This window comes from Aphelocoma coerulescens, chromosome 20, assembly GCF_041296385.1.
Source record: "Aphelocoma coerulescens isolate FSJ_1873_10779 chromosome 20, UR_Acoe_1.0, whole genome shotgun sequence".
In the NCBI taxonomy this organism is placed as follows: Eukaryota; Metazoa; Chordata; class Aves; order Passeriformes; family Corvidae; genus Aphelocoma; species Aphelocoma coerulescens.
In genome coordinates, this window is record NC_091033.1 from 8,199,948 (window position 1) to 8,260,895 (window position 60,948).

Below are 60,948 nucleotides of genomic sequence, written 5' to 3' on the forward strand. Positions count from 1 at the left end.
AGCTGCAGAGAAGCAGGAGATTTATGGAGGGAACACCAGAAGAATCAATATATCAGCCCAGGTGGAAGACGACCATGATTTTGAGCTGCTGCTGAACTACACTAAACCACCTAAATTAACTTAATTAGGTGTCAAAACAAGTTTACTTGATATATAAGAGATATTTGTTTTAAAAAACCTCTGAGTCCAGTTTAAAAAAGTAGGTTTGGCTCTCAATCAACATAGCTCCTCCGACCAAGTTTTAAAGACTGCATGTACCATGAGACACAGACATTTTATAGCTCATCTCAAAGTTATATTTAGATAACAGGGATTCAGCAATTTACAGACAAAATCAAATCAGAAGTATCAGCCGACTGATTCAAGAGAAAATAAGGAGGCAGTCTAGGTTGAAAGGTGACCTTCACATGCCTGAGCTTCAGTACTGCCACAATTAGCTGTTCACATATCTGGATGGTGACAGCCACTTCGGAAGATTTTTTATGTATATAGGTGTGTATATATATAGATACATACATATATATATATACATACATATATATATATGTATATATATAAAGAACTTACTCCATTCCCTCCTTCCTCCTTTTCCTTTTCCGTAAGTTTTTCGCTTTAGGGCAACATTTCAGAACACAGTAACTTCTCTAAGCAATTAGTGACCGCTCCCACCGCGGTGCGCTCTGTTCTGAAGCCGGTGAGAGATGTGAGAGCAGCTGGAACAGGCACATTGCAAACGGTGTGCCCACAGCATCGCAGCCCGTAACAAACACCCCGACAGATCAAGAAAGCACCGGGGCAGCTCCCCACCAGCATCATCAGGGGCACAAGGACACCTGAAAAGAAGCATCATTTACAGTTTCTATGGTACAGCAGGTCCTATGTCCAACGGAGAAGCAGCTGAAAACATGAGAATGTTATTGCATTCCAGGCTTGGAGATTTAAGCTTAAGTCAGGGAAAAACCCAGGCCTAATTGTTTTCCTTTTAGAGGTGGCAGGGTCTCACCTGTACTGTCACACATGGTTTCAGAGAGGCTGTTATTCATTAGCAGCGCAGACAGAGCGGAGATCTCCTCCTGCTGCAGAGCTGGGGCACAGAGGGTGACGCGCTGCTCAAGCACAGGCTGCTCAGGAGGGCTCGGGGTGTGACACACCTACAGCTCCCACAGGGATCCCCCTGATGCAGCCCCGGGCAGGTGACATTCTCACAGCCAGGGAGACAAAACAGGGTCCTGCCCTGTTTCAGTGGAGTCTTTGCAAAAGGTGTCTCAGGAGCACAGGCTCCATGGTTGCATCACGGAGCTGAGTGAGAAAAATCCCCCTTCTCCTCCTCATGGCTCCAGGGAATGTCATCAGAAACGAGCTGTGCCTTGGTTTGGAACTCAAACGGGATGTTGATGCTTAGCATGCTGCCATGCTTGCATCAACACTGCTGCAGACAAAACAAAACTTCTGTGGAACAAAACAAACCATTAGCAGACAAGAGCAATTAGAGAAATGAGAGAGCTAATCATCAGGAGACGACTGGAAGCCATTCCAGTGTTTTTAAGTGCTGCCTCAGGAGAGGGCAGCCTCAGCAAGCAGATGGACTCTGCTCCTCTGCCCTGAGCAGGGAGCACACAAAACCCACCAGGCTCTGTTTCAGGGCCCTCCTGGCCGGCCAAGGTCACAGCCAAAAGGCTGCTCCAATCCTTGCCCAGAGCCTGCTGCTGAGCCCAGGGTCTAGACCCAGGGAGATCCCAGCTGCCAGGGTGGGTTCCCCAAGGTGCCACAGCTGGATCCCAGCTTTCCTCTAGAATAACCCAGCCATGATTTCAGGGACTGAAGTAGTTTACAAGGCTGCTCTGAGCTGCTGTTTGAAGTACACGTTTAAGTAACATGAGTCTCTGTTTTTACTCAACACACTCCAGTTACAGGGAACACTCCCTTAAGGAGGGAGAAAGCCAGAGGTCCTTCCCGGAGAAACCTACTCCAAAATCCAGCCCTGGCAGGAATTGCTCACAGAGCAGCCACCCAACAGACATTCCTGGTGTGCCTCATAAAACCCAACCCTCCGTGCTCCTCTGTGCAGGTGTTTCATCATGTGCTGTTACAGTTCTCAACTCCCCAAATCTTGAAGGAAAGATCATTATGTACAAAGCATTCATAATAATACAGTTAGCATTATAGGATATTACAGACTTCACCCTGTTGCTTTACTCTTAGCTCTAACAATGAGAAAAATGTCTTTAGTGCTGGGAAGAAGAGTGATAAGATCTGGATACAAACAGCCCCACAGCACAAAAGCTGTACATAAAAGATCAGAAAAATGCCCTAAAATTCCAGAAAAAGTAGAATGCACAGCCCATGAACTAATGCACCTTCCCAGAGGCACATCCTGGGCCCCTCTTCCTCTAGGCAAAGGCTGAGGTCACCTGCAGACCTCCCCAGCTGCACCACCAAGCCAAAGTCCTGCCCTCTCCCACTAGAATGAGCCAATAAACATGAATTAATAAAAACACCAAGGCACAGTACACAGCATTGTTCCACCACTGGTGTTTACCTTTGTGTTGAGCACAAGTAAAGCTCAGGCTTAGATTAGAAAAAGCAACATGAATTTCTTGTCAAAAGCATTTACAGGCATCCCTTTATTTCCTTACAACCATACAGACAACTCAGGCTCCCAGGGTGACACCTGCCCCCCAAAAGCTGCCCCTCTGTGCCTTGCTGAGGGAGCTGCTTCCCCTTCCCCCGCACTTCCCCTTTTTAAGCTGCAATCCAAGCCTTGCTGGTGCTCACAGAAATGATGGAGTGGAAGCTGACACATGTTTAAGCTTTCCTAATTGTCCCCTACGGTCTACTAAGTATAATTACCAAATAATGCCTGGGAACACAACTGCATCCTTGGCAATTAGGGTGATGGCACAGAAGGGCCACCAGCCCTCCCAGCACCTCCTGCTGCAGGTCCCTGGCCTACCACATCATCCCAAAACCTCAGCATCCCACAGGTAGAACAGCACCCAACACTCCACCTTCCTTGAACCAGAGCAGCTGCTCAAGATTTTAGGCCATAAAAATAAAAAACTGCCAGCATTGTAAGGATCAAGTGCTCAGAGGAAGGATGATGAGCCTGTACAAATGGTTTATTTGCACTTCATGCCCGCTGCTCCCCTGTACAAATGCATCTGGCCAGGTCTGTTCCCTACTGCCCTGAGTTTCACCTGTGGGTCTCATCCCTCAGATCCTGTGGCCCCATCCTGCTCCAGAGCCAGTGCCATGAGATGGAGCTGTGGCAGACAGCCACCCTCAACAGCCACAATGCCACAGAACCAAAATGAAGCAGGGCACGAAGCCAGAGAGGACTGCAGAGGAGATGTTTTAGCCACTGATAAAAATAACAGAGCTCGTGCAGCCTTTCCTCGCTCTCAGATCCCTGCTCTTTCCAGCAATCCTGTACCTGCCCTCAGCAGAATTCCTTCTCAGACAAGAGGCAGTGACATGTCTGCACAGTTCGTCAGCTCTGAGCAACCTGCTCAGCCAGTTCTAAATGAGTTTTGTTTTTAAATCATCTATTTTGGGAAATGTCTCTTCTTCCACTGGGAGGATGGAACACCCACACCAGGCACCTGAAAAACCTGCCAAGAGTGGGCAAGGCTACAGTGGCTCCTGCCCAATGGTGCTGGCATCCTGCAAGAGGTCTGCTGGTGATGGGGGCTCCAGAAACCTGCCCCACCTGCACCCTGGAGTCAGCAGCCAGGTCAGGGTACATTCACCAACAGCTGCCATTATTGTAAACATGAAGATTGTCTATAAGTATTCCTGGTCAAAAATGGTAGTGTGAGATGACAAGAATTGCAGCATTTTCACAATGATTTTAATTGTATTTTGCCAGGCTGAAGTTAATTTTTATTTGCTATAGCTCCAAAATCTGTCTGCCTCTAAATTGAGGCAGTGAAGTCAATCTGAGTGAACACAGATTTGCTTGCTCATAGGCACAGATCTTGCAACATCTTAGGAGATCAAAACCTAGAGGCCAAAGTAAGTAACTCTATGGAAACAAAGCAATTAAAATTAAGCAGAGATAAATATTTATGTATTTATTTTCTTTTTAAAACCTACTGTAAGGTCTGTCAGGGACCCTTAAGAGCCATGGGCTGCTCTGCACCTGCCTCGCTTCAGCTCTTTCAGTGTCTGCACAAGCCCTGGACCTGCTGTCAGCTCAGCTGGGCTCCAGTCCTGCTCCTGAACTCCCACAACTGACCAAAGACTATGAGTGCTTAAGAATTAAACCATTTTGGTAGGAGCCAGGCATCCTCCCACACTTTCAAATAAGAATATACTGAGTACAAACAAATCACAAGTTAATTATAAACCTGGTCATAGCAGCTAAGAAAACACTGGAAGGTGAATATCTGCTCAGGTGAGATAATTCTGCTACAGAACCAATGTCCTACTCCACAAAAGGCCAGCTCCTATTAACAGGTGAGCATTCCATGGGGTTGTACCTGCCTCTCTTCCCAGGAGCTTCCACCCCCTGACATCACAGCTGCTGCTGAAGTAACGATAAGCCAGAGACTTTTTATACACAAAATGTGAGATATGTTCTTCAAATGACCCTCCAGGAGCTCAGGAGCTCTGAAGGGATGAAATCCAACCACTGGCAATCTGCTGAACAGATAAAATTAAATTAATTAATTAAGATTTTTTTCTAAGGACAAGCTCAATGATTTATGGGGGTTCTTGTCAGTTTACCCTTTGCAGCTTTAGGAAACAGCAAGAAAGTGAGCTCCTGGGGGGAAAACAAATTTTAAAAAGCAAAAGGATGACTTTGATCATTTCAGCAGTGGACAGCAATATCAAATGATGGTAGCTCACAGCAAACATTAGACCAAAAATATTAGATCTCCTCCTTCCTCCTCCATTGATGGAGCACAATCACAGCTTTCCTCAGTGCTGCTGATGAGGATGGTCATGCCAGGATTTTGTTCACATGTCTTTTGTAAAATCACCTGGAAGGGAGGACACAGTGACTCATGTACTGTCTGCTCTCCTTCCTCTGTGCCCAGCGGGTGGGCTGAAGCACAAGACCAACACTTCCCACCTTTTGTACAGCTGCTGCTTCACTCCTCAGACTTTTCTGCCAGTTTTGCTCATTTTGGTTTTGTTACAACTTAAAATTTTAGCAGCCGCTCTCTGGGTCTTGAGAGAATCCGCTCTTATCTTGACATTTTCACCTTCTGCTGGTGAGGTTGTCTGCAAATGTCAGAAGCATCATCACATTCCTAAAGCTCATACTCTTCGAATCACACCCCATGGACCATCACAGTCCTGCTTTTATCTGAAGTACATTCAACATGTTTGAAGTCTGACAGCACTTCTTGAGGGCCATTGCTTCTTTTCAAGATTAAGCATAAGAGAATGTCATGCAAAGACAGATTCTGCAGCAACTTTACTGAGATATAAAATAACCAGAATTAGAAAGTTATACTGCTGTCCAAGCCAAGGCAGAGAGAGAAGCAAGGACACCAGGAGGTGATGCTTCCTCACATCTGAAAGAGTTTGTTCCTCTGGAGTAGGATTCATGGAGAAGCAGTAATAGCGCTGGGACAGTGAGCAGAGTTTGGATTGAGCCTGACTTGGCTCCAGCTCTTACCCAAAGCCCAGAACCACACTGGGCTATGCATTTTGGCCTGGGCAGTGTCTTCTCCTTTGGGCTTTTCATGGCAAGGAAAGCCAAGTCTCTGCAGAAGGAAAACAGGAAATGGGAGTGTGGTTGTGAGAGCCCACCCAGGACATGTTTGTCCCTGAGCACTTGCAGCTCACACAAAAACTTTCTGTTTCTTTTGAATACTTCTCATGGATTCCTCTGGATTCTCAGTAACTGTCTGAGCACTGGAAATAAGTCATGTTTCATCATGAAAGCCTCTATTGTTTTTTTCTACTATTTTTCAGCATGCTGCATTTAATAACACCCATTGGCTCCAAGAGCACTAAGAGAAGCAGCATCCACTACTAGAAGCACTCAGAGAAGTCGAATCACTTGTTTAGGGACGTGTGTGGCAGGATGGCTGCAGCATGTCCATTGGAGTCAGCTTCTAGCAGCTCCAGAGGGAACAGAACAGAGCCATCAGCTCAGCACAGAGTAAGCTCCACATCCAAGCAATATTCATTAAAATGCCAAGAAGATGAACTCCCCCCCTACTTCCCACAAAATCAACTGTTTGGGGAAATGTATGGCAAACAACATGAAGCATTTGCAAACTACAGCCCCACTCAGGTGCTGGCAGTGCCTCTGGAAGCTGGAAGAGATTCTGAACATGTACATCAGAGCATTGAGTCATGATCAGAGCTTTAATCTAAATTTGTTCCATTGATGTGGCAGATCTGTTCCACACCAAGCTGCCTACGTTTCAATCTGCAAGTGAATAGATTTAGCTCATGTTTCAGTCTTCTAGAAGTCAAAATATTTCTTAGAAACATGGCCCAGTTAATTCTGCTTGTTCTTTGCTGCTGGAACACTATTAATATGCATGCTGCTTTTATTTGGATACCTTCCTATCACTCTTCAACTCATTTCTAGTGGGCACCTCTCCAAAACCATAATCCTCCACACAGGCAATTCACTTAAGAGTTGGGCTCAATGATCCTTGCAGGTCCAAATATTCTGTGATTCTGTAATACCTCTACAAACATTTTTTGTGGTCCCAGCCCAGAGAAGGCCAGAGACAGCTTGGACTGCAAAACAGTGATAAAGCATAATGTGGCAAAGATCATCTCCATGTGTTAATTAGTCCTGATGAAAAACAAATTTAACATTTTTCAAATCCCTTAAGTGTAACTGGATGAGCTGGACAATGTGTAACTGGAGTGTCTGAATCATCCAAAGCTTCCATCAGAGCTGGTGATGCCACAGCCCAGTGAAGAAGGAGCCATCACAGCTGGAGTGGTGTCACCACAGACCTGATCCCGACAGGAGATCAGCTCATGCTTCCAGTGCTGGAAAACCTGCACCTTGCACAGCTCATCCAGTGTTAACAAAGGATGCCTTGGCATCCCTGACAGATCATGTGGCTGGGGCTCAGGTGAGCTATCCCCGGGAGGAGGGAGCATATCCAGATCCCATCAGCTGCACACCAACTCTTTATAAGGACTTCAGAGCTATTCATTAGACAAATCCACAAATGTGCAAGAAGAGCAAACCCATTACTGGCTCTTGCTGGAGACAGGCTGTGATAGCCATCAGACAGGTGCAGGAGCACGATAACTGGATTAGGAGACCCATAAATGCAGCTTGTTGGAATTGGAAGCTCTGTGACAATTTTAAAGGAGAAAGGAAACAATGCCTCAAGGCCATCCATAGTGCCTGTGAGGAGGGAAAGGCCTTCAAAGCTCAGCACATACTGAAATCCTGGTCAGGCAGAGTCTAAATAATTATCTCCTTGCAGGCACACTGAGAAGGATTTCTCCTCTCACCCACGTCCCTCTCCCATTGGGAAGGTTGGGCAAGTGAAGTTGCTCACTGTACTGGAACCAGCATCAATAACAGGACAGTGATTCAACAAAATCCTGCCAGGAATTATTTGCAGACAAAAGTGATCCATCAAGTACAGCCCAGGAAAAAACACATTATCATGCAACAAACATCGTGAGGCCAAAAAGACAAGGAATCAGGAGGCAGAAAAACTAATTGCATGAAGCCTGCTTAATTATTTTTAAAGTTTCAAGAGAAGCCTGACGGAATATAGGCTCAATAGAGCAGACATAGCAGAAATTTCTATCAATCTTATCACAATTCTGCCCTCCTACTAGAGCAGTACAGCCATGAATGCTGACCAGCATCAACTGGCTGATTAAGACACAAATCTCTGTATTAGTAATAAAACAGCAAGTGCCAGAAATAATAGGCACTATGAGCATGTTCAGTTTCAGCTGCAGAATGAAGAAAAAAGAACTTTTATGGTGTCTTGCCAATAAATTCATCTCTGGGGAACCATCAAAACAGTGGATGCCTTTCTGTAAAGCAATCGCTGATGGCCTATGAGCAGAGAAAATATCCGGCTCTGCATGACAATGACAGCAGGGCAGGAGCCACGGAGCAGATCCTCAGCTGAGCCTGTGTGGGACAGCCCTTGTGTCTGACAGGTTGCATGGAGGAGAGGAATTCCAGGACAAATAAAGAGGGCACAATAGGGAAAGTTAAAGAAAACTAGAGAATATTAAAGAGGAGAGGATGGATAAAAAGAAGGCAAGGCAAAGAAAGGGACAGATGAGAGGAAATTATAAAAATATCCCAACATTGAACCTCTGCAGTGGTCACAGACAAATTCCTGACCTGAGCAGATTTAGACAGTGAAGCTCAATCAACTAGATCCACATCCAGGTAAAACAAGGTTTCAGAAAAGCAAGGGCCATTCCTGGCCTTCATTCCATGCAAAGCCAGTGCTACAGGGAAGTGCTGTGCAAATCCTTCACTCTGCTTCCAGAAGGAAAACTGGAGAAACCCAGCACAGAGCTGGTCCCTTCGCTCCTTTCTGAGGAATATGGGAGGAAGAGGAAATCTCCTTTTGCAGTGTGAGGCAGTAGAATTTTGGAAGCTGTTAAAAACTGCAAGGAGAAGGAAAGACGAAGATGCTTGATCTCATAATCCATAGAGAAAAGGCAGCAGAGAAACAAGATCTGGAAAGGGCGGCTCAGGAGAAGGATGCACCACGTGCTCTTCCTGCAAGCAGGAAAAACTGGGAAGCAGAAGTCAAATGCAGCTGCTCTTCATACAATCCCTTGGACAGCACAGCAGCCAGGCCTGGGCTCTGGTAAGTCAGTGATTTACAACCTAAAATCAGAGTCCTAATAGAAAAATAACAGCCTGTCAGTGTAAGTGATGGTGCTTGCAGAAACCTGCCAGCCCCCTGGAGCAGCTGCTCACCATGACCTGCCAGGGAATGGGAATGACCAGGAGAAAACAGGCTGTTCTGCCTGTTTTCTCTGGTTTACAGGTCCTGGACAACGCCCTGGGCAGGATGCTGAGACACCCAGCAGTGCTCTCGAGATCAGGAGCACCTGGTACTCCAATGAAAGAAACACAATTTCTGCTAAAAACAAGAATATCAGTGAAAAATGAGGTGAATGCTGTAAGCACAGGTGGAGAAGGAAGCACAGGGACAACTGATCAAAACCCAAGATCGAATTTTGCCTTTGAAAAGGGGCCAGGCAAGGAGCTCACACCTTACCCATTACCAAAATGCCTGGAAATTAGTATCTCCCTGTACTAGAGAAAACTGCTTTGCAAACAAAAAACAGATTTCTACAAAGAGCCTCTTTTGACCTTTTCTCCATTCCCTTGCCATGGAGCACAAAGGAGGGGTGGCTGAGGAGCAGCTCTGGCCCTGCAGCACCCTCCCAGATTTGCTCAGTTCCTAAAAATCCCCAAACCAACTGTGTTTTGAAAGGATCCAGAAGTACAGATTAACAGCAGCATCAGGGGCCCAAAGAAACAATTTAAACAGCCAAATTCTGAATATTTGTGAGTAGTCAAAAATTTGCAAGCCACTCATGGGCTGAAACTCCCCCATATGAGAAGCTTATGTGCAAATAACAAAACAAACACAAACAATTCCGCAGAGATGACCCAGGTTAATCCCACCATATAATCCCATTTCCCAGCTCCTTCCCTGAAAGCCTTGCACAAATCCCAGGCTGGTCGGAGCACAAACCAAAGCCCAACATTACCACCTGGTGGAAATCCTCTTCTGCTACAGCCACAAGCAGAAAAATCATTAAATTCATTTAACAGAGTAAAAGAAGCCGGGTTTGGACAGTGGCAGTGTTGCACCAATGCTGAGCTCAGTCCTGCACACCAAGGGTCCACCAGGGGCTGTGGGTTTAAAAAAGACGAGTTTGGCAGCACAGAAAAATGACTTTTTCAGAGAGAAAGGCAACGAGCCCACATGCAAAGCAGCCTCCACATGCCCACGTCACTTCCCTTGAGTCCATCTGTACAGATGCCAGAGAAGATGCACAAGAAGGATTTTTTAGTAAGATAAGACAAAATTTACAGATAGATAAATCATGACAGCCACAGAAAACTCAACATTACCTTATCCACCAGCATCAAGCCCAGCCATTTAGGAGCTGAGGTGCCAGCAAAAAGGATTTGGGACTCTTGGAAGCAGGGATTCAACATTCACATCTTCTAGTATTGCAAAATTGTTTGGACAGGCAAACCCCCTGTTGCAGAGACCCCCAATTCCCAGGCACACATTGTTCAGCCTGCATTGCTGAACAGCAGAGCACAGCCCAAAGAGGGAAAACAGGGAGGAAGCAGCAAGGAAAACAGCACAAACAATACAGCTGTAGATAAAAAAAGTCGGGTATCTCCCAATTTTATGGCAGCCCAGATAGAGAACCCTGTTTGGGCAGTTTTCAGCATCCTGAACAGCAACTATGGGGCTCTTTTCTGGATCTCATCAGTGTTTGGGAGCTGGTGGATGGCTGAAAACAGCACAGAAGGGGGATGGGAGAACGCAGAGCCAGAGCGGGAAAAAGAGAGAAATGGGAATGAGATGCAAATAAAGAGACACAATCAAGGAGTGTGGACTAAAAAAAGAAAGAGGTGGGAAGAAACGAAAAAGGGAAACTCAAATGGTGGGAAAGTTTGGTATGAGAACATTCTACTTGGAGGGGAGATCATGTTAAAATCCCAGCAGCATGGCCTGATTCCATTGTGCAGTGGAGAAATCCCAGACCCGAGGCAGAGACCTGTCCTGCAGGAGCCTGCCTGTGTGATTTTAATGGGAGCAAAGGAAGCACCACGGATCTTATCAGCGGCTGAGCAGGACACAACAAGGCCGAGCTGAGGAATGAACTTTATCTGGTGGCACCAGTTCCCAAGGAACGCCTGCAAAAGAGGAAGGATCTCACAGAATGAAGTTGTGGTTGGAGCCTCAATGTGTGTTGCTGTGAACGCCTTGCTTTCAGGGGAGGACAGGGAGGAGGGGCCATCTGGTTGAGTCTACTGCTTCTGCTTCCTCAGGAGAGTCCAGTGGGGCATAAACAGTATAGGGTGAGTCTGAGGGAAAGCAGAAAACAGGAGGGAATGGAGGGGACTGACCACTGAAGGTGGGGAAAGGAAAAACAGAATTAAAAGCCAAAGGGGAAGAGAGGAGCCACAGCATTTCTGTGCATACAGAGGTTTGGGACAGATAGAAGCTGAAGGTGCATCCCTGGCACTGAAGAAAGGCCATGAGAGCAGCAACATTCCCCCAGGATTCCCCACTACACCCCAGGGAGCAAAGGTTGTGTGAGGATCTGTGAGATTCCTGGGGCAGTGTCAGGACTGGACAGAGCCCAGAGCTACAGAAGGATCACAACCAAGTCCCTGCTCTCCAGAGAGCTTGTCAAGGGTGCAGCCACCATCTCCCAGGGACACAGAACGTGCAGGAACATCAGCAGCAAAGTACAATTCCCATTTTGATATGGGAAGGTACAGGGCCAGAAGAGTGGTAGGAGTGCCACTGGTCCACTGTTATCCATATTTATGTTATGCCAGTATCTTATGAGCAATAAAAATATCCAAGGACAATTTTACAGACCAGATTCACAGCCCATTTGAATCACAGCCACAATAACAGTTTGCTACCCTGTCTTACAAGAGGCCTTCAAATTCCAGCGCTCCTGGAGAGAATCTCTGAAAGATTGTCTCCTGGCCAGAGATAAATGCATAGCTGGAAGCCCGGAAGAAAGCTACAAATGGTTGATAAACATAATTTCTGCCATTTTAGATATATTTAATTGTCTCCACATATCATTTAGCAGCAAATAGTAAAAAACTAAATAAACTTATAACCTGTAAAGCACAGATGAGAAACAAGTGGTGACCTGAAATACTCCATGAGTAAGAAATTTGCTGACTTCCCAGGAGCTGCCAGCATCGCTTTACACCAAGGAATGCTCAGGGCACTGGTTACCACCCCTCAGGGACTCTTCTCCCAGAAGGGAGGCACAGACTCCCAAAATTCCCAGTGTAAAGGAAGCATTTACCCCTTTGGAGCAGCATCCCACCCATAATCCAAGGCCATGACACAGCTGTCCCTCCAGCAAAGGAGGAGATCCTGACCCATTTGTTGTCACCAATATCAAAGAATTTGGTGCCAGGTCTGCAGAGGGAGATCCCGTGACACAGGAGTAACACCACGGTGGCTTTGCACACCTCAGGCACCCACAGCCATTTCCACAGCATGCAAGGTACTGGATGTGCTGGTAACCTCTCCAAATCACAATCCAATTGATAAAGGCAACATTCCTTTGACTTCCAAGAAAAGGACACTGTGCACAGCCCCGGAATAGGCAGAAATTTTTGTAAATATCACAGAATCACAGACTGGTTTGGGTTGGAAGGGACCTTAAACCTCACCTAATTTCAACCCCCCTGCCATGGGCAGGGACACCTTCCATTATCCCAGGTTGCTCCAAACCCCATCCAACCTGGCCTTGAGCACTTCCAGGAATGCAGCAGCGACAGCTTCTCTGGGCAATAGCTCCACCCATCAAACTGACATTGCTCAGACCTACATTTTTTTATGTATTCCTTGATTAATGTCCCCAGGCTGCAGAGAAGAAACAGGTTGTTTTCAGAATTCAGGCAAAGGCTGCCACCATCTGCCTCTCTAGACGTCACTGTTACCTGAAGTGACAAACAGGCTTCCTTGTGCCTCTTGGATGAGCTCTGTCCCAAAAGAGCTGCAAGTCAAACGTTTTTCAGCCACAGTAACCTTTAGAATCAAACTAAAAGTTCAAGAAAATCTCCACAAACATTGTTAGCTTGAAGCTCACTAATGCCAAAAAGGAAACAGGAATCAAGGGTCCAATTGCACCTCTCCAGAATCCAACCTTGTGATCTTGTGCTCAGCCTAGAGCGTGTCACTCAGCCAGCAGGAACCTGAGTGAGGATGAGATGGTCCTGTTTAAACAGACCCTTCTAGGAAATCAATAAAAATTTGTTTTCTCTCCATCTCAGTTCCTAAAAGGCAGTGATACAAAGGAAAAATATTTCTCTCAGACATCTTCAACCATCAATCCATGACACACTCCCACCACACAGGGACCTGCCCTGTCCCTGCTGTCTCAGCACCCAGGTGTGCAAACCCTGAAATCTCCTCGAAGGGTTCCACTCTGGATGAAGAAGAGAGAGGTGCAAGACCAAGGAAAAAGCTGGGAGTGGGATGAAGTAGGAGAGGGGATATCTCATATCATCATATTTCACCTCACTGAAGACCTCTATAATCCCTAAAGAATCAGAAATGTTTGGTTTTTGAAGCACAGAATCAAGAATGGAAGTGAAGGAACCTTGCAGCAGAGGGGGGATGCAATCCAACACCTGCCTGTGGTGGAGTTGGAATCTTTATCCTTCTGCTAAATGTCTATCAAACTTTTGCACTTTCCTTAGAAATTCATGCTCTACTCCTGCCCTGCCTTTATATTAGAAAGGGGGGAAAGTGTTTAATGTGGAATTTAATTCCAAGACTTATGTTATGGACAGAACCAGACTTTTTTTTGCAAGAGGCTCTTACAACTTTAGTCTGCTCCTCCAGCCTCGCTGCAGTCTCTCTCCAGGTTGGATTAACCTCAGTTTTTTCAATCTCCCTGAATAGGCCATTTTACCTCTAAATCTAGGCCCCATGAAGGAGAATAGCTGTCATAACTTATATCCTGATTTGCCTTTGTAACAGGCACAATCTTCTACATTCATGGTCTTATATACAATAGCCAAACCAGACTGGTTAAACCCAAAAGAGAAGTCATTTGAAGGAGTCATTTATCACCAAATCTATTACTTTATAAGAGACATTCCTGCATGAGGAAGTGTTTTATTAAGCCAATTCCATCAGGGAGGATGCTCCTGTTTTCTATTTGATGGAGAAATGAATGCTTAAGGAGTAGATACTTTTCCTGACAGCACAGAGAACCAGTTAAAATGGAAGACAAATCCCAGCAGCTCTGGGTGCAGGGCCAGAAATTCCCTAGAGTCAGCTTGGCTTTCCAACTTGGGATCCTTGCTTCTGAATTTGGGTTGCACATAGACCAGACCTTTCCTGCAGGACAGACAGTGATGTCCTGTGCACAGCACCAAAGGGAGCAGAATTAATTACTGAGGTTCTGTAGTGCTGACAGGAGGAACTGCAGAAGATGGCCATGAAAATAAACACTGCCTACCCCCGGTAACAAATGGTGCTCCTTTTCTTACTTTCTTTTTTTCCTTTTTTTTTTTTTTAATACATCAGGAAATTACTTTTGCAACTGCTACTCCTTCAGCTTCATCTTTCATCCCAGAGGACCGTGTCATTACCCAGGCTGTGAAGCATCACAGTCAATGTCAGCCTCATCAACGTCTCTATTGTTAATATTATCTATAATTTCTTTCATTGCCTGCAGAACCCATTCAAACCTGTGAAAACAAGCATTGCAAAGTCACACCTAGACTTAACCACATAATTCATAACCGAGGAAAAAAGATCATAAACATGGCAGGCTGTAATAGACGTATCAAAAGTGAACCCCAAAAGAACCCTGCAGCACACTTCCAGAGTTTCCAAGCCATTTATTAGAAGCCTGAATGGTGCAGTTCGTGGCCATTACACACCTAGACAGGTATGACAAACAGTTATTTTTAAATTGGCTATTTGAACATGCTGCTTTCCAGTTTGCAGACATATCTGCAGTGATTTTGCACACAGAACAAACCACTATGTAGCTCTGAAGTATTAAACTTGCATTGTGATTACCACTTACTAATCAAAACTTTCCTAAATTGGTCAAAAGGGAATCACAGGTTGCAGCTGTTATCTTGTCTTACCTGCTGGAAGCCTCGAGCATGAATGCTATTGCCTTTAAATATTGAATGTTTGAAGGAGGAAGCGAAGGAACATTTTTCATAAGGAGCATATCATAAATTAGGAGGAGAGGAAATTCGTTTCATCAAGTATTTCCAGAGATGTTTTCCAGCCAGTTGGTTGTTTACTGTAAGTGATCAGAAATAGTATCTTCCTCTTGTTGAGCACAAGAGGTATCTGTGAAAGGCAGTCACTGACCTCTGTCTGAGAGTTTCCTTGACTAAAAACCACTCTGATTCCTGAATGGATCACATGGAGCTTTGACAGCACAGGGAATCTTATCACTATATCCTGCAGAAAGGGAGGAACAGGGGCAGTACAGTAAATGTACTGAAAACAGCTTCTAGTTGTGCCAGGGGAGGTTTAGGTTGGATATTAGGGAGAATTCCTTCCCTGCCAGGGTGGTCAGGCACTGGCACAGGTGGCTCAGGGCAGTGGTGGAGTCCCCATCCCTGGAGGGACTTAAAAACCATGTGGATGTGGCACTTAGGGACATAGTTTAGTGGTGGCCTTGGCAGTGCTGGAGGGACAATCGGACTCAAAGATCCTGGAGGGCCTTTCCAACCCAAAAAATTCAGTGATTTTTACAAGGTCAGCTCTTTCTGACACTCTCTCTGAGGAATGGCCTCTGCTTGCAAAGCTTTACCACCCCCGGCAAACCCTCACAGCTCCTGCCAGCGTGAAGATGCTTTACACAGATAGGCCTTACCTGAAACATAAGGAAACCAGTTACCACCAGCTCTTCATGTCCTACCTTGCAGCAGTGTCAGAGGGAGATGGTTGTCACTTGCTGTGGTGCCACTCACCCTTGCAGCAGCACATTCCATCTGTTCCCACCTCCCTGTGCATCTGCAGCTCACAGGGAGACAGCTCCAGGGTGGCTGCCCCACCTCCCACCCTGCTGTGGGGCTTCATCCTCACCCTGACAGCCACTGCCACAAACCTCTCCAGCCATTTCCCTCCCCACTCTCCCGGAAAGCCCTTCCTTGAGAGAAAAGCCAAGATTAAACACAGGTTTATATTCAGGTCTTGGAAACGGACCCACCTCCACCATCCCTCATTTTAATCTCATCTGCTCATCACTCCATAAATATCAACCTGCGGAGCTTTGGACATGTTGAGATTTATATCCATGCTGTCCCCTGAGATTTAATGCCTCCTGAATGTCCATTCATCCTTATGCATCCCCTGGGGACAAAATCAGAGTCCGAGAAGATTGACAGGCAACCATTTTATGAAACATTTTCAAGAGGAAAATGTCTGCAAAACATCTGTTGGACTTGAAAACAAAAATTACACCAGTTTCTATGTCCTACAGCTCTGACAGGTCAGACAAAAACATTTTTTATATATAAATGTATATATACATTTATATATAAATAATATAAGTGTATATAACATAGCTATATATATTTAATATTATTGTATGTTGTCATGCTGTTTCAATATTTATATATTGTTTAAATAAATATTTATACATATAATAATATATATCAAAGTTAAATATATATTATTTAAAGGCCACAGTTCACAAAGCCAGCCAGCTGTGTTGAAAAAGAGAAGTCATTTTTACAGAGAGTGGCCTTTGCCTCCTCAAAGCTGGGGTTGCCTTCTGAAAACTTCCTTTTTGGTCTTACAAGTTTTGGTTTAGTTTTAATTTGTTCCTTCTCTATCAAAAAGAAAAGGGAAACAAACATTTTCTTGGAAGATAAAGACTGTCTTATTGACAGTTTAAGTCTGCACAGCCTCAAAAAGACCATTTTCTTCCAGAGAGCCTGATTCTTCAGCTTAACAGGTGTTACCCAAAAGAGAAACCCCATTTGTTTTCCCTTTCTTTCCCTGGACTTTGCCCATATCAAACCCAGCTCCCTTCCTGCAGCACAGCAGGAGCACACCGTCCTGCCCAGTGCCTGTGCACCCATCCCTTCTCTTCAGCCACACAACAGTGCACTCTTCCTTCCCTTCCTCAGGGCTGGTTCCCCACACCAGATGCCTTTGCAGTTTTCCCTGTACCACCTCATGGCATGATTTTGTTCTTACACATTTATCCCCTTCCTCTATCACTGCAACCTTCTCGAATTGCTACTCCCACACACTCCCACCACGTTCTCTGGTCACACGTTTCACATCCCTCCTTCCACTCACTCCAGGCCCACTAACTCTCCAAACGGGATTTCTGTGAGGAACCAACAGCCACAGCCACACCTCACCCCAAGTGATCTCATCTACCAGGTCACCCAGGTCTCCTTCCTGCAGATCATGCTTTGGATTTGCTCCCTGCATACCGAGCACCACCAGAGCAGGGCTGCGCTCCCTCCACGCGCTGCCATTTCACAGTCCAATTAACCAAAGTGGTCATTATGAACCTGTAATGGCTCCATCCCGCCTCACTCTCTCTGCATTACAAGATCAGTAATTCCTCAGCTACCCTGACACAAATTCCCTCTCCTCTGCCAGTAACCTGCAATAACAGCCCACATTATTATCCCCTTTTTCTTGTACTAGGACAGGATTAGAGGCACAGGGTGTGCACCATCAGACTGGCCTGAAATCTATGGTACAGCCCTTTGAGTTTACACAACAACTTTAAAAAATACCTTTCCCTTGTGAGCAGCAGATTGCAGCCTTATCCTTGACAAGATGCCCTCAACTCCCACCCCTGAGCCTGTTCCTGTGAAAGCACATTCCACCGGGCAGCCTACGAGATGACTGAGTGCTCAAGCAGCCACATAAAACCATGATATGATATGACAAGAAGAAAGTTTCTGGCCTTTATTTGAAGGCTTTTACCAGTTACAGTAAGAATTGTCATTGCAAACCAGGAATTTTTAAAAAAATGAATAATAAAAGTTAAAAAAAACATCCACGAGTCCACCTGCAAGTAAGACATGTTGGTACACAAAGGAGACATGAGCTTTTGCTTCTTCCATTCTGTTTGTTTTTCAAAGAACTGACAGAACTAAGATACTAGGAAAGGTTGGATGCTATCAGAATCATTCCAACAGGTGAGCATTTAACAGCAGATACTGTACCAGGGTAACAGAGTAGCTACGTTAAGTCTATGGGTTTGAGTTGAGCTTATTGTAATTTGCTTCCCAAAAAGGACATTAAAACCCAGATTATGCCAAGATGATATAATGGAGCCGTAAGTTGGCTACACGAGTTTGTCCCCATTCTATCTATAACTCATCTTGGTAGCAAAGAAGTGATGTAAGCACCTGGAAATCTGAGCAGTGTGTGACTGACCAGATTGCCACAGCAATTCAGCTTTACAATGCACGTCCACTATGACCACACATCCATCGGCCTCCCAAGGCACACCAGCAGGAATTCTGACCCAGCCTTCTCTTAGCAGGAAAGGCCATTTACTTGCTTTGACCAAAATCAACCCATCTGATGACCTGCTGCTTCCCAGCTCCACACATGCAATCCTCTTGGAAAGAGACTTGAAGCAACCAGGTCCCAGTGCACAAATTCCAACTTCCCAAAAGTCATCTGCACCTTCAGCCACACATCCTGCTGCCACCTTTTGCTTTGAGTTGCTGGAAAAATGGAATATTTAGAGTCGAAAAAAATATGCTTCCGACTTCAAAGCAAGGAAGTAATGGGAAAGAAGATTTTATGTGCATCAAACCCCGGGTCTACATCCATGCTTCTGCAGTCCAGCCCCAGCTGTGCCACAGCAGCAGGCAGTGCCAGCAGTGCCTGTTCTCCACAGTAAGGCACCCACAGAGCCCTCAGGGGCAGGGAGGGTGTTCCCCAGCACGGGAGCAGCCCTGCAGGGATCACTTCCCATTCCAAGCTCAGATACATCCCATGAGCACTTCTCTGCAGATGCTGGTCTGTGCACACAGCTGTGACAGGAACATTTGAGCTCATCTAAGAAACGCAGTTCAAATCAAACACAACAACTCAGTTTACAGTCAGTCTGCTCACAGAGCCTGGTGACAGAAACAATTTACATCTCGCTTGCTTGTAACTCATAACCAGTGTTTTAGAAGTTTCAAAACACGTTAAACACACGTAAAGTCATGTGACAGCATTCCTATAACACATCCCTGTTCCCACACCAAGAGGAGGAGGAGGAAGTCAACACCACACTCACATCCCATCGACTTGTGGGAGGGAAAATAAAGTAAAAAAACCCAAAACAATAAAACCATTTGCGCCAGCACACTCCAAAGTTCCAAGACTACTGCTACTGAGGTTAGCAATGCCTGGGGCTGGGGAATGGAAGCTGAAATTCCAGGTCCTGCAAGCTTCACCATGAAACTACCACGGGCTTCAGCTCTGCCTAATCGTATCTGAAAGCATGAGAGACTCCAGCAGACATGACACTCTTGAAATACAGAACTTTATTTAGAAACTGCTTAAAATAGAAAAACCCTGTCAAGAAAAATCCAAGTCAAATATGGTTTCTCAGGAATATGGAGTTTTAGGGCAACAAAAGTCTAAAAGGCCACAAGAGAAATAGCACCACTGCAATTTTAAACAATGGCTAGATACTTGTATTTTTGGCATTCACTGAATTTGGGTTTTTCTCTGAACTTCACAAAGATTCATGCACTACACAATTACCATAAAATGCTCTCCTACACACATTTTAGGACAAGCTACCACCAGAAACAAATGAATACAAGCACAACAGGACTGATCAATCTCAGTAGTGAAGGGGGGTCAGAAGTCTTGCAGGATCTTGCCAAACACAACAGTAATGAGGGGCATGATAGCAAAAAAGGACAGTTAAGGAAAGTATTTTAAATATTAATATTTAAGTTAGTCTCAGTACTGTATTTTCTGCAATAACATTAGCTCTGTTAGCCAGCATCTTTTAGTTTTTACCCCAGAAGACTACTGAACTGGCAAGTGTTATTACTAATATGCCCTGGTTCAAAGGGAGGGGGGAGGGAAGGCGGCAGACAGAAAAATATCATCCTCACATGCTCAATTCACTTTCATTCCAAGCCAGTTGCACAGTGCAAGTCCTGCTACAACTATTGGGCGTGATCAGCATTCCTTGGGATGGGAAAAGGGAAAAGTGAGAGAACAGAAGGGATTCCAACAGGAATGAAAGTAAACAGAACAAATAAAAACAAGAGCCAGGAAGGAAAATCACTTCTGAAGGACATTTTAGGCAGTAAGACTGTGTGCCCTTTGCTTTGTTTTGCTTTTCTTACAGAAAACACAGTACGTTTTGGCAAAGCCACAATGCCACAGAAAAAGGCTTCAGTACTCTTCAAGGTAATTTATGTGTCTCAGCTGTTCATACTCCCTCTAATCTTGTGACAGGCAACGTTAAGGCCCATTTCATCGAGAACTAATCACTTAGTAAGCAGCTTTACATAGGAATGGAGTTTTGTTTTAATAGCCCCTTTTGAGCACTTGCTGACACAGTGAGACTGCCACGCAAGGCCTCTCGGACAGCAGTGAATGGAGTTAAACAAATGTCTACCCCAATATGAAGCACATAAAATCTCCCATCACATTACTTCAATTTGGCATATGGAAGCATATTTTAAATACTCTTAAGGCATTTATTATAATTTCTGTTCTGCAATTTCACATTAACTCAATCTTTCTGTGAGTCAGAGTCTTTAATTTCTCTACTGCACACCGCCTTAGATACAAAAAGAGTCTTCCCACAAACCAGTGTTTTACCAGCAAACCATTCTGCAACGAGTTCCAAATATTCAGCCTCTTGCTCCCTAAATATACCACCTCGATGTGAATACTGCTCTGCTACAGCGTGAGAAAGAGCTCCTAACTCAAACCCACTGTAAAAGTGAAACTTCCGCAAAGTGCACTTTAAGAAGAGGTACTTTTTGCTTATGAAAAGAAACCAGTGAGTCCTCTAAGAATAAAGTGGAGTATTTTACAGTTAAGCACATGATCTGGGGCAAAGAATTCTGATGTTGCTGCTCTGCTGGTACAGTATGTGGTCTGTTAATACTCTTCTTGTTCCTCCTGCGGTGCTCCTTCGTCAGGTATCACAAAGCCTTCCTGAAGGGGAAGAAAACAAGTGCTTTAATGAAAATCTGATGTCAAACCAGTTCCTGGCTCTTTTTTTTTTTACCTCTGTAGGCTTTTTTTTTTCCCCTCTTACTTCAGGCAAGACACTCTTAAGTCACTGTTTACAGTGTCAAGATGTATTACCAGAAGTATTTTCCTCATCTTTGATCTATTTGTTACATACTACTCATGAAAGGTCTACCTTGTTTGCTGCCTGACTATAATTAAGTTATCTGCTCCTTTATTACAGGAAAAAGCCAGGCCATAAACCTCATGGAGAAAAAAAAAAGTAGAGCTAGAGGGAGCCCTGGAAAACAAACCAGCTTCCAATTTCAAGGGCAGGGAAGAACTGTGCAACCCCATTTATAACAGATTACTTACATCTGTGGCATAAAGAATTTCCACAATCCTCTGCAACACTGGATCATTCTCCCCTTCGTTCTCCTGGCAGATCAATTCAATGTTCCTCAATTTGCCAAAGTAGAAGTCTCTCTCCTTCTCCAGATCTTCAACAGTAAGTTTCAATACATTGATCTGCCAAGGGGCATCAATAATAATTTATCCACCAAAGACAGAATTCAGTAGGATCTATGCAAAAGGGGCATCCCAAAAGTTCTCAGAAGGGTGTTGATATGCAAAGCACTTCAGCAGTAACCAAGATACAGGGGGAAGGGGGACTGTGAGAGGAGGCAAAGGGCCATCTCTCAAATTTTAATATTACTGCCACAACAAACATCCAGTCCAACCCACACTAATCCACTTGGAAAGACTAAAGGCTGATTCCATGAAATAGGTAAAGCACTGACTGCCTGCAGCTCTCTCTGCTCACACATTCTTTCACGACAACTCTCCTGCTGACAGCAGGTTCAGTTGTGTTGCACTCCAGATTTCAGTGAAGGAGCAGCTGCTCATAGTTCCATTGGAATGCTCTGAGAGCTGCAACACAGCTGTGGGAATACTTACAAACCCTGCTATGTGTGACACAGCCCACGCTGGGGTGAAATGTCTGGGCACTTGTGTGCTACAGGAGGGGTTTTGCTTCCATCAGGAGAGCAAGACCATTACAACAAAGGGTTCCAATTAAGTGATTTTAAATGAGCTGATTCAGATAGTTTTCTTCCATCTGCCTGACCCAGACATTCTGTGGTATTGGAAAAACAAACCTGCACATAACTCTATCAAGCAGAGGTCAGTCACAGGGCTGTCCTGTACACACCTGCTCAATCAATCCCGCCGATTCATCGTCTCCTCCACCCTTTTTGCCCATCCCAGGCCCAGCTTTGGGACCTGCTGGGGTCCTCTGTGCAACGATGGGCCTCTGTGGGGCTGCAAGATCAATTCACCAATTAATTCAAATTAATTCTCCCTCCTATAAAAGGACTATCCCCCCTCCAAATATGCTCAGGCATGAAAGAGTTTGAAGATATGTTCCTTCCTTGACTCCATGTAACATGTCCATTCTTTTTGACACGCTTGGCACCAATCCTTGCCATTTTCTCTTTTAGAGAACACTGTTCTTTCTGTAGCCTCCAGACACCTGGATACTAGAGCTGCCTCAGTGTTTGAACCTGGCATCTCTGAAACAAGATGCAAAATACTATAATCCCATACACTGATTTTAAATAGCAACCCAGTCTCCATTTCCCCAGAGTTTTTCATGATCTAGATAATCTTTTAACTCTTTTCTCTACCTGCACTGCCAGTACCGAGAGATTTCCTGGTTTTGTTCACAACTGGGGTAACAAGGTTTGGTGCTATTGTGTCTTGGCCTTGTCGAGCAGCAACAGGATCATACTCCTTCCCGTCATAGTTTGCATCAAAAAATTTTTTGAACCACTGAACAAATTCAAAGTTGTCTTGAAATTTTCCTTTCACTAGTTTGTCCACGGGAATTATCTGAAGCGGAGGGAAAAAGAAAAAAAAAATAGTCAGACTCAGTAAGGGTAAAGAACCTTAATATATAAGGTTTTTATATAAAGTTTTAAAGTTAATGCACTCAGAAGATATGCAAATTTAATTCTTGTCCATTCTAAGGAAAATCCCCCTTGACCACAGCTATGTCAAATAATAGGATTTTTGTAATTATTGGAATGAAAAACAAATCATGTTTTGCCTTTGAGGGTCCAAATAATTTTAAATAATTCTGCAGCAAAGTATCTGCTACACCAAGCTTACAGACAAAACTTCTTCCTGTTCATGTGAAGCTGGCTGTGATGAATCTGAACTGATGACCAACTCCACAGCCTGCCAACACCAGAACTGCTACAAGAGCTAAACATAACTGTTACAGCAGACCCCAGCTTCTCTGGGATGAGGTGTATAACTAAAGATTATTAAAAAGATGCAGAAAATAGTGAAGCTTTGTTTGTAGGATTTTTTTTTTTCATAAGGACCATTTTCCAAATGACCATTTTGCATTTGGAAGCCAGGCTGGTTGTCCAGATGGGTTGTGCGGACAGACCTCACAAGCCACTGTCCCCAAGCAGAGATTGACTCTGTCGGAGCTGCCAGCCATGGAATAAGACATCTTCTTAAAGAAGGAAAAAAGCTTCAACACTGAATGTTCTGCATCCTACCAAATGTGCTGTCTGTAACTATTACCTGAATAAATCCCCCTTCCATCAGCAGAACTGTCATTCCATCTAAACAAGCTTTTTCACAATTCCATTTTCACTAGCTAAAAATCACATATTTTAATCTCTGGAGGCATTTAAAAGCCATGTAGATGTGGCACTTGGGGACATGATTTAGTGGTGGGCTTGGCAGTGCTGAGGAAACAGTTGGAGTTGATGGTCTCAGAAAGGCTTTCCAACCTTAACAATTACATAATTCTATACATTTGTAAAGAGGAATTTAGAATCCTTAGAACTATCAGAGCAGTAGGTTATGGGAACATACCTCCTACAAAGATGGTCCAAAGAGGAAGCTCAAGAAAACCGGATCTCACAGAAATTTCAATATTATTTTGTGCCACGTAAGTTGCACAGAATTAAAAGGGTAACATTCATCTCATCATTAAGAACTGGAAACCTGACCTTGGCTGGAGTAAAGCAAAATGTGTCCTAACTGATGTGAGGATCCCAAGGCAAACCAAAACAAAAAGTTTTGAGATTTACAAACCAAAATCAAACTCTGTTCCCAGATTTATTCCATTCTAAATCCAAAAGTTCATCCCATGTACATTAACATTAAAAGCAGAGTCATTTATAGCCCAGCTTACTTTGTCAACACCCATTCGTTTAAAACCTGCTTGTAGAACCTTGAAGTTTTGAATGTACTCATGTTCCAATTTTGCTTGAAACTTCACTTTCTTGAGTGCTACAGAACCTGGGAAGAGCATGTCCATGAACTGGCAGTATGCAGCACCTGCCAAAACGAAAAGAACACAAATCCTGGGATGAATTAAGTCAGCTCAGCTCACTAACCTTCATAAGTTTCTTTCCAGTCAGGTCAGCAAACTGACCTGACTCACTCCTTCATCACACAAGCCCTTTAAAGGCAACAAAGGCAAGAAAACGGGAATCTTCAGTCTCCTTTTCAGTGCAGCATGGCCATAAATAAGCTTAAAGGCGCTGGAGAACCAAACTTCTGGGCTCATGACTTGAACTCTTATGAATAAGAACAAACCTGCCTCCATAATTCCAAGAGGAAAAAAAAAAACCTAGTGAAAAACCTGACTTTCTTTTCTTCATGGATATCAGTACAGATCTGAGATGTTACATGTGTCTAACAGGCACATAATCTCTTAACAATACTAATAGAACTAAATCAGAAAAAGCATTGTTTTTAAAATCATATTTAACCATTACTAAAATAGTAATACATTTACCTCCTACAAACAGGACCTATACACAATTCAAGGTGCTCTCCAAGATAAGAGGCCAGTTAAGCTGAATTATATTTAAAGTAGGCCTTAATCAAGTAACCAAAAAAAGATAAGTGTTTCTTCCTATTAATTTTAAATCCTTCATGTCCTCCAATTCAGCACTTGCTGTAGTAAGAGGAAAAGAGAGATTCAGTTCTGCCACAGAGGAAAACCACCTCCATATTTGTAGACTATACACAGTAAAAAAAAAAGTATTTTTTAAACTAGATCCTCACTCTGCAGTGCTGATACACAACCATGTGCCATTGAAAGCACAAGCACAACATTCAGAGCATTATTCCCACACCAACAGGAACGAATTAAGGAGTAATGGGAACTCTAACCTAAACCATCTAACAGCTACACAACAAGCTTTTGGGAGCTATCTGAAGGCCAAGAAGGAATATAGAAGAGCATTGCCCTAAACGACTCTGTTCCTCTCAACCACATCCTATAACTGCTCACTCTCTATTAAGATACTTTGCAGGCGCTCCCACTTTCACCTGCTACCAGAAGACTGATGTCATGCACTGGTGCAAATTAAAAATAAAAACAACAAACCAACTCTTGCTGTTTGCTCTCCACTGTGTCTCAGTTCACTTGCTGCAGAACTCCAATCCCAACTCAAACACAGAGGACTTGCCAGAAACCAGGGTTTGCTCACTATTGGCAGTCGGAACGATAAGCGTGATAAAAACAGAGGGATCACAGCGAAGTCAAAGGGCAGCTTTTGTGCATTTATGCAACCTCAAACTGCTGCTGTCACTGCTGTCCTTGCCAAAGACAGCAAAACAAGCTTGGGAACTCCTGCTTCCACAGGACTATGACAGCAAAAGCCACTTCATCCCTGCCGAGGCACAAAGCATTATTGCAGATGCAGAAAAGGGATGTTACTCAGGACATACCACATCAACAGCTCTCAGTCTTTTCCCAAAAAACACATGAGCTGAAATTCTGCAGAGCCAGTACTAAATATCCTCACTTCAACACAGAGATCTCACAGCATTCAAGACTCACACCAATCCCATGCAAATCAATCCTGCATACGAAAGGGTTTAACCTGCCTATCTGAGAGCAGACTGCTTATCACTTCACTTCCTCCTGTGGTCCTAGGTCTTTAGTTCCCTCACCCTTACAGTTTTTGTCCGTCATTTCACTAGACAAAAGCCACTACAAATACCTCTCAAATGTCTATTGTGAGTCCCTTGCTTCTCTGTCATCTTTGGGATTGTTTCTTCCATAGACTCAGCCACAGCCTGTGTTGACAGTCTAAGACTCACTTTTAATTTATTCCTCCTTTTATTCCACCTCCAATTTCCCCATCTCTCCTTCCATGAGCAACACCTTATCTTAAAGTCACTGTATGAGCCACACTTCCACTTTTTACCGAGTGCCTGTTGTAGTTATCCAAATTATCTTGTACCCAGGCTGCATTCTTAGCCTTGGGTTTTTTTCAGCTCTTATTCCACAGACTATTATCTTTTATCCGTTCTTACAAGCCTCCTCCTCCCACACACTCCTCCCTATGATGACACTTGACTCCATTTCTGTACCACAGTCACTTCCCTTTTCCTGCCTACGACTGTACATGAGATTCATCTGTGCTGAAGTCGGTTTAAGCCCAGGTAAGCTGGGCTGACATAGACTGGACGTGCTCCGGGACCAAGAGGAGTTGTAAAGTCCTGCAGATGACCCCACGAGTCACTGCTTTGCCTTCCTCACACTCCAATACTCTTCCAGAACAAATCACAATTGTTTCTGCTAGTTACACTTATAACACTTACCCTATCCATGCAGACTAAACGCTTAATTCCTCATGGGAAAACACCCTCTTCCTCAGAGGCTTTTTTTCACATTAACACCCATTCCTTATAGCATCTATGCTGTAGTGAGTCACGAGAACGTGCCTTTTCATTATACTGACATTATTAACAACCACTTCAATAACACTCTGACCATAACTGGATCATAACACTGACCACGAATCTGTTCACACCAGGAACTAAGCCAGGAACACAGCTACAGCAGGGCAGCACAGAGAGTGCAGCTGCACCTCTACAGAACCAGGGTGCACACCCCACTTGGAACTACCCTCGGGGTGAACCCCCCTTACCTGAGCACAGCTGTTCAATCTTGGTCAGCGTCAGCTGCAGAGACTCATTGATCCACGCCAGCATGTCATGTCGGCTCAAGTTATCGCTGGTCACTGAAGTAGAATACACATTCACTGCCATTTTCTGAAAGACAGAACCAGAGGTGTGAGTGCCACAGACGCCGGGCTGCAGTGGAGCCGCTTCCTTTTGAGCCTTCCCAACCCATCAGCGAATGAATCGCGACGCAACTGCGGGCTGCCAACAGCTGGGAGGACCCTCCCGCACCACGACTGCAAAGGGCTCGGCTTGGGGACTTCTGACGAAAAATTAGCACCGAGACGCTCACGTGGGAACCGCTGAAAGGAATCACGGCTGCGGCAAGTTACTCATCCCTCTCCCCCGCGCCACCGGGAACGGCTGAAGCACTTCCTGCCCGGCCACGGTATCTCCCCGGGGATCAATACCGAGCGCCCGGTCCCCGCCCAGTCCCGCCGGCACAAAGCGGAGCCGCCGGTGCAGCTGCTGCCGGGCAGGGCCGCCCGCACCGCGGGCGGGGCTCGGCCCGCTCTCTCCCCCCCCCCCCCACTCCTCACCACCCTCCGCCGGCCCCTTCACCCCGCCACCCCCGGTCCCCGCCGCACCTCCGCCCGCCGAGGGGCGCGGCCCGGCCCTGCAGGCCTCGCGTCGGTCCCCTCACGGCGGCGGCGCCCCGCCGGGCCGCCCCCCGAGCCCGGGCCCCTCCCCGCTCCCGCCCGGCGGCCCCGCCGCGGCCTCGGCCCGGTACCTGCGCCGCGCTCGCCCCGTCGGCCCCGCGTTCAAACCGGCCCCGCCCGCCCTGACCGGGACCGCGTCACGCGCTCGCTGCGCGCCTGCGTCACGCGCACGTCACGGCCCGCGCGCGGAGCGCCGCGCGCCGGCACGGGGCGGGGGCCGGTTGCCAGGGGGCGGGGGCGAGCTGCTGCGTTGCTATGGAGATGCCGCGCCCACCCCGCCCGCGGGCTCGCCCGCCATTGGCCGAGCCGCTGGCCCCGCCCACACCGGCGGCTCCGCGTGCCCGGGGGCTCGCGCAGGGCTCGGGCCCGGGGTGCGACGGGAGCGCTCCGGCCGCGGCCACCGCGACAGCCCGGCCCCGGCCCCGGCCCCGGCCCCGGCCCCGGCCCCGGCCCCGACTCCGGCACAGCCCGGCCCTGAGCACCCGGGACGGCCCCCGGGACGGCCCCCGGCACAACCCGACCCTCCGGCACAGCTCGGCACGGCTCCACCTCTCCTGGCACACCAGCACCGACCACTTCGGTGGCACTGGTGTCACCTCAGCGGCAGCAGGAAAGGGGCAGCTCGGCTCCCTGGCTGCGCCCTTCCTCCCAGTGTGAACCCCCTTTATTTACCCAATAAGACTGTCCAGCCATACAGAAATACTCATTTTTAATCAGTCATGATAAATGGTAAACTGTCGACACTTTTTTTCCCCACATGGAAAACCAGTGAAATCATGTGGACGCGGCAGAGTTGTGAGTTCCCACATTCCAGATACAAAAAATGTGAAATGTGTTAAAAAAACATAACATTTCTCTCATTTTTAAAAGATCATATAAAAACCCGCAACATGTTCAACATTAAAAATCCTTAACCTAAAAAAATAGCACCAGGGAGAGTTAGAAACCTTTTAGAAGTATTACAAAGGAATTTCTGAGATCCCCCTCCCTTAACAACATATTATAAACTCATAATAAACGGCAGCTCTTACAGGGAAAAACATTTCAAGGAAGACTTGTCTACTACAATTCTCATCAAGTGAGCTTAATGCCAAGACAATTCTCATTCCTCTTTTATCTTTGTTTACTTTCCCCAAGTCCTTTTTTTTCCCCTCATCTATTTGTTTTCCTTTTGATTAGATAGGAAAGGATGTGAGATCTGGAGTATAAGATCAGGGATGCCGTGGGTGGAGTGGAGGGCACGTGTTCACCCAGTTTGGAAAAATCAAACCCATCAGACCAGAGGATGGCTGTCACCCTGAGCCCCTGCACCGGATGGTTGTTCACCCTCAGGCCCCATGCTGGGCTCCAAACAGGGACTGCAAGGACCTGGGATGAGGAATTAGTGTTGTGGCTGGGATCCCGCTGGAGATAAAGATCACAGATTGGCGAGGGGTCCAAAAGCAGCTGGTGCAGCACTGGTGATGCCAAGGCTTCCTAAACACCTCCAGCACGCACAGAACCCACTCTGCCATCTTCCCAGTCCAGGGGCTGGTGACAAGAGGGTGCCACATGTCCCCAAGCACTTGTCAAGCATTGGAGGTGCCAGCAGTGACATGGACCAGCCTGACTGGCTTTCTCCAGAGTTTTCTTAACTAAGGCGTGTGGCTTGAACAAGTCACAGAGAATGAACCCCAAGGACTTCTCTCTAAAGAGTAACGTCCAGGTTAAAACAGGAAAAAAAAGCCTTTAAACTACCTGGGATTCCCTTGCAGTCCATTTCCAAGCACAGCCTTGGATTGGATACCAAGAGAAGGTGGTCCTCAGAGCTGGGGAGGAAAACTGCACACAAGGGTGGAAAATGGGAGCTGCTGTCCTCCACCACCAGGACAGGGGTGCCAGAGAGGTAGAAGGAGCTGGGAGAGAAGCTCTTCCCAGTGATGCTGTCCAGCACCTTGGAAGACAGCAAGGCAGCCTGGCATCGATGGGGTGGAGGGTTGGCCCATGGTTTGAACCCAGATAATTTTAAGAAGGCGCCCAAGCGCTCTTCCAGAGCCAGGTGACAGGTGAACAGCAGAGGTAGGGGAGGACAGAGGAACCAAGGGGGGAATCGTTTCAGTGCATTGAAATGTGCATTGGAATTCAGAATCCCCAGAGACGCCTGCTGGAACAGTAGCCCAGTGGCTACGGAAAACCTGGTGGAAATGGACACAGGCACCTGCACCTTCCCAGTGGGCACAGGCTCAACATGCCCTGGACTTCATGGACAGCATGATAATCACTCTGGCAAAGCTGGGGAGTAGAGGAAGGCAATCAAAAGTGAGCATAGTGGTGGCCACAGGAGCTCCCAGTTTGGGGTTACAGCCCCAGGAGACCCCAGGGAGCTGTCAGGCTGGGGCTGGGCACACAAGCACCAGCAGCATCCCACCTCTGTGCACAGGGATGCACAGGGAGATGGGAGCACAGGAGAGGAGAGGTACAGCCCCTGCCTGCAGACCCCCAAGACCCCCCAGCAGTGACAGTGCTTTCCTGCCTCACTGTCCCATTCCCCCTGCACACAGCATGAGATGGGCACAGGAAAGAGCAGTGCTGCACTCCTGACCCTGCAAGGGTCAGGTGGGATTTTCCCTGGAAGGAACGCCCTGCCACCACTGCTCGGGTTCAGGACATCCTACATGACATTTGGGGGGGCTGAGATTTGAGGGTGCCATTGACCACTACACTGTCCTTCCTGCTGACCATACCACATTCGTTTGGGAAATGGATGCTCCAAGAACATTTTCCTTTACAGACCCTGGAGCCCAAATCCTCCCTGCTCCAGTTGCTGTGTAAGCTTTCAAACCATTCAGCAGGATTTTAAAATGTAAGGAAAGGTTTTAGATGGTTTAAAAAGTAGTGAATATTTGTAAACTACAACCAAACATATAAAACAATATTTCTTTAGTTCTAGCTAGAAAAGTAATTCTATCACCTCACAGTTCAGTTTCAGCTACATTCAGGTCTAGGAATCTCCACATTCTTATGTAATGCCTTAAAGCAGCAGTAGACATTAAAACAACAAAATTAAATTTTATCCAAAAAAAAAACAAAAAACAAAAAAGATTTGGTTTCTGTATGATCCTGTGTTCAGTGTGTAACCAGAGCAGGGTCCCTTACACCTGCTGCTATGGTTTGGGGGTTTTTGGCAGTTACTTCAAGAGGTTTTGTTTGTTTAGGAAAAGCATTAATTTGCTGTAGTTCAGGTTTGCCTGCAGCTCTCCAGCTGCCCGCACACTGGCTGCTCAGCAAGTGGTGACTTCCCGGCTCCAGGCTAAACCAGAAGAGTTAATGCTCTGGAGGAGACTCCCCGCCTCATCAGTGATGCATAGAGCTTCGTGTGTTGCGTAATTAAAGCTTTGTCCATCATTTCCTACGTATCACTGTTAGTCCCTTTAAAGAAGTTACCCTGCCAGGTTCTTTGGTTACAGACATTCCAGGCTGCCGTCCCGCGGCACGTGGCCAGGGAGGGAGGGGGCCGTGGCAGTCCGGTGGCCGTGCCCATCCCTCGCCCGCCACAGCAGCGGTGCTGTGCATCTTTACCAGAGAGACGAGGGATGCTCCGTTTGCTATTCACAGGCAAAGTAATCCTTGAGTGGGGAGAAGAGGTGCCGGATGATGGGGACGCTCCACGATCCCCCCAGCAGCTTCTGGCGAGCCCCGCGGCTGATGTTGGAGACATCCGTGTAGGGGAGGGGGAAGCCAAAGATCCTGCAGAGCAGAGGCAGGAGAGTATGGCTGAGGCAGAGCAGGAGCAGGAACCCCTTTCCCTGGGCAGCACCGCTCCCAGACCAGGCAGCAATGCTCCCAGACAAAGAGCATTGGGAGTCTCCTACACCCAGATGGGAGGGGATTCAGCTCTCCAGCACGACTGGAGCCCCGCACAACCTGAGCAGTGTCACTGTTCTGGATGGGGCCAGGCTGTGCCTGCCCACCATCCCCAGTGTCCCCCACCCCGTAGGATTTCCTGGCAAGGCTCCTGGAGGAGCCCTGTGCCTGGGCATCCCACCTGCCTCTGCTCAGCAGCACCTCTGCAAGCATCGCCCTGGGCTACTCCATGGAGATAGGACTGAGTAGCGCTGGGTAGCTCTGAGTCATGGGCTGGGCACTTCCCTTACAATCAGATGAAAGTCCAAGAGCCTTTTCACATGACAAAGGCTTGAAATTGTTATTTTACTTTCAAATGCTTTTAGCTCAGTGTTAACTCCAACAAATACTGGCAATTTAAATATAAGCAAGCAAAACTATTTAACCCCAGTCTTGTGTTTACTGGCCAGAAGGTGCAAAAACTTCAGGTTTTGTCACACGTACTTGGTGTGCAGGACTGCTTGCAATTGGATTTATCTACTCCCAGTCCTTATGTTGTGTTTTGCCATGAATTCAGGGTGCTACGGGATGTGAAGTTTGAAGCAGGGTGCAGTCATGCTTTGCCACAGCAGCTGCTGGCTGTAGTGCGAGCTCCCCCACACCAGCACTCAGTGTCCACTCAGTTCCCCTCCAGAAACCCACAACCATGGCACTGGCCAGGGCACAGCACTGCCATATGGCACCCCCACATCAGCCTGGGCCTTACCCCAAAGCCAGTCCACATGTGCACCCCCAGCCAGAGCCACCACACAGCATCCTGAGCAAGCCCCATCACTCCTCCCTCCAAAAACTTCAGGGCCAGGGCAGGGGATGCTGCTACACTTCTCCCCCGCAGTCTCATCATTGCTCATTAGTAAGTGCATTAATTATCATGTGCACATCACTGCAGGGAAGCTGCCCCGTGCAGGAACTGTGGCTTCTCACTCCCAGGAGCTGGGCTTAGAGCCAGGGAGACAGAAAAAAACATGAACAAGCACTACAAAACAAACCAAAACTACCGTGAGAGATCCAAGAGGACAGCAGACTGATCGATTACCTGTCCATCCCAGGGAGGTTGCCCCAGAAGTAACGAGCTCGGTGGGCAGCTGATATCTTGATTGCATCAATCATAACTGGGTTACACTGGGGGCCAAAAAGAGGGGAAGTAAAAGTTAGGGGAAATGTTGGCTTGGTTCGCTCCTGCATGGTCAGTCCTTCACACTGCCCTGCGGGGACCTAAAGTCTTGAGAAAATCCTCAAAAAAATGTAGCCTCCACAAACCCTGTTTCATACCAGGGCACTGCCACATGAGCTCCCAGGTCATGGCCATGACCAGCAGCTATTGACCATCATGGGGTGCTCAGTGCTGGTTCCCCTGGACCAGGATCAGGACTGTCAGCCTTCAATGGTGATTTTACACCAATGGTCCCTGCTGACTCACAACCCATCCCGGCTACCACAGAGTTAAAACCCCTTCCCAGTCCCTGACCCCCCTCTCCCTAGAAATAACAGGCATTGCTGGGAACAGATGCTTTCTGCAAGGCAGCAAAACCCCTCCCCCAGAGGACTAGTGCTTGGGTTTGACCTGATGAAAGCCAGAGGGAAGGATCCAGAGCCAAGACTAAACTTGATTCCTTGGCATGTGCACCAGGCAGGGGGTTTTCCAGCATCAGGAAACCATAGCCAGACCCTCACACCCGGCACACCCTGCACAGCCCAGCAAGTGTCACCTGCTCTAACGCCTTTCCCACAGCTGTCAGCAATCCCTACCTCCAGAAACCGGGAAATGTCCCTCTTGTCGTTGATCCTCATGGCCACCACATTCTCAAACATCCAGAAGAAGGGCCGCTCCTCGCCCGCCTTGGGACGAGCGTAGTTGAGCAGGTGGTAGAACTCAAAGAACAGCCTCCCGGTTCCTTCTGCAAGGAAAAAGCCAAGCAGCAGGTTGGGACCAGCTGGGGCACGGGGTGTGGGGCTGGGGGGCCTGGCTGCCCTCCCCACCAAGATGGGTATGGAAACAGCCCATCACCAATACAGCCTGGGGCTGAACCACTTCCCGGGGCTCTAAGGTGGCTCCACAACCCAGGAACATCCCAAGGTACGCAGCCTGGCAGAGGCAAAGCAGCCTTACCAAACAGCGCCTTCCTGGCTGGATTGACAAGGGAGACATCATCACAGGGGCTTCCACCGATCACTAGGTCAAAAGGACCCCACTCCTCAATCTACAAAGAGACAATCCAGACCATTAGGAGATGCCATAGAAGCAGGTCTCTCCTCCCCAGTGGGGCAGGGGCCAAGCTTGTCCCAGAGCTGGTGGGATGAGACCCATGCCCCCATGGTGCCATGTCCTTCAGGCTCCCACAGAAGCAGAGCTCACATTTCTCTTGGTTATGTTCCTGACATCGTGCACGTAGGTGATGTTGCCCTCAGGCCGCACCGTGCCCGCGGCCATGGGGTTCTCACAGATCTCTGAGGCAATGTACTTCTCCACTTGGATGCCCAAGTCCTTCAGCACCGTGTACCCTGCCAACGGACAGAGGTCTGAGGTCGCACTGCTCTCTTTAGCCTCCAAGTCTCCTTCCTCAGCACCGCTCGATGTGGCTGCTCCTGGATGTCCTATGTGGGCGTAGTCAAAGAGCACTTCAAGGTGAGTAAACTTTTATTTGACCCATTCCTCCAGGCAGGTTTGCTCCCAGAAAGCAGAATGCCAGAGCTGAGTGAACTGAGCCAAACCAGTTGCCCTCAGGCACTTCAGAGTATAGGTTACTGGTGTCCCCACAGCTCTGGCTTCTCAAGGGAACCAGCCACCCGAGATCACACTTGGCACAGCAGGAACACCTCTGTGAGCAAAAACTCCCATGCTCTCCCCTCTACCCTTCACTCCATCCTTCCCTCCATCCCTCCCCTCCTCCACCACCTTGTCCAGCAGGAAAGGGAGACCCTGCCCTCATCTCCCTTCTGATGGGGATCTCCCTGCTTTCACCCTCTCCTCCCCACCAAGCTTTTAGAGACAGGCTTGTGGCAATGGAATGATTCGTCCCCAATGCCCAGTGGTAGGAGCTGCCCAGCAGTGCTTCCTTACTGCCTCACCTGTTGCCACCCCATCGAACAACGAGAGCACTCGAATTGGTCTCCTCTTCGCTGGAGGAACTGTTGGGTAGATTTTGGGTGCAGCCTGCAATGGAGACAGCCATGAAGCCCCAGCCCTGGCAGTGCTGCATTGCCCCATAAGGCTCTGAATGCAGCACCTCCACCTTCAGGAGAGCATCTGCGGGACCAAGAGCCTGGCACCCTTGGAAAGGGTGGATGAACAAGAGCAAGGCAGAGGGAAGAGGAATTCCAGGTCGTCCGCCCTGCCCTCGGTGACCCTCTCCCCCACATCCCAGCACATCAGGCTCCCTGCCCACAGCCCTTACATATTCCTGTCCCTTGTCACTGGTAAAGAAGTCCTGCAGGCGGGTGTTCCAGTCCTGCCGGCGCTGCAGCACGCCGTGGCTCTGCTGGGGCTGGCACATGTAGCAGTTCCAGGGCTCCTGCTCTTTGACTTTGGCCGATGTCCCTCGCCCCACCAGCACCTCCAGACACTCCACACAGAAGCACCTGCCCAAACCACAACAGCTCATGCTCGTCACTCCAGCAACCCCTCTGGTTCACCCCAGCTTCTCCTGGAGTTTCCCCTGCCATGCACCAGAACCCCCACCATTTTACAGGATATTTTTTCAGGCAGTACCCTGGTTTTTAGGGCTGCTTACACAAGCTGGAGACCAAGGCATGGGTGAATCCCCTGCCAACCTCCACAGGGCTTATTCAGGTGATACCTGGCTCGGTAAGGACAGGTAGGCTGTGTTGGGATGTGCTGCATGGCAGCCAGCTGGGGAGAAGCACAGCCCCTGCCCAGGCTTATGGAGGACCCTGCTTCCTGCAGCTCCCTGGGAGTGATGCCAGGCCCTCAGCCCCAGAAGCAGAGACATGGGGCTCACCTGCAGCAGCTGGTGTTGCTGCAAAGCAGCAGCTCCTTGCCTGCACAGCAGACAGTGCAGTAGGACTGGTACCCATCTTCGTCATACATGTAGAAGTACTCCAGGAATCTATCCTAGCAAAAGGACGTTCAGGAGGAAACAAGGACAGAGGATCAGGAGCCATGCGCAGAGGGTGAAGAGAGAACACAGCTTTGCTCCATTCCCAGTACACGCCAAGATCTTGGAGATGCATATCCTTAGTGTTTCAAGGTGGTGATGACATGCTGAGGGACAGCCCCGTGGGAGACACAGCATGGCCATGGCACAGCCACCCCCTGTCCCAGCAACACTGGCTGCACCCCAGCCCCATCCTCTGGCCCCAGGCTCCTGCTCAGCCCCAGCACAGTAGCACTTACCCTGCACGTCTGGCAGAGGCCCCCCTTGAACAGTGGGTGGAAGGTGGCTGGGTTCCTCCTCCCGCAGGACAAACAGCTGTCTGTGGGACAGAGAGAGCTGCGCTCACCCAGGGCAGGGACCCCTTACACCCCACCACAGGCTGCAGAGGCTGGAGCCTCCCCTTGGAACTGTGTCTGGATAAAGCCTGCCCTCAGAACTGCATCCAAATAGGGTCTGCCTTCGGAACCGCATCTGGATGTGGCTATGGCTCCCCATGGAGGATCTGCAGAGCACCCTGTCCCCCTCAGCACCCTGCACTCACAGCACTTCCCCCCGCTACATGGTACCGTTGAAAAGGGACCCATGACCCTTGCTGAGCACCCTCAGCACCTCACACCTCTTCCCAGGAGAGACAGGGCCAGTGATTACCTTCCAGCTTCCCGCTGTTGTTCGTAACTTCAGAAACCATTTGCCCTTTATAAAATTGAAAAGAAAAAAAAAAGAAAAATACTTATCATTCCTTTTGTAACAAACTGCACTCTGCTTACAGCTGCCTTATTTCTTGCACTAGAACTGCTACAGCTTTGCTGAGAGATTTTGGTGCAAAACCCACATCCTTTCACTGATGGAGATACTAGAGCTCAGCATAGCTGAGCTGCTAGTGGGGCCCAGCCCATGTCTTGCAGTTGAGTTTGCTGGTGTCTTGTAAGGCACTAGACCACAAAAGCTTTTGCCTTCAGAAACCAGGCTCATGGTCCCTGGAAAGAGCTAAACCTCTCCCAGAATGGTTTCCCAGTGCTCTCAGGGTGCATGGCCCAGGCCAAGCCACTCCCCAGCTCTCTCTGTTGGTTACCTCGGGTCCGGTCCTCTTCCACACGCTGCTCCTTGCTGTTGTTGCAGGGGTAGGTCTTCAGCCTCTTGGTGGGGGGATATTGTTCAAGGGGCACCACCTCCTCTGTCCCATTCCTCAGCACCCCATTCTCTGCAAGGAAAAGGCAGCCCCCTAAGGACAAGCCTCCAGCCTCAGGACTACCCAGGGCACCTCCTGCCAAGCCCTGCCAGGTCTCACCCCAGCCACAGCAGGACCCTTCCTGGCCACCCGTGTCCCCTCACATGGCACAAGGCTCAGCCAGGTCTGATTTCCATGGGGCAAGGGCTTGAAGGGTGTTTTGCTCCAGCTTTTTGCAACGCCGCTGTGGGGGTCCCAGTGAGAAGCCCCAGGACCACCTTGGGACTGGACTGGTATGGCCACTGCACAGGGTGAGCGGGCTCAGCTGGGGCCAGCCCCCAGTGGCCACTGCCCATGCCAGTCCCCTGCCAGCCCCCCACCAGCCCCCACCCAGCTGATGCCACCACCTCACCTGAGCCTTTGGGTGGCCGCAGTCCCTTGAGCCCCAGGGGTTTGAAGCCAGTGATTGCCCAGTCGATCATGGGCTTCAGCTGCTCCTCCAGTGACTCCCTGGGGCCAGTTGTAAACGTCTTCCCCGACCGGCTCCGGGCAACCTGATGAGGATGGACAGAAGGGGACAGGGTGGTCTCTGTCAGAGGAGCAGCCACAGCCTGCCAGGGCCACAGGCCCAGGCCCCCTCCCCATCCAACACACAAAGACACACACACACACACACAGGTGTGCGGGGCTTGGTGGCCCCAGGACAGTGGCAGCTGACAGATTCCTGCTCTGGGTGTGCCCTTGGCTGCACTCCAGTGCCTCCATCCCTGCAATGAGCCCATCTGTCCTCCACCAGCCTGCCCTAATGGAGCCAGAAGCAGGGACAGCCCAGGCCCAGCTCTTGCCCAGATTGTGCTCCCTGGCAAGTGGCAGGCAGAAAAGGCAGCAGAGGTGCCTGTGGGTCTGCAGCCCCATATGCTGACATGTCCCATATGCTGACATGTCCCATATGCCGATATGCCCTTGGATGGGCATTGGATTCACAAGTGCTCAGCACCATCCCTGACTTTAAAGAGCACCCGGCACTGACCCAGGACACCTCTGGCTAGCCTGGCACTGCCCTGCTGCCATGATGCTGCCACATCCAAGCCCTCGCAGGGCTTGGGGTTCTGGAGCAGTGAGACCCTGGAGCAGCAGCAGCTACCCCTAAAGCCTCAGGATAAGCAGAGTTTGGCCCCAAGGCTGCACTTGGAAATAATCACAGCAAAGAAAGAAGGGTTTTCCTGTATCCCATCCCACTGGCCCCTCCAGCACAGCTGGTTCAGCTGGCACCTCACCCACCCGCCCACCCCTGGTGGTTACCTCCAGGGCGTGGTAAATGGCACGGCGGTAGGACACCAGCTTGTTGAACGTGGAGGAATTGAAATGCTGCCTAAAGGCCATCAGTCCCACCAGTTTGTCTGCAGAAACCTGGGAGAGAGCACCAAGATCTCACCAGAGGGACGGTAACGCCCCGCTCAGCCATATCCCCCCGGCACTGTGGCCATGCGAGGAGGCCCAGTGGCAGCTTTGCCAAGAGCAGCAGTGTGACAAGGACGGGTGGGTTGCACCCTCTGCCGGCACTGCTGGCGTGACACCAACACGGCACTTCCTCCCTCCTGCCTGCAGCATGGGAGGGGTTGGCTATCCTGGTTGGGTATTAGGAAAAGGTTCATGGTTGGGCACTAGAACAGGCTCCCCGGGGCAGTGGTCACAGCACCAGCCTGCCAGAGCTCAAGGAGCGTTTGGGTGACACTCCTGGGCATATGGTGGGATTTTAGGGTTGTCCTGTGCAGGGAAGGAGTGTGATTGGATGATCCTTGTGGGTCTCTTCCAGCTCAGGATACTCTGATTCTGTGAGGGTGATGGGGCTCTGAGGGGACATCCCTCCCCAGGCAGAGGGTGACAGGGGAAGCCCTGGAGCATGGACAAAACCCTGTGAAGTGGCCAGGCAGATGTCCCTATGTCTGGATGCTGCCACCAACCTACAGAAGCCAGTCATTAGTTACAGACACCAGAGCCATGAGAACCTGCCAGGGCCTGGCTATGCTGAGCACTGGGAGGGAAGGCCTGAGAGGCTGCAGGAGCACATACACACCCCCCAGCCAGCCTCAGGAGTGGGGCAGAAACGTGCAAGGGAGGGTGTTTTGGGCTGGGCAGCAGCCTTACCTCAGAGAATTTCCCGTCTCCAAACCACTGCACCCACCGCATGCCCGAGACCGCCTGGCGCTTGGCCGTGGCTCTGTGGGAGACGACAATTGCAGGCCACCAGGAAAAACCTTTGATTTTTCCCCAGACGAGCTCCCCAATTCCAAATTCCTTCCCATCCTGAAAATGAAAGACAACAGATCAGCCAAAAGTACAAATGACTCCCCATTTTGTCTGGACAGTGGTGCAGGAGAGCTCTGGAGCACAGGGGACAGCCCTGGTGTGTCTCCACGTGTGTCACACGTGTGGACCTCTGTGCAGCGATCTACAAAAGCTGCTTGCCTTCCCTCAAACACAGGGCCAACCCCCCTACGGCAGCACTGGATCCCAGCCCTGATCCATGCTGAAGCTTGGTGGGGAGGCCTGTGTGTGCCAGCCCCACGCTGAGCCCGTGCCTGGCACACGGCGTGGTGCATGCTCCGTCCTGCACAGCCCTCCTGGCACAGGGCCCCATGCGTGTCCACTCCTGCCTGCCCTCCCAGGGTCTCTGCAAACAGCGGGAAGCCTCGCACCAAGGTTGTTCCCTGGGTGCCCCGAGCAGACAAGGCTCCTCCTTGGAACAGGGCAGGCCCTTCACAGGGTTCACAGCTCAGCCTGTGTGGCTGCACCCCAGGGAGAGGATACCCACCCACCCTCCTCTTGTTCCCACTGGATAGAGCAGGAAATGGGGCAGAGCGAAAACAGAAGAAAAAAATAAGAGCCAAGAATTTTGGTGTGACCCGTCACAGGCCATGCTGGGTGCTGTGCACAGCAAGGCATCTCACAGAGCAAAGTCACCTCTCTGCCTGCAGAGCCCTCCTTCCCAGCTTTGTTCTGCAATTAGGTACTTAATTATGCAGCAAGATGCAATTGCCCAATTCCTGCAAGTCTGGGGCCCTGCCCTGCGGCCTGCAGGCGCCAAATCCCGCTCTGCAGCCCCAGCAGCTTCGGTTCTCTCCAGCATCCCCGACAGAAATGTTTTCTGCACATGCAACTGCCTGTCTCAGCAGGGCACGGTACACAGCACACGCATGCGTGTCTCGGGGGCTCATGTGTGGCACCAGTGGCAGCTTGGCGGTGCTGGCCCCAAAGTATTCAAGCCTGATGAATGAACACATCCTGGCACCATCACACCCCAAAGCATTCAGGGAAGGGTGGGCAGGAGAAACAGCACTGAGGTTTACAGGTTGTTTTGGGACAGGTCACAGAGATTCATCCTCGCCCCACACCATCCTGGGTGCAGGAACAGAGTGCAGCCCCTCCGTACCTGGTATTCCAGCGCCGTGCCCATGTCTCTGCTCTCTGACTCCTCAGCCCCCAGCTCAGCAGAGCCGTTCTGCCCCTCCTGGGAGCTGCTACCAGAGAGTGTGCTGCTGCTCCGGGACGAGTCCTGGGAGTCCTCCTCCGTCAGGTCGATGGTCACCGGTGTGGACATGGCTGAGCGACGCCTGGAGCTCTGCATGGTGGAGGGAGGAGTGTGAGTGCAGCAGGAAGAGGGGCAGGGGGAGCAGAGACCTGCCCCACATCATCCCCCATCCCTGCATCACTCCCAGCCCTGTGCCATCCCCCAGCCCTGCAGCTGGGATCGGAGAGGGGGAGCCAGGGAGTGAAGGCACCACTGCAGCCATGAATAGAGAGGAGAGCCCTTAACAGGGACATCTGCAGAACTGCTCTGCTTTTACTTGCCAGACCCAGAGCAAATGGTGCACCACTGCCCTCATCCCATTTTCCTGTCCCAAATCCACCCCACAGTGCTCAACACACCCAGTTCATAGCAGGGGCAAGAAACAGCACATAAACACACCCCCTTCACAGGGGAAACTGAGGCACAGGGAGGCTGTGCCATCTCTGAAGACACTTGACCAGGGCACAGCAGCAGTGCAGGTCTCTGCAGCCCCAGGGAAGCCCCCAGGAAGCCCTGGCCCTGCCAGACCCTCACCCGCATGGGAGTTGGCAGGTCCCTGAGAGTCTCCACACTGCGTGGTGGTTCCTTGATCCTCATCTCGTGCCGGGTCCGCCCTGCCTGGAACATGAGGCAGAGGGTGGGCTTCTGCCTGAGGCTGTTCTCCCACCCAACACTGCCCCAGGGTTGCACCTGCTACCAGAACAGAGGGGTGCCATGGCATGGCTGCCCTCCTCACATGAGGACACGGACAGGCTGTGCCTCATGGGGCTGAGCGCCCTGGGCAGTGCCCTGGGGAAAGTAAGAGGAGGCAGATGGATGCTGGAGACACCTTGTGCTGAGCCCCTTTGGGCAACTTTCTGTTCCACAGCATCTCTGCAAGTCTCAGGAGCCCCATTGCTGCAGCCCACTGCACCCAGCATGACAGAGAGAGCAGGATCCATAGCTGGGAGGACTGGGAAGCCAGGAGAACCACAGACCCTGGCAGAGCACCTGTCCCAGGTACGGACCCACTTACACACCCTGGATGCTCTCACACTCCCATGGGTGCTCTTTCCCACAGCTGGCCCTGCAGCAGCACCCAGGGCAGCCTTTCCCTGGTGGTCACAGTTACAGTCCAGCCCGGACTTGTTTCCTGCACCCAGCATAACAGAAGGTTAAAATTAAATGAGATTTTGCAGTTAAGAGCCCCCAGACTAAACATAGTGGGAAAGATGAATTTTCACCCACTGGATTTATGGCTCTTTCTTTTGGAAGCTGCCTCATCTCAGGCAGATCTCCAACCTTGGGTTTTATTTCTAACTCAAAACAATAAAGCCAGAAGGCAAAAATGCCTCTAGACCCTGGAGGTTTGTCAACCTAGTCAACAAAAGAGGGTGGGTGAAACTGGGGTCCAGCCCCAGAGCAGCTAAAAGCAGCCCACCCCAAGAGTGGGAGGCATGAGATGCTTCAGTCCATCAATACAGCTAAGACTTTTAAAGAAAATATCAGCATAATAATTATTAGGCTGCTGCAACATGTAATGGGCATTGCTGCATCCCACACCACCCCCTCCTGCTGCTGTGGTATCATCAGAAGCAGGAATTTAAAAATTAAAATTATTACAGTGGTGAGTATTGCATCCACCACTGGACTGTTCCTCTGGCACTGAGTGCAAGAGAAGCCCAGAGGGAAAGAAATGAGGATCCTGGCACCGGATGCTCCCCACAGACAGCCCCCAAAAAGCACCTTTAGTGTTCACTTACCTTCTGCGCCGGCGTCAGATTGAGCGGCCAGGCCAGCTCCTCCTTGGAGAGGTCTCCATTGCTGTCCTTCTTCAGGGGAAGCAGCTCCAGGCCCCTGGGATCTGTGTAGGGACAAGACAGAGCAGCCTCAGGCTCTGCAAGCCCTCCTGGCTGTGCCCCTGCTTGCCCCAGCCTCCCACTGCTCCCAGCAGCACAATTTGGAGATACCAAAACCTCATCTCAGGGAAACATGGCTGGGAGAAGAGACAAGTGGTGTCTCATTCTGGCACCACTGGCACCACAGCCCCAGATCACCCACCTGTCCCCAAAACTGGGAGGGAGTAGTAGCAGGCATGGGGACTTTCTTATCAATTCCTTTGTTCCTGAAAGCTCAGAGGCACAAAGAGGCCACCTACCAGCTATTCAGGGCTTGTCACCAGGTCATTTAAAGCAGGACCTTGTGAACCCAAGAGGTAGGATTTGGGAACCCTGACTGGAGAATCCCAGGAGCAGTGACGCAGTCTTTCAGGTCAGTGGCACCCCTCAGGCTGGTGGGTCTCTCCCCTGGCTTTCCTCACTCCATGGGGGTTAAACTATTGAGGGGCAGAGCCAGCATCTCAGTGTGGCACCCATTTCCACAACCATACCATGGCCTGGATGAGCTACTGGATCACAGAAATCCAGTGGGCTCATGGAAGGACTCTGGCTACAGCCACAGGGCTTCATCCCCCAGCAAGGCCCTGGGACAGAGGCTGTGAGACCCTCAACCCTGTGCATCCTTGCACATCCTGGGAGCACTCTGGGCACAGAGTGGTGACGCTCACCTGGACTGCTGGGCTTCCCATTCACCTCCAGTACGCCAGGTGCATTGTCCCCGTTGATGAGGATCAGCTTTGCCCTACAGTCTGCCTCATCCTGCCCGTGGCTCTTGTCCTTTTTCATGGTCGCCTGTAGAAGCCAGAATGGGAAGGAAATTCAGCTGTGCAAGTAGCCCCAGGGAGGGCAAAGCAGACAAGAGTGAGCTCCTCGAGCCAGCCTCAACTTCATGCCCTTAGCAGAGAGGTCTGACTGGAGACTCATCTAAAGGTCCCAGGAGATAAAGGGCACTTGCACATAACCTCCATGCAAATGTAGTCACCCTAAAGATCAACCATCTCCATCTAACAGAAGTCCCAGATGCACTTATCCTTAGGGAACACCAGGTTTTTCCCCAACATCTGTATGCTGTGGAGGGCTCCTGGCTCGGAGCTGCCAAGCCCCAGCTCACTCTGACAGACCCAGTCTGGAGGGGACTTGCACTTTCCGGCCGGCCACCCTGTAGAAACCAGGTGACAGCTCACCCCAGGGGGACAGCCCACCCCTGCAGCACCAGCCTGCCTGTGTTCCAGCTGCCCAACACGCCCAGAGGTGGGTGGGCTGTTCCTGCAGCAGTAGGACAGGCAGGCAGCCCGCCATGGGGGGGCAAAGTCCTGGAGCCTGCGTTAAACTGTCCCAGAGGGAGAAAACTCTTCCTGCCCCCCGCTCTTGGCCCCAGCTCCCCTGCCCCAGGGTGAAGGGGCAGAGCAGCGGGCTGTGCCGCAGCACCCCGGCAGCCCCTGCCCTCATGTCCCCCCACAGAGCTGGGGCTTGCCTTGCCTGCTGCCTTCCCTTGGGTGCCCTCCCTGGATCCTGTTTTCCGAACTGGAAGCTCCTGTCTCTCCCAGAGGCACCCGGACGCCATGAACGACGCTGCCTCATTGCTGGGCTATGAGTCTGTGCTGCAACTTGCCCCTTCGGCAGCACAGTCATTTTAGTAGCACGTAACTCAAGAGCTGAGGAGCTTGCAGGGCTTTGCCCACCTACAGCCCTGTTAGGAAGCCAAAGCAACACCCCCCTCAGCCCCAGAGAGACCCCAGCTCCAGCCCACCGCCCCTTCTGCGTCACTCTCACTCTCCATTGCCTCCAACCACTGCCCTAACAATTGAGATTTCTGCTTTGAAATCATCTGTCAGCACCTCTGGCAAACAAAGACCAGTTGGAGTTTGATGTTTTGGATGCAGAGGGCAGAGTTAAAAACCTGGTAACACTCAAAACACAAAGGCAAACAGGTGTCCAGCACCCACCTCCACAGGCAGAGACCCTGGTGCACATCCTGCCTCCCCCCTCGACAAAGGGAGGAGAGGAATGGCACCAGACACTGCATAACCCCCACAGCTGTGTGTGCAGAAATCCCACTGCTGCAGCACATCTGCTCCCAGACCCAGCAAACAATTCCTGGGAGCTGCCCAGACTCGCTGCCTGCCCCTGGCCCAGGCGGATGGTCCCACATAGCCCCGGCTGCTCCGGGAAGCAGCAATCCACCACAGAGCAGCACAGCCAGGCCAGGGTCAGCTCCTCCTGGTCTGCTCCCCCTCTCCAGCCCACAATGCTGCAGAGCAGCAGCAGCCATGACTGACAGTAATGCTGCCACCAAAACCAGCAAAACTCACCAAAAAAAGTGAATCTCCCTTGGGAATCCCTACAGGGAGGTGTAAGACATGCTGCTCTCCCAGCATGACGGTGATCTGGCCCAGAGGGCACAAGGAGATGGAGCAGCATGAGGAAGGTAAGATTCAGGGAGGACAGGAGCAGGCAAGGCCACTTCCCAGCCTTCCCAAACATCTGCACCCACAAAATTCCACTGGGACCCTCAGAGGCCCTCTGCATTCATTTCTTTGTCAGGAACCTGAGTCAAGGAAGTTCAAACTTGCACCTCAAAATGGTTTTTCCTTTCTCAGCCCCAGGACTGCCTCATGTCCAGCACACCAGGCAAGGGTGTCCTGCCAGCCCAGCACTGGGGAGGTGCAGGGGTAAGGTGACACAGCAGCCAGGTCTCCCCAGGGACACAGCCAGGACTGAGCACCCAAGCTCAGCTTTGCCACGTGCTTTTATTCCAGTTATAAAGTGGGAAAAAAAGGGTTATCCCTTTGGAAAGAACTGCTCCCTGGCAGAGCAGGGACCTGCAGGTCACAGCTCTGCGGGTCTGAGGCACGGGCCACAGGCCCTGCCGTGAGCACAGGCACGTCACCTCCCTGCTTGGTCCGTGTCCTTCTCCAGCTGCACCGCCCAGGATCACTCGAGGACATCCCGTCACCATCCTCTGATGGGAAAGGGAACAGCACACCACGGCCTAAACTGCTCGTTAAAAGTCTCTCTTTCCCAAAATCCCACACCTATGCAGCAGGACTGCGATTCCCATCCCTTCTCCTGCTGTTTGCACCAAGTGCTGAAGCCACACGAGCCCATCCTGCTGCCCACTGACCACCCAGGCTCCCCGCAGGAGCCACGTCCTCGCGAGCTCACCCCCTCCTGCTCGGGAGGAAGGCTCGGTTCTTTGTCCTCGCCTCTCCTCTCAGAAACACACCAACATGTGCACTCAGGGCATTAAGAAAATAATAAGAAACAGAGCACTGCCCTCCCATGTGCTGGTTCACGGGAGACCAGCCCTGCAGTGTTTGCATTGCCCAGCACCCTGCAAACACACCGGGTGCTCCACAGTCATGCGCTCCAGAGGAGAACCCATGAGGAGGAAAATAATGCACAATTCCAGCTCCATTGCCGAAAGCTCCCCAACAGCCCAGCACCAGCAGCAGCCCCGGCACTGCCTGGTGACCAGGACGTGCCCTGCAGCCAAATCCCACCGAGGAGACAATGAACCCGCTGACTCCACAGCCCGCCCTCATTTTGCAATACCAGTTTCTTTAAGATTTGCCAAACTGGTTAAAGACCATGCCATAGTATTAACTACTTCTAGAGAGTTCTGGTGCCTGCCTGGCCACACTTGCCAGCCACCCTGGAGCGGGCAGAGCAGGCAGAGTGGGCAGGATGTCTGGGCTCACCTGGCAGAGAGGGCAGGGTGGGCAGGGCTCACCTGGCCTGGCCATGCTCTGGACTGGACCCCTGCCCCTGCTCCCGGGGCTGCTCCTCCAGCCTGGCCCAGGCTGGTTTCAGTTTTCCTTGCGGGGAAAACAGGCCGCCCTGTTATCAGGTGCATGTCCCCAGGAGGTGGGGAGGTTTCGGACTTTGCCTCCAGACAGGGGCATGCATATCAAAAGGCTGGAGAGAAGCTTTACCCACGGCTGGGATGGAGCCATCGCCCAAGCCCTGTTTGAATAACAAAAAGAAATAAAGGACCCTAATGGCCGGGCTGGCTCTGGGCTGTGGTGCACACTAATGGCCTTTAAGTCTCCCCAAACCGAACATTTCCCTCTAATCCTGGGAAGAAAGGAGTTGCTGGGTTGGCAGTTCCGTAAGAAAGGCGCCGATTTCGCAGATGTGCTCGTTGGGAAGGGCAGGGGGCGAAGGGCAGGCTCCCCCTGCCCGCTTCCTGTGCCTGGCCTCTCCGCTCTCCCGCTCCGGCACTTCCCTCCATTTCCCTCGGTTTCCTCCTGCCCCGCTCCGCTCCCCCCGCAGCCCTCGGCGCCCACCCGGGCTCTCCCCGCTGTTTCTCAGCAAAGCTGGGTTAAAGAAAAGAAACAAAACACAAACCGGCCCCTCCTCTCCCAGTGCAGACCAGGCTGGAGACGTCTCCCGGACAGCCACCATCCCCGCCAACCGCTGCTCCAGCTGCTCCGGGCTCTTTACCATGTTCATCCCGGTGGGATCCCGCCGGGCCGAGCCCCTCGGCGTGGGGCAGGGGCTGCCTGCGGGCAGGAGCTGGGGGCTGTGAGCAGGGCTGGAGGCTTTGGGGGCTGTGGCGCACAGGTGAGTCCCGCTCAGCGGTGGCGGGTCTTCTGTCCGGAGTCTTCACCGTTTCATCTTCCCCCTGCACAAAAGGACGTAAAGATGACAATGACACCTCGCTGCCCTCATGGCCCCCTGCCCAGCCCCGTACAGCCCCAGAGGTGGGACTGGGATACCCAGGGCTCAGTTCTCCTCAGTTGATTAAAAATTAGGAAACTGGAAACTAAGGCAGAAAAGCAGAGTCCTGCTCAGGGCAGCACGCTCCAGCCACCCCCTCCTTGCCCTGTCCCGTTCTGAGGGAGGTCGGTGCAGGACCACCGCTCGCCCCAGGACCACCCACTCGCCCAGGGGTCCCCCCACCGCTCCCCTTTCCCGGCTTCCCGGGACTTGCACCCCACGCTGGGGCCACTCCGAAGAGTTCATTCCTCCTTCTCCGATGATCTCCTCTCCCCGGAGGCACCCCCCGGGCTCGGCAGGAGGCGGATGCCAGCAGAGCCCTCCGGTCGATACCTGCTCCGGCCACCCCGTCCCTCCGGCCCAGCCCCGGGGAGCCTTCGCGCCCGAGGCGCCGCCGGGAGCCTCTTTTCCTGCCAACAGAGAGGGAAGATGCGCTGTCAGATCCCCGACCGAGAACAGAAAACAAAGGTGTTCGGCCCGGGCAGCAGCGCCACCGTGTCCCCGTACCCCCGGCAGCTCCCCACGGTGCCCCCGGCCTGGAGGCGGCGCTGCCCGGGACGACCGAGCCGGCCAGGGGGACCCCGGCCCCCCCGAGCCACCCCCCGCCCCGCAGCCATCACTCGCCGTATCAGCGAGGGGACCCTCCCGCCGCAGTCGCTGGCTCAGCCCCGGCCCGGCCCCGCGGGTCGCGGGGGGTCCCGCACCGGCGCCGCCGTGACAGTCCCGGGACGCGCCCCCGGGAAACTCCGCAAGTTGCAACGGGACCGGAGGGGTGGGCGGGACCAGGGGGACTTAGGGGACCATGCCCGAGGCTGTGGGAGCACCGATCCCTCCAACACGCCCCAGAGCCGAGCGCCGGCAACAAGTGGCGGCGGGGCCCGCCACCCCCTGGCCCCTGCCCGAGCCCCCGGGGCTAAGCCGCGAGTCCCCGGTTACCGGGCACCGGGGCCCCCAGACCGGCCGGGGCGCTCCCGTCGCCGCGCTCCGGTGCGCCCCGTGCCGCCTTCCCCTCCCGCCTCATTGTCCCCCGCCGCCGCCGCGGACAACAAAGCCGCCCACGAGGATGTGCCACGGCTCCGGCTCGGACCCTCCGGTCCTCCCGGTCCAGCGCTCACCTGCGCCGCGGCGGGACGCGCCGTCCAGCGGGGCCGCGCCGCCGCTCGCCGCTGCCCGCGCCCCGACCGGCCCCCGACAGCCCCGCGCTCCGGTTACATGGCGCTTTAACCCTGCCCGTGCTGGGCAGCCCCTCCTCCTCCTCCTCCTCCTTCGCCGCCCCATGGCGGGGGAGGGGAGCGCGGGGCCTGCACCGCCACCGCACCCGCCAGGCCCCCCAAGACCATCGGGCGCGCACCCCTCGGGGTCCCGCATTGCCCCAGGGTCCGCATCCCTTGGGGCGCCGCATCCTCCCCCGCCGCGACTCCGCACCCCCCGGTGCCCCAGTGTGCCCCATCCACTGCCCCACATCGCCCGGGACCACCACCTAGCGCCCCACATCCCCCTTGCCTCGGTTCTCCGCATACCCTCTCCGGTGCCCTGCATCACCTCCGCGGGGCTCAGCATCCCTCTCCGGGGGCTCCACACTCCTCTGATGTCTCACGCCCTCCCGGGGCTCCCCACCCCCTGGTACCCGCCGGCGTCCCGGTGTCGCCTCCACTGCCCGGCATCCCCCAGGGTTCATCATTTCTCCGGGGCTCGGCCCTCGGAGCCCCATGCAGCTCAATCCCCGAGGCAGAGGAGACTCCCGGGGCACCCCGGGGCCGGCCAGAGCCCTCGCCCACCGAGCCACCACTCTGCCCACCGACTTCCAGCAGCACCATGCCCCACACAGCCCCATGCAGCACAACCGCGCAGCTCAGCGTGAGCAGACAAAGCCTCACAAGTTTTACACTCAGTTTTTGTTTGTTTTTTCCCTTTCCCGTCCAGAGGCGAGACACTTGCAGGGCTGCGCCGGGGCCAGGGACACAGCCCGCGCCTCTCCTGCCCCAGACAAAGCATCCGGAGTCCACGTGGGGTATAATCTTCCCTGCTCGCTTGTTATTACTTCTAGATTCAGCAGAAAAGTGTATAACAGTAAGAAAAGGAATATGATTATCCTGGTGTGATAGAAATGAGCTTTCAAGGTCAGAAGGAAAACTTAGTTAGCCAAAGTGAGTGAAATCTGCAGGACCAGCCCCAGGCCTGTATGGCAGGTTCCCCCAAACCACACTTCCATCCCTGCAGAACACAAGCATGGAAAATTTGGCAGAAAATGTAAAAAATGCTGTGCAAGTGAAAAAGAGGAGCTGAGAAATCTGCTCTGAATAAGGCCTTAGAGATACTGGACATCACCATTCAAATAAACATGCACCCCATAAACCTAAAGCCAATTCACAGCTCGGGCGAGTAGATTAAAACAAGCAAATAGATTTTACTGCCATTTGTTTTTCCAGATTTAGGAAGGGGAAATGTTTTTGAGAGCTGTGCTCATGAGAGTTTCCAGGGCACTGTGAGGGTGGAATCAGCCCTTCCAGCATCCACGGGTTCCTCTCCCTTTCTACGGAAACCTTCCTGCTGCTGTTGGCCTCGCTGACCTGCCATCAATCTCCTGCCAGCCGAAACGCCCTCTTTCCCTCTCTGCCCCTCAGTTATCATTTAATTCAGGAGAGCAAGGCTGTGCAAACTGCTTGTGGGAAAGGTCTGGTACCAGACAAAGCAGCAGACGGTGAGCCAAAGCCTGATCCTTTTGCTATCTCTGCTACACACACCACAGAGAGATGCTGAGAGTTTATTACCTAACAATCAAGAGAATTCGTGTGTCATTTCACAAGAAACAAGGTACCTTTACAGAGGATTTTATATCCAGGCTCCTGCCACCCATTCCAGGTACCTGCACCAGGCTCTCAGCAGCTCCTGTTGAGCCTGGGCTGGCAACAGCAGCCTCTGTCAAGAGTACCAAAGCAGCTCCCTCACTGCTTCCCACCAGCCCTGTGGTTTTCCAGCCCAGAGCAGTGATGGGACATGGCTCTTTGGGCAAAGCTCCTGCACTCCATAGCTGGAGCAGCTGCAAGGAGCAGGCAGCATGGCCGGGGCTCATGTGAGCAGGGAGGGAGAAGTGGGGGGTCCCTCGCCACTCCTGGGCATAGTCAGCATGTCCTCTGCACGCCATGCCACAGACACATCCCTCCCCATGAGGGAGGAACTCCCATCGGCAGCAAGGCTGGGCTGCCCAGCTTCTGCAAAAAGTCATTCCAGCAAGAACCATTCTGCCATCTGGCTGTGCTCCTTTGGCTGGCTGGCATCTCAAATTCATGGAGCCAGTGACCGACCAGCTGAAGGAGCCATTTCCTGTCACTATCATTCAGTCAGGACTGGCAACAGCCATTCACATCAGAAGCGACTAATTTTTCACATGCTTCCCAGCAAACATGCCAGATCTTCCACACATAACTCCTCACTCCCAAGCCTGAATCCTCCTCTTCACTGAAGGCTGCTCAGAAAGAGCCTTCTCTGAAGTGCACCTGGGGTATGGCACCAGGCCCAGCTCCTCTCTGTCCACCCAGTTCTCCCACTTCACATTTCTTCCTACAATTCTCCTTAGTCACCCTGGCCAGGCAAACCAATGGCACTCCCTGCCCAGAGCTCTGCTCTGGCTGCCACCACCTCCCATCTCTTGCTGTGCACCCAAGGGTTTGAGTTGGGACCTATTCCATGTGTCACAGCAGCGTTCCTGGAGATCCTCCTCAAATAAAGCAATTGAGTAAATATGTGTCATTACCTACAGCTGTCAGCAGTGTAACCTCATCACCTCCGGATCTTGTGGGTCCCAGATTCCCACGTCCCAGTAACGGCTGAGCACTTGTTTAGTCTTCTTGCAGGTAGGGAGGAGCACCAGCACCATTAAATCACCTTGGACAGTTGCAAGCTGGGGCTGGGAGGAACTTCTCCTTTCGCCAAAGTCGGCAGCGATGCTCCTGCTGTGTTCAGGCTTTGGGGTCCCCATGTCGATGTACAGACAGCTCAGTGGCTCTTTCCCAGCTCACAGTAATATCATTCTCCCTGCACAGCATTCTTCACTGCAAGACCCCATCAGAGCACGTCCCACAGGATGTCTCCTCCTCTTCCATTGGTATCTTCATGGTCTGAGCCCTCACCCCAGCCCTGAGCTGGCCGCCTGCCTCTCTACCAGCTCCACCAGTGCTGCTCCATCACAGCTGTCAGCAACCAGCCACTCCCCACCACAGCTCCCTGGAGCAGGTCTCCTGTCCCTGGCACCTCTCCTGAGTCCAGGGAGAGCTGTGCCACTCAGCAGGGCTCTGGCTGCTGAAGCAAGGTCTGTTCCCACTTTGGGAGAGCCTCATCCTGCTGCCACATGTGGGAATACAGCCCCAGCCTGCCTTACAGCTGGGCTGGCTTTTCCCATCTGGGGGGAATTGCTGTTTACACAGAGATAGGAAATGTTATCCCTCCTATAAGAAGTTTCTAACCATTCCTGTGGGCTGGCCAGGCCCACATGATACAAACCTCTAATAAAAATAAGGTTAAAAATAAGTGTCATCCGTGTAACCAGAACATCTAGAAAGTCTGCAGCTACCCGACTGCAAACTTCAAACGCCAAGGCACACAAAGAAAAATGTTCAATGCCTCTCTAACAAAGCTGGCCACAAAATCCTCTTTTTCCTAGAAAACAGGATATGCCTGCTACAGCCTAATCTGAAGTGACGAGGCCTCCCCAAACCACCCTCCTAAGCACATATACGTTTATGGAGAGGAACGCTGCTCCCAGGGGGTGGTTGCCAGCAGAGCCCTCTCCCTCCATGCCAGGTCCAGAGCTGCTCCTGCCTACCCCAGTCAGGGATTATGGTCCCTGCTCAGGAGCAGAGGAGCCTCTGGAGAGAGGGAGGGTTTTGCCTGTGGCTGCAAGGCAGGAGTGTGCCAGAGCCCAGCAGTAGAGCTCCCAGCCCCACTCCACCTTTGCACGCAAGGCTGGCAGCCAGTTGCTCCTGCAGCAGTGTCTGCCTGGGACCAAAGGCTGAGGAGTGTGATGGGGAGAGGAAGGGGCATTAAACTGCAGAAGAAACTGAAATCCTGGTCTCAAAGATCTCATTTATCCAGGGGGACAGAACTAACTCCTCCAAAGTTTCAGCTGGGCAGCTGGGAGGAGTCACAGCATCCCTCAGACTGTGTCCAGAGGTGTTCTCTGAGTGCTTCCAGACCAAGGCAGAAACTGCAGGTGGGCAGAACACCCAGAGAGGAGGGGGGCTCAGACCAGCTGGGTGAAAGCCCCCCTGGCTTCTTCGCACACTCTTACTTTTTCCAGGCCTTTCTCAGGCTGGCAAGGGCAGGCAGTGTTCCCCACTTCAGCTGCAAGGGTGACCTGGGACCAACTGCAAAAGGCTGGGAGAGCTTGGCATAGATAATGGCATCAGAGAACGGGATGAGGACACCCCAGGATTTTATCTCTTGGGAATACATAATCAGCACCCTTCCCCGGGTAACACTGTCCAAGTGCTGAGGAAGATTTTCAAGTTTGACAGTGAAATGAAGCTGAAAAATGCATCTCAAGCAGGGCACATGGATCCTCTGCTCAGTTTGGAGAGCACCATTTTCAGACTTTTTCTGTGCTTGTGTGTGTCCCCATGGCTTTTTTGCCGCTGCTTCTGCTTTGGTATTTATGGTGAACAAGGGCGCATACCTGCAACTCCAAACTGCTGCCCTTGGCCCGTCCTCAGCTCTGATGAGTCCATCAGCGACGCGTTCTGCATGAGAATGGCCTGGCGGGAGCACCCATGGGCTGATGGCTGCCTGCACCCCTACGGCAGCCCTAGGGCTCTGCCCGGGATGCTGGGCACCATCCCCCGCCAGGCACCCCCATAACTACGGCCATCACCCTGCAACCTTCTCTTTTATTCGAGTAAATCCTTCTTGGTTTGAGAACTGGGCAAGTTCTGGCAGCGCAGAGCAGCCCGTGCCATAGCGGGGTTGGTGGCACTCGCATGCCACACCGCCGCCAGCTCATATCCCAGGAGGAAGGACCACCGAATTTCCTGGTGATTGTTTGAACAGGATGTTGTGATCACGTACCTCAGCCGAGACTCTTCTTCTTGGATCCCGCCACTCAACTTTCCTCAAGAATTTGGTTTGCTGCCTGAGAAATTGTTTAACAGCGTTGGCGTCACCGTCCTACCGTACCTCCGGCGTGCTCGCACACGCGCGCACACGGACCGCCCTTAATTTGCTCCTAAAGCATCACCCTGGGAAGACACAGGGAAGGAAAGATCCGTCACAGACTGCTCCTGCACGGCTGACCCCGGCTACAAACCGGGCCGAAAGCTGACTCTTGCCTGGTTTCAGGTTTTCAGACAGTACAGGGGAAAATGTGGTGGTTGTGAAAATGTGCGATAATTAACTCTAACTACTAATTTACATTTAGGAAAAATTGCATAGGGCGGTATGCAGCATTTTAAAGCCAGAGAGGAATTCTGTGTTCACACATACTGGAATCCAGTGGTACCCACTGCATCCCTCTCCCTGAAGGAGTTTGAGTTCAGACTAACTCATTATTAAACGTAAGGATTTCCCATGGTTTAAACCGGCTGACTTGGCCGGTTCACCACAGAAACGGATACATTGTTCCAGTATGAAAAATATCTACCTTGCTTAAACGTGTCCTAAATATTTAGGATCAAATCCTGCAAGTACCTTCACATGCAATTTTTTCACCCCAAAAATCGAGGTGCACAGTCCCGCCTTGGGTCTATGAAATAGAAACTTTCCCAGCTACCCAGGGAGGTAGAGGGGGAAGAAAAGGAAGTTGGAAGCTATTTCCAGCCAGACCACCAGTAAATATCTCTTAACTCCCCATCATCAGTGGTACTTAGCTTCTTATCTCCTTGTTTATAAACCACTGCTGGGATCGTCTCACAATGAAAGCATTATAAAATGTCCTATATTCTCATTTGCAATTGCACGTGTCAATAATAAACCAGGAGACTTGTGGGCTGTCGAGGTTTTACCTTCCTCAAAGGTTTTTACACACTGTACTCTGGCCCGACAGACAGGGAACACCTTCTCTGATAAAATGGATCAGACACGTTCACACTTGATAGTGGAATCCTGGAGAGCTCCCGCTCCTGCTGTGAAATAGCCATTTAAGGCAGGGGAGTCTTTCAGGATAGGATCAGTTCCATTGTCCTCTGAGGGAATAAATCTAGTTTCAATACTCTTGGACCAAGGCCTTCGTCCCAAGACCAAACAGAAAGGAGATTGTGTAACAGGGCATGAGAAGGCAATTCCTCTGCCTTCCTACAACACATCTTTGAGTCTAGGAGACCTCCTGCATATGGATTATGGCGAGAATGGAGCTGAAATCTCCCTATGGAACCCTGACCCATGGACATCTGGGCACTTTCTGTCCATAGGCTGGCTCATCCCAGGGCTGCTGCTTCCTTGCCCAACATCTGTCCACTGCACAGACCCCAGCCCTGGGATGTAGGCTGCTCGTCCCTGGGCCACCCATCACCCCGAGCTGGGCAGCGAGCAGCGCTGGGAGCAGCAGTCAGAGAGAGAAAAGCACACCAAAGTTTCGGTTCCCAAGTGGAATTTTCAGGGGAGGGAAAAAACCAAAAAACCTCAACCAAACAAAAAAAGGAAAAAACCCAATACTCACCTTACAAACCATGTTTTTAAGCAATTTTTTTTGGTTTTTGTACAGTAAAAAAATCTCACAATACTCAGCTGCCAGGCAGCTCTCCAGCCCGGTGGCCCCCGGCCCCACCGACCCCCGGCCCCGCTGTGGGTGCTCGGGCTGCGGGGGCCAAGGGGCCACCCCGGGGTGCTCCCTGGGCCGGACGATCCCCCCGGGTGCCCTCAGCGCGATCCGGGGCCGCGGCGGTGCGGAAAGTGCGGCCGCCAATGCTCAGGCTGAGGCTGAGGCGGCGGCGGGGCCGGGGCCGGGCCGGGCCGGGCGGGCGGAGTCGCCGCCGCCGTCATGGGGCTGCTCAACTTCACCCGCGAGCCGGTGCCGGAGGCGGTGAGCGGCGACATGCACAACCTCAACCAGCTCAGCGCCCAGGTGCGCCGGGATAGGGACAGGGACGGGCGGGTTCGGCGGCGGGGACGGCCCCGGACACGGAACCGGCGGGGCGGCGGCTCCGGGGCAGCGGCGGCCGGGCCGGGCGGGCCGGCACCGGGAGCTGGACCCGGCCGGCAGCACAGCCCCGGAGCAGTCCCGGGTGTGCTGGTCCCACCGGGTCTCCAGGCACACGTGCCCGGGTGCCTGCTGGGCCCCGTGCCCGAGGCAGGGCGGGTAGCGTGACCCGTGCCCGGCGGTACAGCCCCGATCCAGCCGGGAGAGTCCCGGGCACGCCGGAACAGTTTGAAGGATGTTTATAGAATCATGGAATGTCAGAGCGGTTTCGGCTGGAAGGGACCTTAAACACCATCCATCTAGTTCCACCCTCCTGCCATGGGCAGGGACACTGGTGGAGTTCCTGGTGGAGGGCTCAAGTCGTGCCTCGTGGGCAGTGGGGTCCTGTCAAGCACTGGGGTTTCTGGTGGGACCAGGCAGTGTTCGGGTTGTGATTCCCACCCCAGATTCCCACCCTGCACTTCCTCCCTCCAGCTGAATGGTCCCGGTCGTTGGTATCATCTGCCTCCTGGTCACTGACACACCGGGTGTGCAGCTTGGACTGAAGTTGGTGGAAATGCTGAGGCTTTTCCAGCCCAGCTTGCCAGGACTGAGGATAGCAGCCCGGTAACAGCCTGGTGGCCATCTCTGTTACGTGGCCGAGGACGAGGGCAGGTCAGGATCTGCAGCCACAAAGCAGCCAATACCACTTTGGGCCATACCCAGAAGGTCACAGCCGGCGCTGGTGCTGGTGCCAGCAGAGGAGGGTGCTGGTAGCGCTCTGCCACTCGGGCAGCCTCTCCATCCCTGCCTGCCAGCTGCACACCCAGAACGCTGAAAGCAGCAACCAGGCCCTTAGCCAGTTCCCTTCCTTTCCCGAGTTGGTCTGGTTACCCCATAGGTTTTGTGAAACATGAGACTGGATGTTCACAACTTTTCCCACTCACAGTTTTTGGGTTGCACAAGATAGAACAGCAGCTTCTGATTAGCCACAAGTCACAAAAGCCCTTTGCAGTGCCAGCTACCAGCTGCACAGACCCCTTGAGAGGCTCAGAAAAGCATCCTGAGCCAAACCCATCCACAGGCATCACATAGTGCCGAGGACAGGGCACCAGCACAGGTCCAGCTCTGGGACCAATGTGCTGGAGGCGTATGGAACTTTGTCAAGGGGGTACATCACCACCTAATCGTGGGGCTGGTGAGGTGCTGATGTCCAAGTCTAACACTGTCCTGTTTCTTCACAGCAATTCTCGGCGCTGACTGAAGTGCTTTTCCGCTTTCTGACAGAGCCCAAGGAGGTAAGGCAGAACTGGAGAGATGTGTGAGTGCAGCTCTAGTCAGAAACAGAGAAAAAATTGTGTTACTGCTCTTTCTCTTGAACAGGTAGAAAGGTTTCTGACTCAGCTCTCAGACTTTGCCACCATGAATAAAATCAGCTTGGGCCCCCTGAAAAACATTGTCAAAAGTATTCTTCTGGTACCCAATGGTAAGTGATGTATTTGCATATGCTGCCCTGAGGCCAAACTGTCCCAGCCATTCCTGCAGGGCTTGGTTTGCACAATAAGTGTTAATGGCAGCTAATACAGTGCTTAGCACTTAAGAATCAAAACTTCCCCTATTTGGTGACTCTGTATTCTTTATACCCTGCCTGCATGCACATTTCACAAGCTTAAGTAAACTCCCTTAAATATCTGTGCATTAAATGCAGCACAAGCAGTGTGACAACAGTGCTTGGTTTAAGCAGTGCCTGTAAATCCCTTTTGCCAGACCAGGGCAGCCTCCTGTTGGCACCGAGTCTCTGCAGGAACTTCCACCCCAGTGACCCAGTGCTGGAATTCCTCCAAGGACAAGCGCTGTTGGAGACAAATAAGACAGTGCACACCCGTTTGGGGTGGGTTGGGGACCGGTGCAGTTCTAGGCCACGTGAAGGAGACAGCTGACCTTGCAGTCTGGTTCTAGAGAAACACTTAATGTGTCCAGCTCTTTCTCATTCATAAACAGTGAGGAAGAGGTTTGGGGGGATTCCACAGGAATACCCCAGACTCCAGCACTTTATAGGATTACTGTGATGTTGTGGCTGCCGTTTGACATGGTAATGTATCAAACACTCCACGGCACATTCATCCCATTGATCCTTCTTGTTATTAATAGTCCCTTGCTATAACCCTTCAGCCCTGGCTTCCCTGTAGCTTCCTTCACAGCCCGGATCCTGAGCACAGCTGTTTTCTGAATTTGTTTTAAACTTGTTCTACTGCTTCAAGCCGCTTTTCCTATCCAGGAGTACAATAATATTCTTTCCTGTGAGGATTTAATGAGGAATTTACATTTTTTCCCATCCTGATTCAGGCCTTGGTGCCCTCATCTTGTCGTTCCTGTGTGTGCTCTGGCTTCAATCCCGTTGTAACTTTTCCTCAGCTCTGGGATGCCACGGACGATATCCGAACAGATCACAGCAGATAACTTTACCTCTGTGCTACACAGCCGGAAAGCCACGTGGGGCTGGCAGTCTCCTTGAATTTATGAGATGCCTGCTCTTGGCTTCAGAGATCAGAATCCTTGTAAAGGTCCCTGTGCTGCCTGGGCCCCAGAACAAAGGGGGAAGGCGCAGCGGGGGAAAGTGTTATGTGCACACGTTCACACCCATCATCCCAAACACAGCAGGTAGGTCAAATTAGCAGCCCGCCAGCCTTAACAGTCCTCCTTTAACAAGCAAAGCGGCTACAGGAGAGAAAGCAGCAGCTTCAAAACATAACCGCTGCCGCTGTTCCCATGGATACCTGCAATGGGATCTCGCCCTCTCCCAGGCACTCCCAGAGCCCGGACTTTTAAAGCGCCGGGCATCTGCAGAGATACCGGCGGACACGACTGGGTTTCCGATCTCCGAGGAGCTGTGGTTTGCTTCAAAACACAGCTCAGAAACAGAGGCTTTCCATCGCCGGGTCCCGTCCCTGCCTCTATGTGACTCAGTAGAGATTGGTTTGACTGAGTAAAAAGTGATTTTTTTTTTTTCTTCTTTGTGGTGTTTGTTCAGGTGCCCTGAAGAGGAATTTGTCTTCTGAACAAGTCAGAGCAGATTTTATTGCTCTAGGTAGGTCATGTGATTTCCACTAAATAAAAGATAATTAATATTTATCACATATAGTAATCTCATGTGGTTTCCCCCCACAGGCCTCAGTGAAGAGAAAGCCAGTTATTTTGCAGAACAGGTATTTATATATTTTTGCTTGTTTCTAAGCTAACAAAATGTCAGTTCTATGACTGGGAACTCATAAAACCCCACTGTGCTCCTGAGCTATGTCGGCACTTTGGGTATTTTCTTCAAAACCAGCGTGGGATTTTGAACTGAAGATCCTCAGAGAACTAATAAGGAGCAGTTTGTCTGATGATACCTCTGGTTTGCCAGGGCCTCTCTCCCATCAGTGTCACAGTTCCTGCACTGCTGTGTGGCTTTCATGTGATGTTTTTGTGCTTCCCATGCTTTGAGCCCCGAGGTCATGCAGTTACACGAACACATGGCTTTTTGCACAGATATTGTTACACTGAACCAGTGCTAAAACAAAACCAGTGAGTTTCATATACAGAAGTGACAGGGCAGATGGAAATCCTAGCAGGACTCAAATACCTCTGAAAGCCCTCCTGACCACATTAGTTCTGTCTTTACTCTGGGCTTCAGCCATCCTCTGCCTTCGTTCCGACTCTTGTTGAAGTTTTAGGTACAAACAGAGGCCTCTCTGAATTAATTGCTGGTGTGTCTTTTGCTCTTGTAGTGGAAGGTGAATTCCCCCACCCTAACACGCCTGGCTGTGGGTCAGACACTGATGATTAACCAGCTGATAGATATGGAGTGGAAGTTTGGAGGTAATAGAGCTACAACATAAACTGGAGGGGTTGGGAAACCCAGCAGCAGATCTTGGCTAAATAACATTTTATTTCACCGCTTAACTAACAGATTATCTGCCTTCTCTTCTTTCTGACTCACAGTGACTGCTGGGAGCAGTGAGCTGGAAAAAGTGGGAAGTATCTTCTTACAGGTAAATCTCCCACATTACAGAGTTCAGCTTGTAATGCAGTTGAGGAACAAGCTCCAGCCAGGCATGTGGGAAGCACTGGCTGTGAGGGGAAGGAGAGGGAAGCTGGGTCTCATAGGAACGGGCTCTGTGACTGCATCTTCAGTCTCCAAGTGCTGCTGCCAGCAGAGAGCAGACACGCTGCTGTTTGTTTCTCCTCTGAAGACATGAGGTATCACAGAAACGTGGCCCATTCTGAAAAGCTGTTCAAAAAGTTCAGGTTAGCAAAGGTCAGCCATCTTGGGCAGGGAGGGAAAGTGGGATCAAGGACTTCCAGAGATCTTCCCAATGCCCAGGGAATCTGTTCCTACAGTGACACTTCTTAAAAAGCCTGTCAGATATGTGTGTGCTGTGCAGCAGTCAAACTCACAGCGGACTCCTGCTCTGCTGTCCTCTCCTGGTGCTTAGATACAGGTCTCTGAACTAAAATACCTCTGCTTTTCCTTTCCCCAAGCTGAAGCTGGTGATTAAAAAAGGGACCCAGTTGGAAAACGTGTATGTTGGTGAGTTAACAGTTCTGGACAAGAGGGAAGCACGGGAAAGCTGCAGTTTGGGGCTCCAAGTGTTGCTGGGGGTGGGGGCAGAACCAGGGTTGGGGTCACTGCAAAAGCATCATTGTGGCTACTTCTGCCCTGGCCTCTCCATGGCTGCAGCTGCTCCTGCCATAGGCACTCTGGAAATGTTTAGGAACACTGACTTTTGGGCATCTTCACATCTGTGCCTCAGTAAACACAGATCTGCCATGGAGCACTGCAGAGCAGCAAGGCAGAGGAGGAAAGTAAGTGATTCCCAAGCATGGAGTGCTCTTGGGAGATCCCGCCCCAGGGGAGATCCCAGCCTGGCTGCCCCGGCAGCCTGGCTAGCATAAGGAACCAGCTGCTGGGAATCACAGTGGCTAATACTCCCCAGCTTAGGTGAACATGAGTTGTTCCATGGTAGCACCAGAACAGCTTTGCCAATGTTGGAAGTGTAACCTGAAATCTAAGACTTGATGCCTCTTTTTTTTTTCTGCAGAGTTAACTTTGCCCCAGTTCTACAGTTTTCTGCATGAAATGGAACGGGTCAAAACCAGCCTGGAAAGCTTCAGCTGAAACTGCACAGACCTGAGCCGACATCTGTCTGGGATGTTTAATTCCTCCTCATGGGCCTGCAGATCTGCTCTTTCCCAGCTGACTCTTCACACTCTGATAAGAGGAGACAAGCTGTGCAATGAGCAGTGGTGTCATGGCCCAGCAGGACCCATCAATCCTTTAGAACCTGAAACTTGGGCTAAGTTTCAGCTTTTTCAAAGCATCTACAAGTTCACTCATCTTTTTTTTTTTTTTTTTACTATACTATTATGAGAAACTGTGGTCAGAAGTAATGTGGATACCTTTACTAAAATAGCAAAGAAATAAACCCATTCCCATCCTTCTCCATTTGTATCAGAATTTGATTTTGTGAGAAAAAGAGAAACAGGAGCAAATAATCATTTTGAAACTTGGAAGAATTAAGCAGAGAGGAGGAGGAAAGCAAGGAGAGCATCTAACCTGGGGAATCACTTAGTGCTCCCTTCAAGCCTCTCCCTTCTCTTGTATTAAGAAACATGTTGATTAGCTTCTTCCCAATTGTGCCTCATTATGGAAAAGTATCTCAGTGGTAGGTGATTTTAAATCTTAAACAACCAAACGTCTGCCTCTGTGCACAGGGGGAGGACATCTCGGGGGGTGACAAGCTAAATCTCATTTGGATGTGCTGCTCTTTAATCTGCAGCCTGTGTGACCTGTCAGACCCAGCCTGTTTCCTGGTGGACATATGTCCAAACCCCATGAAGTGCCATTAGCTTGACTCTTTGGTTGTCTGAGGGTGAGGATGAGCTTCATCAGGAAGCAGAGGGGTGCTCCGACCCACCTGGGGCAGTG

At 50.9% G+C, this 60,948-nt stretch overlaps 3 protein-coding genes across 6 annotated transcripts; 1 reads left to right on the plus strand and 2 right to left on the minus strand.

Moving 5' to 3' along the window:
- Window positions 1-17,619: 17,619 nt before the first annotated feature.
- On the minus strand, window positions 17,620-27,719 carry MAPRE1 (microtubule associated protein RP/EB family member 1). Of its 3 annotated transcripts, none has more exons than XM_069033996.1 (7): window positions 27,613-27,719; window positions 26,849-26,972; window positions 24,091-24,236; window positions 22,577-22,766; window positions 22,087-22,196; window positions 21,252-21,404; window positions 17,620-20,861 (listed from the first exon to the last, which is right to left on the minus strand). In XM_069033996.1, the coding sequence occupies exons 2-7, from the start codon at window positions 26,967-26,969 to the stop codon at window positions 20,805-20,807; spliced, it is 777 nt and encodes a 258-aa protein (XP_068890097.1). In that variant the 5' UTR covers window positions 26,970-26,972; window positions 27,613-27,719; the 3' UTR covers window positions 17,620-20,804. The 3 variants fall into 3 exon arrangements, with proteins under 3 accessions (XP_068890097.1, XP_068890095.1, XP_068890096.1); XM_069033994.1 differs by having other exon boundaries at window positions 22,562-22,766; XM_069033995.1 differs by lacking the exon at window positions 27,613-27,719 and adding an exon at window positions 27,175-27,261 and having other exon boundaries at window positions 22,562-22,766.
- Window positions 27,720-28,276: 557 nt separating this feature from the next.
- DNMT3B (DNA methyltransferase 3 beta) lies at window positions 28,277-48,056 on the minus strand. 2 transcript variants are annotated; one of them, XM_069034406.1, is made up of 21 exons: window positions 47,992-48,056; window positions 47,210-47,286; window positions 46,505-46,781; window positions 42,823-42,946; window positions 42,020-42,120; window positions 40,812-40,895; window positions 40,140-40,328; window positions 38,855-39,013; window positions 38,009-38,116; window positions 37,119-37,260; window positions 36,611-36,739; window positions 36,187-36,231; window positions 35,778-35,857; window positions 35,383-35,495; window positions 34,819-35,002; window positions 34,493-34,577; window positions 33,780-34,018; window positions 33,534-33,624; window positions 33,173-33,321; window positions 32,460-32,545; window positions 28,277-31,267 (listed from the first exon to the last, which is right to left on the minus strand). In XM_069034406.1, the coding sequence occupies exons 3-21, from the start codon at window positions 46,607-46,609 to the stop codon at window positions 31,126-31,128; spliced, it is 2,355 nt and encodes a 784-aa protein (XP_068890507.1). In that variant the 5' UTR covers window positions 46,610-46,781; window positions 47,210-47,286; window positions 47,992-48,056; the 3' UTR covers window positions 28,277-31,125. The 2 variants fall into 2 exon arrangements, with proteins under 2 accessions (XP_068890507.1, XP_068890508.1); XM_069034407.1 differs by lacking the exon at window positions 40,812-40,895.
- A 6,746-nt stretch (window positions 48,057-54,802) lies between these two features.
- On the plus strand, window positions 54,803-60,461 carry COMMD7 (COMM domain containing 7). The gene is made up of 9 exons (XM_069034373.1): window positions 54,803-54,926; window positions 56,225-56,278; window positions 56,364-56,466; window positions 58,012-58,068; window positions 58,149-58,186; window positions 58,748-58,838; window positions 58,962-59,011; window positions 59,502-59,550; window positions 60,062-60,461. Exons 1-9 carry the CDS (start codon window positions 54,843-54,845, stop codon window positions 60,136-60,138), a joined length of 603 nt encoding a protein of 200 aa, XP_068890474.1. The 5' UTR covers window positions 54,803-54,842; the 3' UTR covers window positions 60,139-60,461.
- The last annotated feature ends 487 nt before the right edge of the window (window positions 60,462-60,948 follow it).

Excerpts from the sequence above, each read along its gene's own strand:
- MAPRE1 (XM_069033994.1), bottom strand. The coding sequence starts at position 26,969 with ATGGCAGTGAATGTGTATTCTACTTCAGTGACCAGCGATAACTTGAGC. Across the intron at positions 22,767-24,090 it reads AACGAATGGGTGTTGACAAA|ATAATTCCCGTGGACAAACT; the intron begins GTAAGCTGGGCT and ends CCTCCGCTTCAG. Across the intron at positions 22,197-22,561 it reads TCTCGGTACTGGCAGTGCAG|CCCCACAGAGGCCCATCGTT; the intron begins GTAGAGAAAAGA and ends TTGATCTTGCAG.
- DNMT3B (XM_069034406.1), bottom strand. The coding sequence starts at position 46,609 with ATGAACATGGTAAAGAGCCCGGAGCAGCTGGAGCAGCGGTTGGCGGGG. Across the intron at positions 36,232-36,610 it reads GGAAGAGGACCGGACCCGAG|GGCAAATGGTTTCTGAAGTT; the intron begins GTAACCAACAGA and ends AATTTTATAAAG. Across the intron at positions 32,546-33,172 it reads ACATTTCCCGGTTTCTGGAG|TGTAACCCAGTTATGATTGA; the intron begins GTAGGGATTGCT and ends TTTGGCCCCCAG.
- COMMD7 (XM_069034373.1), top strand. The coding sequence starts at position 54,843 with ATGGGGCTGCTCAACTTCACCCGCGAGCCGGTGCCGGAGGCGGTGAGC. Across the intron at positions 56,279-56,363 it reads TTCTGACAGAGCCCAAGGAG|GTAGAAAGGTTTCTGACTCA; the intron begins GTAAGGCAGAAC and ends TCTCTTGAACAG. Across the intron at positions 59,012-59,501 it reads TGGGAAGTATCTTCTTACAG|CTGAAGCTGGTGATTAAAAA; the intron begins GTAAATCTCCCA and ends CCTTTCCCCAAG.